The sequence below is a fragment of the Euprymna scolopes genome, chromosome 7 (genome assembly GCF_053919585.1).
Source record: "Euprymna scolopes isolate OS-2025 chromosome 7, ASM5391958v1, whole genome shotgun sequence".
NCBI lineage: Eukaryota > Metazoa > Mollusca > Cephalopoda > Sepiida > Sepiolidae > Euprymna > Euprymna scolopes.
This window is the reverse complement of record NC_136488.1, coordinates 42,066,515-42,138,603: the sequence shown is the minus strand read 5'-3', so window position 1 is coordinate 42,138,603 and position 72,089 is coordinate 42,066,515.

Genomic DNA, 72,089 nt, shown 5'->3' with positions numbered 1-72,089 from the left:
GTTTAACATTGATGAGGTGGCGGATTATCGTTAGATTGATTAAAGATTCAAAAGTTTTAGCGAATGAGGGGAAGTAGACTGGTAGGGCTATAATTTTGAGAGTCAAATATGTTATTATTAGTGTTTTCTATAATAGCGACTAAAGTGTGTTTATTTTGTTGATCGACGATATAATTTGGGAAGTTGTTATTAATAACTTGTGGAACTCTGTTCCGTCTGCCTGCTTCCCACCGGACTACAACTTGGATGTCTTCAAGACCAATGTTAACAAATTCCTAATGAACCGCCCCCTTAAGTAAACACTTCATCAAATCTCCACACTAACGTAATGTACTTGCAATAACCCTTATCCCTGAGTGGCTTCCGGGCCTTGATAAGTGGTGATCACTGTGTAAAAAAAAAGACAACTATAGGCATATATATACACAAGTCTCGACTCAGTGCATATGCTTGTGAGAGTCTTTACGCTAATGTGTAAGGTATCCCGTCATGCCATGCAACTATTTTTTTTACATAGGCATCACCACTTATCAAGGCCAAGAGGCCGCTCGAGGATAAGGGTTAAAGAGTGTACAGTAGAAATTGGACAATATAGTAACCGTTAGTAATGGAGATTCGGTAAATTTGTTAACTTATATGGAACGGCTCATCAAAAACTTGTTTATGTTAGACTTGAAGACAACCATATTGTAGTCAGCTGGAAAGCAGAAAAGACAATTCCATAGACGTGCAGTTCTAAGAAAGAAGCTTTGCTCATGGAATCTACGTTTAGGTTTAGCACAGATAAAGAGTGGGGGAAATTAGTGATAGTGTTTTCTGCTAGACGGGTGTTTCTTGTGAAAGTTTGGCGAGGAGGGACCATAGAATAGAGCTCAGCCGAGCACTTGCCATGAAAATAACGATAAAGCAGAGACAAACTCGCAACATCTCTCCTGTGAGAAAGAGGTTGCAGGGAAGAGAAAAGGGCATCCCCTACAAGGTTACGAAGTCTATTTTGAACTATATCAAGGCAGGATAAGTCCTTTCTAGCAGCTCCTGTCCAGATATGGCAACAGTACTCCATCCTTGGACGTACCTGGCTCTTATATAGATAGAGAATTACATCAGCAGTGAGATATCTAGAAGGATCCCACCATTTTTCCAGCGGCCTTGGCAACGGATTTAATGTATGTGTTCCATTTAAGATCAGGAGTAAAGGTTAAGCCCAGAAGCTTGTTAAAACATGAGACCTCTCCAAGACGAGAGCCATTCATTTCAATTGATGCCAGATCGGGATCAGAGCGTTGATGATGTAAAGATAAAAGCTTGGTTTTAGATGCATTAAAAGTAACAAGCCACCTCTTTCCCCATTGTACCACTTGCTCAAGATCAGAGGAGTGAGAATCAGAAAGAACTTGGTCGTTTACGGTCTCAGATGTGCTACCATAGATAGCAGTGTCATCAACATAGATGTCTACTAATAATGTAAGGATGTGATTTGGAAGATCATTAATATAGATCAGGAAGAGAGTTGGGCTCAGGATGGACCCCTGGGGGACTCCAGCATTAATACCAAGAGCATTAATACTAAGAGCTTCTGATTTCTGCCCATCAACCACAACTCTTATGAACTATTGTTCAAATTTCATAAATATCAAAAGTATCTGAATTTTTACGGAAGTCAAGAATTAAGAATGATAAGATGATCAGTGTTCCAGTTTTCCCATTCAAAACTTTCTTTTTAAATCCTTTTTGCATAAAACTACATTAAACTAAATATAAACAACATTATCTACCATATCGCATGAAAAACATTCCATTTATCTAGGAACTTTAATACTAACGCAAATGTAACTCGCAGATACGCATTCAAACATTTTTCAAGCAATTAATAATGTTATATTTCGTACTCATTCAGCTTACAACCTAATCTCCATCAAATTCGCATCGGCATCTTCCGGTAGGTTGCATAAGCCAAACTGCTGGAAGAAAACAAATTTCAATAAAAACGTGACGTTCACTAAGTCAAGAAAAATGTTTTAGACCGGAAATGACTTTTAACACGTCTCATATCAATGTGAAATTCCCCACCCCTTGTCATATATTAAGAACGGTTTCTAAAAAGAAAACCGTTCTTAACATAGGAGAAAGGGGGGGGACGCTGCGTTTTGAATTAATCGTTTAGTAATATTCGCTTCAGCATCTTTCGAATGCTTACGTAACCTGCTAGAAAATTTAGACGCGAATTTGTCGGAGATTGGGTCATAATCTGGATAAGTGCCTCATATTATTTTTAATATGATCATGATTCATTTGTTATTTTTAACGGTTGTATTCAACTTTTTTTTTATTTCCTCGTCGTGTAATTTACAAGTCCCGCAGCAGAATATGATCAAAATGTTTTATCAATTATTTAATATTTAAAATTATTTTGCTTTTTTTACATCTCAATTTTAAGCTATAATATTTCAAGTAAAGCCATTATTTTCCTAAAAGAAAACATTGCACTTATTTCAATGCGTTTTTATGATTTCCGGAACCATTTGTTTATATTTATTATGGCCCGGAAATAAAATATGTGTCTGTGGATACGTGTGCGTCTGTTCTTTCGTGTGTGTGTGTGTGTGTGTGTGTGTGTGTGTGTGTATACGCGTACTTATAGTCAACAATTATTTATTTTAAAAAATAACATAATAATAGACTAATTACGTAATAGAAAATTCAGCCTTGTCAAGCAGCGACACATATTTGATGATTAACCTTTTATTTTAAAACTTAAGCGTTTGAGGGGAGCAGGGGGAGAAGAAGAAGAAGAAGAAGAAGAAGAAGAAGAAGAAGAAGAAGAAGAAGAAGAAGAAGAAGAACGACATCGTTATTGGCGAGACACAAGTTTGAATTCTATTTTTATCTTTACTTATTTTTTTCTTCTTGAAAATACTTCTGTTTTGGTTTTCATGAGGGCCTTTTTTGTTTATTTCTTTGTTATTATTATTATGGCCGCTACTGTGAAAAAGATTCAAAGAAGTTTCCCATTCAAAAAAAAAGAGAGAGAGAATGACCGACACCCATCGAACCATTTAAAGTGGCGCTTCCTCTCCTCCAACCGAACTACAAGTCAAAAACTAATGATCCTTTTCTTTCTTCTTCGTCTTCTTCTTCTCACTACCAATACGTAGGTGGCTGATGGCCAATATATGATTGGCAATTTTTTCTAGAAGTTTTTCAACAAGGTCAAGAAGGCCAAAGGTCATTATTCTTAAAATATGTCACTAAACAAATAAGCAATAGAAATGAACATTGTTATTTTTGTTGTTGTTAATTTCATTAGTCTCTCAAAAAGGAAGACTGTCACATGTCCCCCAACCCCACCCCGATTGGCTGAACGCCTCCTCTCTTAGACCAGAGTCTACACCCATTCTTCGAATCTATGTGGGAGAGGAGAACGATTTGCCTACTTCCTTCATGCACGTAACACTTCTCTTTCGCCTTTCCACCCATTGTCCTCCTTCGGCTCCAGATATTATTGACCCTTCAAGTATATCACACAAGTTGTTCTTCTATAAAAATCTATTTCCTCAGTAGAATGTTCTTTGTATTTAAATTTGAATATCCGACATAATAATAAAAGAAAAAGCCGATCTATTAACTGGTGGTTTTCTTGTAGAGTGTTAGTAAAGTATTTGGTCTTTTATATATATATATATATATATATATATATATATATATATATATATATATATATATATATATATATATATATATATATATAATGTCGAGTATTTTGTTGTTATTTTTGTCTGCGATAATTGTATTTCAGTATAAGTTATTCCTATTGACAGTTTTTAAGAATAATAATTGTGTGTGTGTGTGTGTGTGTGTGTGTGTGTGTGATTAATAGCCACCGTTTTGTCTTGAGAGACAATAGATTCCCCTTGTAAGAGTGTCTGCACGTGTAATCGTCAATATTTTTTAAACTTTGACCCCAATTTTGACCCCTTAACATTTATTGTTTTGTTTAAGTTAAAAAGTTTGATTCATGTCCAAATAACCTGCATCTAAAATTTCAAGTATTTAGACCTTAAATTGGCGGAGGATTTTGTTTTCAGAGGTAAAATCGTTGAACTTTGACCCCTTAACAGCCAAGTTTCTGGCTGAAAATTGATTAAAAAGATTTTTCCAAATCTCAATATCCCTTATGTCAAATTTCGAGTCTGTAGACTGAAAATTGACAGAGTATCTTGGTAGGGAAATTTTTATTGCCCGGGGTAATAAAAAGAAACTAAATAAATAGATTAAAACACGTGTAACATCTTTATATTAAAACTCTAATCTCTCTACCTTTCTTGATCTATCTTTCCTCCTTTCCGAGTTTCACATCTTCCTCTCTCTCTCTCTCTCTCTCTCTCTCTCTCTCTCTCTCTCTCTCACACACACACACACACACACACACACACACACACACACACGCATAATTGTTCATCTACTTCCAGCCTATTTCTATCCTTTATTTTCATGTATTGAAAATAATAACGCTAGTTATTCACCTTCACAAGTTTTTGTTGACACGTTATTACTCACGGGGAACACCGAGTTTCTCTCCCTCACCTTCCTCAAAAATTTAATTAAAAATTTATTTTTTTAATTTATTGATTTTCGTGAAAAAGACTTATTTAACTTTAAAAAAAAAAAAGAAAAAGACATGAAATGAATAGGACTGAAAGCAACGCCTGATTTTTGTCAGTTTTTCATATTTTTTGTTTTTTTTTTAATCCTTTAAGATGATGTTTCGTAATTTGTGTATTCATTCTTTTGCGGACTGTTATCCTCATCTTCATAGTTGTTATTTCACCATGTTTCAGCCAACTCATCCTCTGGTCTTCTTCAAGTGATTAATTGCGACAAGATAGGAATGCTGAGTCCTGCAACTGTATCCCAATTAATTACTGCCTTCAATAGTTGTTATATCACCGTATTTTTGGCCAATCAATCCTTTGGCCTGCTTTGGATAGGATGGTTTCACCATTCGATACGGACCCAACAATAGAAGACGATAAGAACGAGAAGGCTAAATTGGATTTAAAAAAACTATAAACATCCAACGTTGATCGCCCTTCGAGGCCCGGGGCGAAGTGGATAGCAGTGTTGAGTCTCTATGGTTCCATGTGAGCATTGTCTGAGGATAACGGGTTCAATCCTACTCAAAAGCAGGCCAGAGGATTAGTTGGCCAAAACGTGACGAGAAAAAAACTATAGGAGGCAGTAATTTCTGAGGATACAGTTACAAATCTCAGTATTCCTATCCTGTCGTGGTTAATCACATAAAGAAGACCAGAGGATGAGCTGGCCGAAACGTGGTGAAACAACAACAATTATAATGCGTTTCATTTTGTTTTTTAGCCGGGATCAAAGTTTAGTATCGGTTCTGTTTTAGTCAGAAGAAGAGCAATCTTTTTCGCCTGGAGCAATTTTTATTTTATCTTATCCAGAATGACGTTTTCGTTTTGGGGAGCTGGATACCTTCCACATCAAATCAACGTTGTATCACAACCGGTGTCGCTTGGGGGCGGAAACTAGAGATTACAGAATTTACGTAAAAATTCTGACGTCATCTAATATTATACTATTAAAGTGCTTCAACGCAGTGCCTATATTTCTGTGACATTTCATGGCCATAACCATGACGATTTGGGAAACATTCTTGAATACAGGAAAGCGCTAACTTTTGCACACCTGTGTACAAGCGATGACGTCATAAAAAGAAGACTGATGCCACAAAGGAAAGTTTATGTAAAATTGTTTTATTTAGGAATACTCTGTACGGTATGTAGTACGTCATTGCATTTGACGAGAAAGCATTTTTGGTGCAGAATACAAACCGTGGTATTTTTAGATAAGATTTTCAAGTTTAATTCAATTTTTACGGTATTTTGCGTTTATTAAATTGTTAGATGAAAATACAGAATAGTTACGAAACGCTCTCTTCTCCCCATGTTAAAAATAGGTTTCCAAATAATAACGTTATTATTTCACTACGGGTCGTATTCTGCATAAGTAAGCATTTTTTCTAATTATTCAAAATGTGTACCCTGCGGTGAAGCCAGTATATCTCTGAAGAATGGCTTCCAAATATCTGAAATATGTGACAAGTTTCAATGCTATAGCATTAATCGTGTAGAAATAAAATAGAGGTTTGTGGGACTCCCTCTTCGCTTAAACGATGGGTATAATATAATACAAATATTACATAAATAGTGTTAAAAGTAACAACAAATCCATCCTTAAAACGCATTTATTCAATTTGTGCAATCAATGATAAACCTTCTTTTTCAAACTTATGTATTATAAAAAAAAAAAGATTCTTTATACAGAAGAGGTTTTTAAAGGTGGATCACTTTTATTCTTATTTCTTTTATAATCACTTCCTTCTTATGTGACTTTTGCATCTTTTCATTGCTGGAAGAAATATAAGGAAATTGTGTTTAAAACAATCAATTCGACACACTGCTGCGAAAAAACACGCTATTCCAAATCTCAACACTTTTTTGTCAAAACTCAACTCTAAAACGCGATGCACTGCTGACAACACTTGTTTATCTGACATCCAAATCCAAAATCCAGCCTGTCTCTGGAAAATCAGACTTTTTATATCCAACCGGAAGCATTTCATTTGTATGTTAGGTAACGTGGAATCTCATTACTCATATGCAAATAAGTTGGTGCTGGCTTGCATAACAAAAAATCTGTTTCAAGAGAAGAAGTGAGAATCCCGAGTTTGGATCACAGCGTGTGTACATAAGCCCTAAGGCATGATAATTTTAATTGCAAACACTAAAATTACACCAGAACTAAAAACGAAAGTTTTATAAGAGAAAATAAAGGGAAATAACTTCAAAAGAATAAGATTGTCTCCCCTGCCAGACAGGACACACAGATCAAAGCAAGATGGCGAACGCACATTAAAAACAATATCATTCTTGTCAAGTTATCATTTTTTTCTATTGCTAGTAAATAGTTTTTAAGCACATACGAAGTGTTCTTGCTATTTCTCATAACCAGCAACAAAATGATGTTATACTACCGAACATAAATCGTCTCAAGTTCACTGAGTTTCCATGAAGCCGTATCTGAGGAACTGATATGAAAAAGAGGTCACGGAGCACATTTTAGTTAATGCACATGATGTTAAAGGCGAACATGAGGCCACTATACTGCAGCCTGTGTGGTTAAAAAATGTTAAATTCGACACACTGTTGCTAAAAACACGCTATTCTAAATCTCGGCACTCTACTGTCAAAACTCAACTCTAAAGCACGATTAACTGCTGACAACACTTGCTACTCTGACATCCAAATCCAAAATCCACCCTGTCTCTGAAGCATCAGGCTTTTTATATCCAACCGGAAACATTTCATTTGCATGCTAGATGACAATATTACAAGCATATAAAGAGAAAAGGCGGCCATTTTTTTTCTTCATTCTATTTGTCTGCACATGACTCTACAGACTACACAAAAACAGGTTTGTACTAATTTTTTTGAAGTACTTAATTACAAAAGATCAACTTATTTTGCATTTTGTTGCATTTTAGACCACAGAGACGTTCACTGAGAATTCTTTAGTAGTTTTATTTTTGAAGAGAATTGAGAGAAGAGACTGACTAACGTTCTCTTGGCTACCTTAATTGAAATGGGCAACAGATGGACAGAGACATCGAGGTAACATTTCACACGTTTCTTACAGCATTATCAGCGAGGTCTCGTGTGCGCTACCACAGACAGACTCCTATGATTGGCGGTCTTTGTCGGATAGCTTCCACAAAAAGACTGATCTGAAAATCTTTGTTTTCTTTCAGCTTGAAAAACGTCACGTCATTTGTCATCTTGAGTTGTACCTCTGATTTATCTGTGCCGTTTGCCCTATTGCTTCTTGCCTTTACGTCATCGATCTTTTATTCAACCCTGGGAATGATTCTGTTTTGTATATTTCAGTTTTTATGCACTCAGTGTGATCCTTGTCAAAATCTACGCTAGCTAACTTAATTGCTACTGATATAGGATGCCTAATATGTAACAATTATGTGTGATGGATTAGTGAAAATTTGATACTAGTGCATTCTTTGAACCAGATGTAATTCAGCGTTCACTCGGCTTTCCCCCAAAATATGACGTCAACAGCCGGATTATGCCGATCGTCGCCGATGAAATCATAATAACGCTGCGTAAAAGAAAATAACAAAATGTTAAATCTAGGAACATAAAAAACGGAAGAAAAACCTACCGTAATTTTTTATTTTTATGTACTGTGTGAAAAAAAAGTTGTAAGTTTTTTGTTTTGTCAAATAAATAATTTGAAGCAAATGTTTTCAAGAAAAGGATCAAAAGAACAATTTTTTAAACAGTTCGTTTGTTCAAAAATGTGATAATTTAATTTTTAAAGGAAAATTGGAAAATAACTTTTTTTTTTTTTGTTTTCACGTTTTTTTTTTCAAGTATTTTTTGTTTTGTTTTATTTTGTCTTGTTTATGAAAGAAAATTGGAACAAACTTTCTTCTTTTTAAAGCCTCACTTGCTTTTTAGGGGTATTCGGGTTATGGTTAGGGTTAGGGTCTTTTTTTTTTTCAAGTATATTTTGGTAAAAAAGTTCAAACAAAAGCGGGTGGGCTAAGGGTTTTTTTTTTTTTGCCGAGATTAAGCGAAGAAGGTCCCAGTCCGGATTACTGTCTACCGTCGACACCTCACATTCGCACTTCTCCAACCGTAACCATCGGTAATGCTCCTTCTTTTTGCTAGGCTGCACTTGTGGCCGCATGTTGCACATTGTATTGTTTTTGCCACTAGTTTCCGCTGTTGACAAAAGTCAATTGCGGTGTCCGGTGTCTGTAGTTGTTGTTGTTGGCTCAAGACGGTCAAATTCATGTGTTGCTCTTCTCGTCCTTGCTGACTTGCATGTAAGACATGTGGCTTTTTTGAGGAGACATTTTTTTCTTCTTCCCATATTTATCAAATTTCTCATCCACTGTTCGGGAGTAGCACCGTGGCCTTCGTTATAAAGATGGCCGGCCAGCTGAAAAAATGACGTCATCGCCGAGGTCCCAACAAGCAAGATATGTGGAACTGTCAATAATGAACAGTAATTTTTACAGACAGCGTTACAAAACTTCACAATTGGATTAAAATAAAGAAAGAACACGATGATTTATACTGAAACTCATCTAATATTAATAATAAAAAAAAAATTTTTTAAAACACAAGTTATTTGTTTAAGTATATTAGCAATTTAATATTTCGTTGTATTATAGATTTTAAAGATTAGAATGCGTTCTTTAATTACTTATAAATTACATTTTAAAAAGTGAAGGAACACGATTTGATTTGAAATAAACTTGAAGTTTATTTAATATAATTAAATGAAAATTATGCATGTAAGATTATGAATATTTGAAGCAGAACACAAGCAAAACATTTGATATGAGTTAAGACAATAAACAAATATTAAAATTAAACTTTTTTAAATCAAAATGAATATTTTTTAATCAAAATGAACAATATTTTTTTTAATCAAAATGAATATTTTTTAATCAAAATGAATATTTTTTAATCAAAATAAATATTTTTTAATCAAAATGAATATTTTTAATCAAAATGAACCACAATATTTTTTCAAAATCAAAAACAATATTTTTAATAAATTCATGAAATATTGCACAGTAAAAAAATAATTAACCTAAAGAAAAAATCATGTTTCTTATTTAAGATTATATCACCACATAACAAAAATAACATGCAAAATCATTTTTTTATATCCATATTTTCAGTTTGTTAAAATACGTGGGTTTGTATTACTGTACACATAGATTCGAAAAAGTTGTCAAAAAACAAATATATAACAAATAAATGTTATCAAACGCAAGATAAGTTACTTTTCTGCCAAACTGGATATTTTTTTGTGTTTTTATTCAATGTAACATGTTTATTCAGCTCGAAAAACATACAGTGTTTACCGATGTATTCGAAAATTCAAGATGGCGTCTCACACTCTCTTTAACACCGTAAGTTTGGAAAAAGGTGTTATAAATAAAATACTATTAAAAACCCGCCGAATATATGTCAACCTATGTCACGGTAACATATATTGAGCGAGTTTTTAACAGTATTTTATCCGGTTTTTTATTTATAACATTTTTTCTCACACTTACCGTGTTAAAGAGAGAATCAGACGCCATCTTGAATGTTCCAATACATCGGTAAACACTGTATGGTTTTCGAGCTGAATAAACATGTTACATTGAATAAAAACACGAAAAATATATCCAGTTTGGTAGAAAAGTAACTTATCTTGCCTTTGATAACATTAATTTGTTATATATTTGTTTTTTGACAACTTTTTCGAATCTATGTGTACAGTAATACAAATCCGTTACTTTTCTACCAAACTGGATATATTTTTCGTGTTTTTATTCAATGTAACATGTTTATTCAGCTCGAAAAACAGTGTTTACCGATGTATTCGAAAATTCCAGATGGCGTCTGATTCTCTCTTTAACACGGTAAGTTTGGGAAAAGGTGTTATAAATACAAAACCAGATAAAATACTGTTAAAAACTCGCTCAATATATGTTACCGTGACATAGGTTTACATATATTCGGCGGGTTTTTAATAGTATGTTGTATAGTTTTTTATATATAACACCTTATCCCAAACTTACCGTGTTAAAGAGAGAATCAGGCGCCATCTTGAATTTTCGAATACATCGGTAAACACTATGTTTTTCGAGCTGAATAAACATGTTACATTGAATAAAAACACGAAAAATATTTGGTAGAAAAGTAACTTATCTTGCGTTTGATAACATTTATTTTTTATATATTTGTTTTTTGACAACTTTTTCGAATCTATGTGTACAGTAATATAAACCCAATTACGTTAATGAAATGAAATGAAAAGACCACGAGTGAACGCGCGTTTTTTTTTTAGTCTAGTTTCATATATATATATATATATATATATATATATATATATATATATATATATATATATATATATATATATATATATATATATATATATAAGTATTTTTAAATTTTATCTTTCTAGCTTTAAAAAAAAGTTTAAAAATTTTATCAGCCGGCATAATTTATTTTTAAATATTGAAAAATTTCAGGAAAATTAATTTTTGCTAGATTTTTAAAACACGTGTTTTAAAGAATCGATGTTGTCTCGCATTTTCATTAGTTTTGTATGCTGTAAAAAAATTTTTTTTAATATTAGCAATTTATTTGAAACTTCTTCTTTTGAATGGTAAAAAAATTAGGATGATAATATTGAATTAAATTATAGTTACATCGTGTTAAATACAGGGGGGGGCACGTTAAAACTTACTTTGCTGAATGGAGATGGTGTAAAATCTTTTTTTTTTTTTTTTTTTACTGCATTAAGATTCTTTATCTTTCGGAAATGAAAATACTGTCACTTTTTGGTCCTTTATGATAATTTCCTCAGCAATACGGAACGATGCATCGTGAAGGCATTTTATTAAAAAGAGAAATATTACACTGACTCCAAGACGTTACGAGTGCCTACCGGTGACTACCAGTGTCACCGGTAAGGACTATCCGTGATGACGTCAGCAGATTAAATTATTTTTGCCCACCGGCCATCTTGTCTTTTAAGACGGTCTTGGTAGCACTCACCCGTACACACGCCGAGTCAAAACTCTGAGCGCTACGTTGTGATTGGCTGACCGCCATGTTACGTCAGACAGCAGCTAAATCTAAACTGTTGACGTCATATTCTGGTGAGAGCCGAGCGAACAATAAGTTACGCCTGGTTCAAAGGATGCACTAGTACCGAAAATTCTATTCCAAGCTTAAACGTGACGCAAAAATGGAAATCCTATTTCTAAATTAAGCGTAACATACCCACGAAAATGCTATTTAAACTAAAGTTGATGGACGAACATTCCTTTTGAAAGTTGACAGACCGATGAAAATTCTTTTTTCAAACTTAAGTGTGGAATACGGACAAAAATACTATTTCAAACTTATTTGACCGACCAACAAAAATGATCTTTCATCATTAAGCGTGTTAGACTAACGAAAATGTTATTTGAAACTTACGCCGACAGACCAAATAAAAATACCATTTCGAGCTTAAACATTATAGGTTAATGAAAAATGTTATTTCAAACTTAAATGTGACAGACCAATGAAATTACTATTTCAGGCTGAAGCTTGACAGATCGACAAAAATTTTATTTAAAAATTAAATGTGATATTTTAGTAAATCATAATATTTTAAAAACCACACGGCCAAACTTATAAAGAATAGTTATGTCAATTTTTATGCTTCGTTATTTCCAGTTAAACCAGATTTCGCACTGACATAAGAATTCTCATGACAGTTTTCTGAGCCTAACTACTTCTGTGCTCGCTCATGAAAAATTGGAAGCGGTTGTTTTGTGTGAAACCATCGTACAGGACCAACAGGCTCCCTCTATCTAGTTTGTTTTTGTCAACGGAACCACTCTTCCCTAGATGTATTGCCTTCATCACGGTTAAAGAACTCCACCTACCCCTTGTATGCTAACCCTCGCGAATATCAGAGGGAGGCGAACAGGTGTTACACCTTACTCAAGCGTGACCTTGAACTGTACAAGGCAAAGGTGCTCAGCATACACATATATCTGAATACATAGATCTTCTAGTGTTCTAAAATAGTCACTCATCTGATACTGGCCAGGCTCAATGTCGCTTAACGTTGGTGAGAACCAGTGTGTCAATGTTGTTATGTCGTATTAAGTATTATAGACTGATGTAAATACTATTTCAAACTTAAGCGTGACAAACCAACAAAAATACTATTCCAAACTTTATCATGACACGTGGATGAAAATTTGGTGCTTATGCATTTTTGGTACCGTGCTATTTTTAAATAGCTTTTTCGGGTTAAATTAAAAGTTTCACGATTTCTGTTTTTTATATTAAAATTTTAGGTGGAAACACAGAATAGCTCCAAAACACTCTTTCCTCCCCATGTTAAGAATGGCTTTCAAAATAATAATGTTATTATTTTAGCACAGTACCAAAAATAGATAAGTACCGAAAATTCTATTTTAAGCTTAAGCACGTCGCAGTGACGAAAATGCTATTTCAAACTTAAGCATGATATACTGTTGAAAGTACTAACCGTGACAGAATAAAAATATAGTATTTTTTTTTTAAATAACTTCAAAGTTCTTGAATCATTCCAACTCAAATCTTCAGCACATTCACAAAGCTATCATCACAATCGACATTACTATTTTCTTTTTAAGTGTGGTTTTTAAAGTATTCTAAAAATATGATTTACTAAAAAATAAAAAAACTTATTGAAATGAAATGAACACTTCTAAAAAAAATGTCGAACATTTCGATCATCTTAGTTTGTTAATAGTTGTAGCATTTTTATTGATAAGCTGCGTTGCTCGACTGAATTATTTTGATCTTTAAAGAACTGAGTAAATCCAGTGTACCAATTAATATCCTCTAATAAGAGGAGACTATTTAAATGCGCCGCATAAAGAAATCCTTTGAAACGATAACGCGCGAATATAATAAGATTACATTTCGGAATTTATTTCACAATCTTCTCGGCATTCTCAGAGCTTCGAAATCCAATTAGAGAATATTTTACTCTGTTCAGTTTTCTTTTAAAAAGATCGTTTTCTGTGTCTAAAAACTATGAAACTAATCGACCACTCACGGATAAAGCTTAATGGCAAACGAGAAAACTGATGGCCAACCAACTCGAGGTTCTATTTGCAATATTGGATTAACATAAAATTACCTATTAGAAAGAAATCGTCAATTTCAAACTGTGGCTAAGAATATTTCAGTCTAAATCCTTAATCTTTTAAAAGATAAAACTTTTAAGGAACTTGAATTGTCAACAAAATAATTGATTGTAGGCATTCAAAATACATATAAACACACAAGAAGAAAAAACAAACAGAAGAAACAAAACATAGATGTCTATAATCAAGTGTTTGTATTGTCTAACATTTTAATGGAAGAGTGATTGCATGTAGATTTTGTTTATCTCGCAAATGTGTGAACAGTGTGAAATGTACTTGTTATTCACATTTGTGGCGTGGTGTCTGGCTTAGGTAGAGACAATTCTAGATGATGATAGCGTTCTTGCGTATAGCCAAGAACCGCACCAACAATTTATATAAATCTGGGGTATGTTTTAGGAAATGAAGGACATATAAAAATGATAATAACTGAAACATTGAGAAGACAAAAGGGGTCACCAGGTAGCAAGTGCTACCTAAAATATAACAGTTTTATAAATGAAAAATGAAGACAAACGAAATTTTATAGCAAAACATTTTTATACAAGATATAAGAATTAAAAATGTGACGTTCAGTCATTTATACAACACGTGTTTGGTGAAGAAAGCTGGCTTAGTAGTCGCAAGTCAAAAATGTTCATAGTGTGAATATATGCGTGTGTAAGTAATTTACATATGTGATTGTTTGGAAACGTGGCATTGTGTGTGTGTGTATGTTGATTTACCTTGTACTTGTTTGTGCATGTATTTTGTTTTCTTCTATAGCAATTAAAGTCATGTGCTTTTTACCAGTTGTAGAAATCACTTCATGATTAGGTCACTACAAGTCTAATACTGAGATTTAACCACTCAACAGCTAAGACTGAACACATTTTGTTTTTATTTCAGACTAAGTCAGTATATGACACCATGACTGTGACTAACAATATTGGCTTGGTTTAAATATTCTGGTAGTTGTCATATCTTGCGCAGCGAGGAGCAAAGGGCACACCTGCAAATTATTGATAACTTGGGTTGGGTTATTGTAGTTAAATTATTAACTGTTAGCTATCCACTTTCAACTCACAATGTCTGGGGTTAAATCCGACACACTATTGGCAAAGTATCCTATTCAAAAACTTGACACTGGTGTGAAAGTTCTCTACTCCAAAATCTGAAAAATTATCTGTCAAATAGACTTTTTATTCAAACTAGCAGCATCTCATTTGTATATGATCGGTGGGAATTTGCGTTAGTTTGAACGATTGTTGGGGTTTAAATTAACTGGGCGCCGCCATTTTGTTTTGCTTTTGACTTCCAAATTAGCCTATCTCAGGCCAGCTCTTTTTCACGATCGTTATCACTTCCTGTTATGCATATGCTGGTCTTCTCCTTCCAACTAACTCTGCTACCTCAATTATTTGTAATCTACTAACCCAAGCACGTTTATCGATTTTTTTAATGTGGCCAAACCAACAAAGTCTCCTATTTTGCACACATCCCCATTCTACCTTTTTAGATTTAATCTTCTGAGATCATGGTATCAAAGCTTTCTTTTAAAAGCCATATTACACATTCATCATATCATTCTCATATGATTTCTCTCTATGCAACACATATCCTCAACCCTCCCTGACCAGGTTTCACTTCCATACATCATTACACTACACACACACATGCCTAACAAACTCTTTCCTTTGCTGATAGTAGTAACACTCTGCTATTTAGCAATGGCAGTAGTTCCCTGAATTTACTCCGTGCATTCCTAACTCTTGCTACTATTAGGGAGGTGATGATGGCTAAGTGGTTAATGACACGGACTGATAACCTGGGTGTACCAAGTTCGAATCCAGTTTGTTCCACAGAAACATTTTCACTTAGGATGCTGACAACGTCACGCGGTTCCTCCCACAAATACCTGATGTTTTTCTCGAAAGAATTCTAACTGGAAATACTTCAGAGTAATGAATGCCAACAATAATTATTTGATTCATAATAACAACTATCAACAGCACCAGTTCCTCAACTGAACTACAGACGGAAAATGAGATGCATTTCCAAATAATAATGATTTGTCCATATTATTGGGATTTATCAGACTACTATTCTCATCTTGACTGTTATTTTCACAACGTTTCGGTCGATGTAACCTCCGACCTTCTTCAGGTGTATCTTGTCGAATTCGGGAATGTTTCTGTTGAACTCGGGAATTTGGACGGAATTTCAAATAGAACGCTTTATTTATTTCACAGGGGTAGCATGCTCTTGTTCCGTCAGCCATGACTGAATAGAATTCCAAAGTAAATAAATTGTTCCGTTCCAAATTCCATCCAAATATCTGTGTTCAACAAACATTCCTGAGTTGAACAAAATACGCCTGAAGAAGGTTGGAGGTTACATCGACCGAAACGTTATGAAAATCACACTCAAGATGAGATCAGTAGTTCAATGAATCCAAATAATATAAATAACCAATCCTCATCTCAAAAATTCAGAAACGTCAATAATGGTTTCTTTTGTTTTATGCTAATGTCACTTCATTTGAGGCCATAGGACCAAATTGCATCGTAATTCTACAATTCCTACTAATAAACTAAAAGTCAATCATTTTGGTAAAAGTTTCTTTTTTAATACTAAGCTATCACTACTTATCAAAGCCTATCCAGAAGTACAATACTTAGTTGTTGTTTTTTTTTATAAAATTATCGTTATGTAAAAATAAATTAATGGGGAATAGAAACCACATTATGGATGCGTTGCGGCAACCCTATAACTCTCGCTTCCCCCTCTTTGTCCTTCATTCGCTATAAACAGTGTTTCTGAGAAATGGGGAAGAAAATCGCTGTCTACTACTTTGTGTGAGCAGTTGATAGAGATGAGCTGAGTCATTTTCTTTCTGTTTCTATTATTTTTACCACGTAATTGATGAAGGTGCTAAACGTTTTACCTGATCTGACGTTCTTAAAATAATTAATTTATTTTGTAGATGCATAGTATGTAAACAATAAATGTAATGGATGGAAAATTTATTACGAGAATACATCAACACTTATCAAGGCCCAAAAGTCACTTGAGGATAAGATGTGTGTTCTGAGGTGAATAGTGAAACAAACACATTGAGGATGGGAGATGATGGTTGAAACTAGACAGAATTCGATTATTTGATGGCTCAACAAGAATTTGTTAACATTCGACTTGAAAACGACCATGTATTCAGCTGGGAACAGTCCTGCAGTATTGTGTTTCACAGATGAATATGTTTTGGAAAGAAACTCTGCACATGGAAGTTCCAATTAGCTCAAGGTGCATAGGGGAAGAAAAAGAAATTGGGCAAGCGTTTGCTGTGAATGTTTTACAGAGGGGGGCCATAGATTGATTCTCAGTGTATCGCCTATCATTAAAATAACGATAGAGTAGAGAAAGACTAGCAATATCCCCTCTTTGATAAATAGACTGTAGAGAAGAGAAGAATGCATCTCTCACTAGATTTCGAAGTCGATTTTGTACTCTGTCGAGGCAGAAAAGAGTATTCTGAGCAAAAGGAAGTGTTGTACTCCATCTTAGGATGTATCTTGCTCTTATACGGGTAGAATTTTGTTAATGAGCGAGATACTTTCTGGAGCGGTAGAATGATTCAATCATTTTTCTAGTGACCTTAGCAACAGATTTGATGTAAGTCTTCTATTTTATGTTTAAAGTAAAAGTCTTTGGAGCTTATCAGAAGAGGGAGTTTAATTAAGCCGATAGAGCCATTCATAATGGTGAAAGGAGAGAAGCTTGGTTTTAAATGCATTAAAAGTAACCAGTCACTTCTTTCTGCATTACACCATGTGCTACAGGCTGGAAAAGATTGAGAGTCAGAAGGATCTTGATATGAAATATTACTACCCTTTTTAGTTCAAACATCGTTTGAATATAATGCTGCAGAAAGATAACATTGTTCTCTACACTTTGAACTAGCAAGTGACTTCTGAGAATAAAACATTGATCTGTCTTTAGAACCTTTAAAGATATTGTAAATCTTTACTTTAACTGCAACTCAACACTCATCTTTAAATTGACGACATATATAGCTTTACAGGTCTGATGAAAACAAATATCACATTTAAATTAAAGGTAGACAAGTAGTTTTCTAAATATTAAGGCATTTTTCCCAATATATTACTTAATGAATTGTAAGGAGAGATGTTTTGTAACGTGTATGCATATTAGTACTTGTTCAGTTGGGAAAAACAGAGCTACCAGTGAAACCATAAGGAATTACATCAGATAATAAAAGTCTTAAAATCGATAAAACTACTTGTCTGCTCCAAATTTAAATGTGATGTTCGTTTTCAGCATACCCGAAATCTTTTAAAAGTCGTCAATTTAATCAATTTAACGGTGAATGTTAAGTTGCAGTTAAAATAAAAATATACTAAATATATTGGAGCTCCTTGAATTGCATTATAATTCTATGATTCCTACTAATAAAGTAAAAATGTTTAACAGACGTCAAAGCCAGTAAGTGAGGGGAAAAGGCAATTTCCAACCAATAAGAAACAATCTACCTTCAATTACTCGACTTCTACCAATTTCAAATAATAATTGATTTTTTTTATTCAAAATACAAACATGCAAACTAACAAAAAGTAATCAAACTTAATTCAATCAAAATTATTTGTTAAACACAGCAAAGTTTAACAAGCTATGTAAAAAAAAGAAGACGTGTACATCTACATAGTCTGAGTGTTTGTTCAAAGCGACTTTACTCCTGGATATGTCATTGTCACTACTTTTTCTTGTAAGGTGTTCCGCAGAGCAAAAACAAAGATAGGGAATGCTACCTACTTCTATTGTTGTATTGGAAGTGTTCTTTATGACATGGAGACGGCGTATATTACGTACGCGCGTCTAACTCGTGTAACATCTAGTAACGTATAAAAATTATGACAACAGATACATTTTAACAACGGACATGTCACAACAACAGATACATTGTAACAACGGACATATAACAAAAGGAACATGTAACAGTTCCCTAAGGTTGTAACATGGGGTAAAGCAAAGAAACATACCTGGTTCGTCCCTGATCATGTTTAATGGATCCTCGGGAACAGCTGCAAAGAAGAGTCGTCCCAAAGAATCAACAAATCTCAGATTGTCTTTTGAATAACTTTTATTACCGATGTTTCCCCCATTGGAAAGTTGCCACTGGTCCTAGACTAACGCATTCAGATACCCTCTACTAGGAAGCATCACCATCCTACTCGATCCGCTTTCTCTCAGTTCCAATTCTTGCCTCATCAATTCATACGTGTCTTTTCCCAAAACTCTATATAAAGTCCACGTCACTTTAAAATGACTTCTACGTCAGTCTCTACAGGTCAACCTATTTTTTTTTTAAACTTATTGTTTGTTTCTAACATTCTTTTATTTTAAAATATCTTAGCACAAATAATTTTCTCAGTAAATATTTATTTTGCTATAATTACAAATATTACAACGATCATCACAATCGTCGACTAGAAATATCTTCGGTGTCGCCTTGCTAATATCCAACAAAATTGAAATCATGCAGAATAAGGACTGTGCTATCTTCAAAATTTTTCAGGGGTTTATCGAAAACGCTAGAATGTGCTGAATAAAAGTTTCGTGACTTTTTTCTTTTTTTGTATGCAAATGCTGAGCAATTTCTTCAATTTTTTAATTAATTAAAAAATGAAAACAATTTCAATGAAAAATCAATTAAAAAACGAAAACAATTTCAATGAAAAATCAATGAAAAAATCAAAACAATTTCAATGAAACATCAATTAAAAACTCTAAGCAAATTCAATGAAAAATCAATTAAAAAAAATGAAAGCAATTTCAATGAAAAAACAAAATATTCATTGCAAGTAGATTTCATGAATAAAAATTTAGTTTTTGAATAACTAACAATTGATGGCAAACAAAAAATAATAGTTTTTATATGGTTTTTATTTCATTTTTTATTATTGTTTTGTTTAAATCATGATATTTAGTATTTTTATAATAAACCAATGATAGTGAATGTTTTATTAAATGATGATAGCTGCTGTGATTCTCATTGACTCAGCCTTTCGGCACCTTCCAGTGTGTTCCGTAAACCAACCGAACCAGTCTGATGACAGCATAGTTCTTATCTTGTTCTATATAAGTACTTTGAAATAGATAGCAGATGGTACATTGTTAGTTGGGTACTGTGGGGACTGTGATTTGGTGCTGGGGTGAAAAACTCCCCGAAAGGTAGATTTAAATTGCTGTTGATAATTTTGTATGCCAGAATCGGGTCTCCTCACAAGGGGTAATCATCCAAAGATCAGCGGCCATGATGCATCTATCGCCACTTCAAACCCTTTAGACGTCTGCAGTGACCCTGATGTGATAAAATGTTTTGTGCCCATTTGTACCAAGTAATAAGTATGCAGAAGGGACTCACCTCAAATTTCTGGATGAGCTTGTGTAGCATGTAAAATCCGGTTACAAACAAAAAAAAGTAAAGTAAAATGGTGGCTGTGGTTGATTATTGCAAACTAACATGAAATCTCGTTACTCATATGCAAATAAGTTGGTGCCGGCTTGCATAACAAAAAATCTGTTTCAAGAGAAGTAATTTTGAGTGCCCCGAGTTTGGACTACAGCATGTGTACATACAGCCCTGAAGTATGATAATTTTAATCACAAACACTAAATTTACACCAGAACTAGAAACGAAACTGTTATAAGAGGGAATAAAAGGAAATAACTTTAAAAGAATAAGATTGTCTCCCTTGCCAGACAGGATACACAGATCAAAGCAAGTTGGCGAACGCACATTAAAAACAATATCATTCTTGTAAAGTTATCATTTTTTCTGTTGCTAGTAAATAGTTTTTAAGCACCTACGAAGTGTTCTTGCTATTTCTCAGAACCAGCAACCAATAGTATCATACTACCGAACATAAATCGTCTCAAGTATAGCTTTATTGAGTTTCCACGAAGTCGTCTCTGAGGAACTTGTACGAAAAAGAGGTCACGAGGCGAGCATGAGACCACTATGCTTCTTTTTTTTTACTCAGGAATCATCACTTATCAAGGTTCGGAGACCACTCGAGGATAAGGGTCAATGGGTGTACAATAGTCAATGTGATTATAGCGTTTTTAACATAGGTAGTGGGATTTTTGTAAGTTGGATTACATAGGGGGACGGTTCATCAAGAACTTGTTTACATTGGACTTGAAGACAATCAAATTGTAGTCACCTGGGAAGCAGGCCAACGGAAGAGAGTTCCACATGCGTGCAGTTCTAAGAAAGAAGCTCTACTCATAGAATCTGCATTTAGGTTTAGGCACAGATAAAGAGTGTGGAAAACTATTGGTAGTGGTTCTGGCTAGACGAGTGTTTTTCGTGAAAGTTTGGCGAGGGGTGGGAGCCATAGATTGAAGCTTAGACGAGCACCTGCCATGGAAATAACGATAAAGCAGAGACAGGCTCGCAATGTCTCTTCTATAGGAAAGAGGTTGCAGGAAAGAGAAAAGGGCATCCCTCACTAAGCTATGAAGTCTATTTTGAACTCTGTCCCGTTACAAGTTGGCCTGTTGATCGTCCTTACCCACTGTGTTTTCATGGTGGGGCGCTTTGCCTCTCAATTGAATCATCTCCTACCCTGTGTAAACGATGTAAGACCAGACCAGTAAATTCACAGATTTCCCATTAACACAGGCTAGTTAATATCATAACATCAGGCCCTGATGGCTACCAAATCAGGAGTGCTGGACCAGCCCAACCGTTCGGTTTGTTAGCTACGACTCTTCTCTCTTTTTAGAATTCCTTTTTCTAAATCCAACCCCTTTTTCCCCACCTCTCCTTCAGAGGGTAGTTACAAACACCCCTTCTTTCTTCCTCTTAGAGCTTATCTCTACCAAACCTCAACCCCCACCTGCACTGAGGTGTTTACTTATTATAAAATTAGGAGTGATTAGTCATTCCAAGTCGAATAATGCTTGGCGGCGACCTTTACCCTTGACCCCCATTCTAAGTTGTCAGCCTTAATCAGCTAAGGGTCTCTGGGTCTCTTCATACCCCTCAACAGAGGTTTTAAAAACAACCTTTCATGTTAACAGATATATAACGACAATGAGATAAAAACAATTATTATCTGTTTTTCTGACAAAATCCCATAGACATTTCTGTTTTGTCCCAATCAGACATCAATAACCCCTCTTCTGCCCTCTCTTCCTCTATCCCGTCCGGTCAAATACCCCCCTTCACTGCAGTATGCACCTCGTTGCATGCATTCATGGCACCAATAGTGTCATAAAGGCAGGATAAGCTGCTTCTAGCAGCTCTAGCCCAGATGTGGGAATAGTACTCTATCATTGGCCGTACCTGGCTTTTATATAGGTAGAGAATTGCGCTGCAGCCTATGTGAGGTTAAAAATGCTAAATTCGACACACTGCTGCCAAAAACACGCTACTCCAAATCTCGACGCTCTGTTATCGAAAACTCAAATCCAAATCTCAACACTCTACTGCCAAAACTCAATTCTAGAACACAGCGCACTGCTGACAACAATACTTTAACATACAAATCCAAAATCTACCATGTCTCTAAAAAATCAGGCTTTTTGCAACAACCGAAAGAATGTCATTGGCATGTTATGTGACAATATTACAAGCGTGTAAAGAGAAAAGGCGGCCATTTTTTTCTTCATTTTTTTGTCTGCACAGAACTTTACAAACTGCATACGAACAGGATTTTACTAATATTTTTGAAGTACTTTATTAGAAAAGAACAACTTATTTTGCCTTTGGTAACATTTTAAACCACACTATTCTTCATCGCATGCAGGTTGAGGGTCTTCAATTATTGTGTGTAGGATTTTGTGTGGAGCCTATGAACCATCTGCATTGCCTTCATCAAAATTTGCTCCAAAGTGTTGATGCTAGCATTCCTTCTCAATAAAATTTTTATAGACAAAATTCCTCAAATTATTGAAAGAACCAAATGCATAACAATCTTTACAAGAAATGTTCATATACTGTAAAATAAAACAATCAAAACAAAATTAATGTCAAAATACTGGGAAATGTTAAAAGAATTTTCGATGCATTTAATTTTATTTAATCTTCTATTCATTATAATTGATTAAAGACAAGGGCTTTTTTTACATCATAATGTTACTGATAAAATAAACGGAATGGGAAAGTATATGATTTTCTTTTTCAAAACGAGAACTTTTCCTAAAACGTTTTATAAGATTCCTTTGTGTCAATAAAAGAAAATTAGCATAATTACACTTTTTGTGAATTGATATTTAAGAATTACACATAATTTCTTTTTGTCTCCAACCCATTTTAATACTTAAATATATCTAAATCGCTTGTGCGACATAAACATGCTTATTGATGATGATCTTAAATAACTGCTTGTCTTTTATCAAAGAATCTTACTTGGTCAAACTTCCAAACCGGAAGTCGGTGGGATTATCTCCCTTTAGTTAAATAACCGATAAAAAATAAAAATAAAAATAAAAAATAAAGATTAAGCGCAGTAGACCTATGGATTTTACGCCTTAGTGAGGAACTACATAACTATGTAAGTAAAAAGTTTATTTTTGTTTCTCTAAATTTTACAATTATTATTTATATTTATTTTTTAACGACTAAATGCTTTGAAATTTATTTTAATTGGATATTTGACATAAATATTCCGTTAAAATTTGTAATTTCTTTAAAATGAAATTCAATTAAAATTCGATTCATTTCTATTTCAATCACTTAAGTAATTTAAAGTGAAATGGTTCAGGTAACATTCTCAAACATCTACATGTTACTTAAAACTAGTAATAAAACTGGATTAAAAATCGTAATTTATGGCTTGTTGTTCATTTACAGAAAATATCGACATTCTACTTTCAAAAACGACAATCCTCTTCCTTATTGATCAACTCCGCTTGCATTTTTTTAATGGGGGGGGGGTGAAGCTTAAAAGTCGACTGTTTCTCAAACTACAACGTTGATACGAACTCCATTTTCTCCAAATAAACAATAATGGAGCATGTCTCACTGACAAGCTACAAATTAATGTTATTAATCTTTTCTTTGTTTTCTAAACGAGTTTAACATTAAATTGTTGGGGGTTAAAGCCGAAATCAACTAATTTACGTGACAAACGTAGAAAGTTACTCATATTCAAGTTTATTATTAAAAAAAAAAAAGGTATTAGTGCAGAGAGTGATCTGGACGTAAATAATAACGTTATTATTTAAAAAACATTCTTAACATGGGGAGGGGAGGGTGTTTTGTACCTATTCTATACTTCAACCTTACAATTGAATAAAAAAACACATCATAAAACTTTAATTAAACTTGGAAATACGATTTAAAAAATAGCGCGGATCACTCTCTGCACTAGCACCAAAAAAATGCTTCGGCAGCGTTAATTCGCAATTCTTCTTCAAAATACAACTCTACCACGAAATCGAAAACTTTTTTCTTTTTAGTTTCTTAATTCTTTCAATAGTTCAACGTTAGACGTAAGTACTTTAACACTAAGCAAGTCATTTCTATTTAAAATGCTACGCACTACATCACATTACAGGAGGTGTCACCACGTTGTTATACTACGACTGCCCTAAATTTTCTGTACTTCGATTTTTGAACGCTTTCTAAAACTTATTTTTCGAAGTTCCGTCTATGTAAATATCAAATAGTGTGTGTGTTTTTGTTTGTTTTTTTTTTGTTTTTTTTTGTTTTTGTTTTTTGCTGTAGTTTTAACAGACAAAAACAATATGGCGACAATCGTAAATGCTTGTATTCAGTAAAGAAAATAAAACAAAAAATATTTATCGGAATGTACTAGGATTCTAACAGTTTTAACTATTGTCTTATCCACGCCTGAAATTGAATTATCTAGAAAATAAGACTTTGTCCAATTATGCGATATAGTTAACAGACGAAATATAGTACACACACAAACATCAAATAACTTTTTACAAAACACAATAGAATCTTTCTTGCCGACTTGCATTGTTTTAAAGTTCTGAATTTATGTAAGTTTCGTATTTTATTTTTTATTTCAATATAAGAAATCGTTGATGCCATGTTTAATATTAAGTAAAATTTAATATTTTCTTTCACTTTTTTCACCCCATATTCAGTTTTGGATTACCTTATGATCTTTTGTACCTTTGCACTTTGCATACCGGATTTCCGTAATGTTGGCTCGGACTTGACTAGCAGCTGACATAAACCGCCGGAATATGCTGATCGCCAATCAAATTTAAAATCTTTAGGAAACAAAAAAAATACATTTATCAAATACGAATTGCAGAAAAAGATGGAAGATCAACAAAATAAAATATAAAAACTTACCATAAGTTTCATGGACATTTTTTTTTAATTTTTGTTTTAAATAGAATTCTTAATAATTAGGGTTGGACAGATTCAATTTGTGCCTGATTAAAGCCTACTTTTTTTTCTTCCAATTTATTAAAAGTCGTCTGCTTTGATTTTCATTGGATAAGCGCATTTTTTTTATCTCCTTTTCATTGGCTGATCAAATTGATCAGCACTCTACATATTCTAGCGGTTTACATCAGATGTTGGTCGAGGCCGAGTCAACATTTATGGAAACCCGACGGGCAAAGTGTAAAACTATCTGATTTTCACTAGGGTTATTTGTTTTTGCAAAGTATTTAACAAATATTGATTTTCTTACTAGTTTTCCTAGAAAGGAGAAATGTTTTTAGACGTATTTCTTAAACTCTGAGCCACTGTACTCCTTCATTGGTGTAATGATAAGCTCAGTTCTACACTATTTGAATCCTGCAAAATAATCCTACATGCTATTCACACGACTTGTTTAAGTAAAAATATATTACGCCTCCACAAAACTAGATATAGAATTACAATCATTAATCTTCAATTGCAATACCTCCTTCTTGACTTGGGGTTAATAAGTGCATATTTTTGCGTTCTTTGTTTTGGTTTTGTGTGTTTTATGGAAATCACTCCAAAGATACTTTCCTTATTACATCTGGCTAATAATAATATTAATAATAATAATTTCTTTATCACATCTGGTTTTGTGGCATCATAAGACTTTTACCCTCGTTCCCACTTAATTTTTCTAGGGGTCGCATGATAGCTATGCTATAGTTGTTAGGATTAGTGGCACCAGACTCTTAATGAACCGTGAGCTCCTCCCCTCATCTCACCGAACATTTTCAGGTAAAGATCCCCCCCGCCTCCGATTTTTTTTTCTGAGTAAAGGTCAACGAATCTCTTCAGAATAAAAAATCGGTGAACCCTCATACAAGGCCTTTTTTCTGGTAAGGACCTCTCTCACCAAACCTTTTTAGAGTAAGGACCTCTCTCACCAAACCTTTTTAGAGTAAGGACCGCTCATGTCAGATCTTTTGGAGGGATAAGGAACCAATTCCTGCTAAACCTTTTGTTTTTATGGAGGGGCACCCAATACTGTCAAACCTTTCTTTTGACGGGGGGGGGGATTAAGGACCACTCCCGGTAAACCTTTTATTTTTAAGGGTAAGGACCCTTCCCGCCAGACCTTTTCAGGATAAAGATTAGCGATATATACTAGTGAGAAAACTAGTATTTATATACTAGTGTAACTGCATCACGACATGCTTCATAATAGTATCATGGACCACTTTGTTGTAAAATAAATTGAAAAAAAAACGACGGTTTATTTCATTGTTTCTCTTCATTATATAATTCAATACCATGCAGGTGTGTGTGTGTGTGTGTGTGTTTAATTAAATTATTTTTTTAATGGATCATGCACCTTCAAGCTTAAACACTTTATTATGGTGGTTTGTTATTTGCATATTTATTTTGTTTAAATTTGAGGATATTAGGTTAAAGTTTTTTTTTATTTGTCAACCCGGCAGGCGGTTATATTTTGTATTTGGTGGAGTTTGATATTTTATGGATCTGTTAAAGTGTATTTTTTAAGTACTCATCAAGTTGGTGCTAGGGCACTTATTGATCCGCATTTTTTTTTAAATAGTATTTTCAAGTTTAATTAAAGTTTCATGTTTTTATCAAATTGTATGGTTAAAGTATAGAATAGGTACAAAACACTCCCCTCCCCATGTTAAGAATGGCTTTCTAAATAATATAATTTCAGTACAAATCAAAAAGTGCACTAGTACCATAAGGTTTTCATCTTTGTGGGGTCTATTTTTTAGTTTTAATAAAATATATTAAATAATAGTATCCTTTAAACTTTGAAAATCCTATTTAATAAATAATTTGATTTGAAAAATGAAGGGATAGTTAAATAACGAAACAGAAAGGAAAATAAAATAACACCCAAACAATTCCGGGTCTAGACAGCTGTTATATGATGAAAATAAAATTGAATAAATTACAATTTTAACTAATCCACCAAACAAAGAATTATAATTTTAAAAAATCCAAGGATTTTTACAGATAAGTTCTTTTAGTAAAGAATGGTTAGCAAGAATTTGCAAATATATATTTGTTTAATTTGTGCTAACTAGTGATGTATTTTTTTTTTTAAATGTTTATCTTCTGATGAAAAGATCATATCTTTGAAAAGCTATGGATTAAGCATTTTTCTTTATTATAATTCTTTGTTTGTAGATATTTGATGGGTCAATGAATATTGTCATTTATTCAATTTTATTTACAAGATCTATTTTTTCTTATTTGTCTAATTGCTCTGTCTAGTATCTTAAGCTTTATATTATCTTAATATGTTACAATTTTAAGATAACATTTACTTTTATCTTTGTAATTTTCTCTCTCCCTCCCTCCTTCCTTCCCCCCCCCTCCCTCCTTCCTTCCCCCCTTCTCTCTCTCTCTCTCTCTCTCTCTCTCTCTCTCTCTCTCTCTCATATATATATATTGTGTGTATGCCTGCAAATATACTTACGAAATCACGTCTCCGCTTCTTGGGCTGTCATTTCCATATTATAAATTCATCTCTCTCAGAACTATTACAGATTACAAGAAACTTCCAGCTTGCTAGCTTTTCCAACAAACCGACTCCTTACTTCCCGCCACCCATTCAGGCCCTTACCCCCTCTCCTACCCACCCCGGCAAAGTATTTAACCCTGTTTTCCATTCCACACTGCCACTTCCCCTTCCTGTCCAATCGCGGCATCACATTAAACATTTGGGGACTGCTGACACCGCCTTGCGGAATCTTAGCATCTCTCCCAGGCTCACAGATCCCAGACAATCTCCTTCTTTGTGCTACCACTCTTTGATCGAAAAGGCCTTGATCCATTTAAGAATATGTCCTCTCCTGCTTAAATAGCGAGGTATACATCATAATCCCCCAATCCGGAATCTGTCATTGGCCCTTACGTATATATTTAAGAACATGGCCGTGGTCAGGTACTGCCAGATACCCAAGGCTTTAGAAATGCTAATATCTTGCGTGCGGCTTCGATGGCAAGTATTCAACTAGACCAAAGTAAGTACTACTTTGGTTTGTATGAGATCTCCATTTACTTTTGCTCAACGGCGGTCCGGGAGAGAGGGAGGGGGGCGGTTGCAAATGTGCTTTCTCTTCGATTCCATATATCAAGCAAAGCAGTAAAGCTGAGATATATTTTGTATGAATATTGAACATGTCGCTTACAGTTCGGGGTCTTTTGGTCGAGGGGACCGACTTTTCATTCGCTTTTTATTTCGTCATATTAGTGACTGTTTTCTTGTTTATATTTTGGTATATTTTTATTTAGCTTACGGAAATTATCATATGTATGATTCTTTTAGTAGTGTATATATATATATATATATATATATATATATATATATATAATCAATTTTTTCTCGCTCTGATATTGATATATAAAACCTACATTTTCTATTTAAAAATTATTAAAACGAACTTAATATACTCAGTTATGGATGTGCAAGCGACTTCATGAAAATTAACTAATTTGCGTATTTCTTGGAGAAAAGCGCGTTAATTACTTATTCATTTTTTATGGTTTATTATTAGATAACTGGTTTCATTTCACTATTTGAATTCTATTTATGCATAGTTTCTACATTCTACATAATTGCATAGAATTTGGGATGAAAACGTTCTAGCGCATATATATATAAAAGTGACCTTGCGGGTATGTGCGAAAAGTTTCTAGCAAATATTGGTCTGGCGTAAGTAGACTATACTCCTTTTTTCTGACCTAATCGTATACGTATACAAAAATTGCAAAATAACGTTAAACCTTATAGCTTTTAATTAGTGACAGGTTTGAAATTATTTTGCAATTTTTGTATATATATGGGTTTAGGTTATACGCTAACAGACTAGAGTCATGTTTTGGTTTCGATTATAGCTGATGGCACACAAGTCATTTTTTTTAACTTTTGAAATCAATACTATATATTAAGTGTAATTGGCTCTATAATAATAAATAGGAAATCTGCATGAATTAAAATATCATATTTAAGTGCATTTTACAACTGGACAAGGCGGGGCAACAAGCTAATATATATATGTATTGGGATGAATAACTGGAATTTGGAATAAGGAAAAATTATGTTTATTTTTCGGCTCACAACGATTCTTTTAATTGTTTTTTTTTGTTTTGTTTTTTTAATTGAAAACAAATTTTTCCATTGCTGATACTACTGATCAAATGTTAAATATCTATTTAAAACTAATAGTAAGACTAATCTATAGAACCACCCTGTATGATGAAATCTCTGAGAGGTTTATATAAATGTTTAGCAAATAGGTACAAAAAGAAATTTAAAGATTTCATAAAGAACTGTAGAATATTTACTTTGTTTACAATTATTTACTACTGAAACTTTCAACATTGTTTGCATAATGGACGGTGCCACATGGAATCCAAACCCAGGTCATGCAATACCATTGTCTCTTGATTAGTACAGTTTGATAGTGCCCCAGTGATTGGTGTACATGTACTTGAAGGTATTCCTTAAGACACTCTAACACTGCCACTCTCAACATTTTAGTGCATATGTTCACGTGGGTCATAAATAGATCTACGTTCTCATTTAATTACCGATAATCAAGCACTGACCTCACCTTTTGTTTGTTCTGCTGAATGATTGCCATTAGTGGAATCAGGCCCTTCAAGAGACTTGATTCCTCTTCTAGGTAAGAAATCAACCAGCCATTATCAATCCTCGCTTGTAGCTTTTTGGTATTCTGCACGAGTTTTTGCAGAGATGTTATACTCCGATACTCTATTGTATAATTTTTATGGTAGCTAATTATCGGAAGACTTCCACAACACTCTCCAAGATCTGGTGTGTTGGTCGAAGTCTATACGAAAGTCAGGATGTTCCGGTTCTATTGTCACAGCCAGAACAAGAGCCGTCTTAGCAAAATGTACCTTGCCTTCTTCATCCATATGCATGCTGCCAAATTTCTTGACCACATCCATCACCAGATGGAGGTCAAATCCCAATGGTATGCTGTTTACCACCAGTATGTCAGCCTCCAGAGGAGTCCTGTTTGTCACAGAGTTATGCTGTTAACACCGTAGCTTAGTAGGCATTTCCCACCTGGCGTCAGAATTGCAATATTTTACTGTACTTTGGGTTGACATAACAACCCACTCACAATAGATAAGGAGTACCTAGAATTCACTAAGACTATCTAATTTAAGCGATTGATTTTTACTTTTATTAAGGAAAGCACGTCTTCTAGTTTATGTGGAGAGAGTCTAGTGCAGGCATCTAGCCCCTTGCCTTGTTTCCTGGACACTTTGATGCGGGCACTGATAAGTGTATCTCCGGGAGGTCTCTACTTGCTTTACACCTAACCTGCTGAAAGTCTCTGGCAGAATGATTGGAACCTCCACACTTATGGCATTGCACTGCAACTACATCCTGCTTGTTGGGGGTTTAAGGTGGGTCTACAGGCATACAAATTTTTCATCGCCCAAACGCCGCAACAATAGGCTCATCCACCTTTACCTCTTCTGTTATGAGAGTTCAAGCACTAGAAAGAATCTGTTTCAAGTCCATATTTTTTATTCTTGAGAATTCACGCAATTGTCTAATTGAACTAGAAAGTCCTGACACAAAAGTAAAACTGAGTCATTGGTCAGAGGGTTTTTCCTCGATTAGACGTGCCAAGTTTTGTAGATTACCCAATTATTCGTCCACGGTTTCTCTTGGGCATAAACAACAAGAGACAAACTTGTGAAATGTAACAAAAGGGTCACAAAAAGGGCATCTTTCACCTGCTTTAAATCTTCCCTCCGCTTACAAGTTAATTATCGGTATACTAATAGAACACTGCTTTTCAAACAATGGTGAAATAATGTCGATGTTGTCAAGATCACAAATTTTGCACACCAGCTCCATCTATTCCAACCATTCAGACACTCTGTAATCGGGTGAGACTCCATGAAATTCAGGAACCTGCCGAATGTCGAATGCTTTGCCTGCCATTTGCGTTTCATTATTTGTTAGCTGATATGGATTGTTCTGTAGAGTTTGGATAATTATGGCTCACCGGATCGGAAATCTTTACAAGGGAAACTTTTTCTTTGTTCACGGTTGTGTTCCATATTCATGCGCGTCTTTTGTTGACGGAGGTTTACTCATCACGCGTGAGCGAAAAACTGACTTTCTCTTGGAATTTAGCCGGTTATGTCCAGCAACTTTCGTCACTTCACGCGGCATATCTCTGCCACACGTCTCGCATCTTCACTTCCTTTTTATTCCGCGTTTCTTGGAGATGAGGTTGTTTGTAGCATTACTACAATAAATTCTTTCCTATTTGAATTATAGGAATTAGAAAACCAGATGTACTTTTTCTTTTTTATTTATACAAATTATTTGTCTCTGCTTTATCGTTATTTTCATGGCAAGTGCTCGCCTGAGTTCCAATCTATGGTTCCCCTTGCCAAACTTTCACAGAAAACACTCATCTACCATTACTCGTGAAACCATTATCAATAATTTCCCCCACTGTTTATCTGTGCATAAACTTAAACTTAGATTACATGAACAAATCTTTCTTAGAACTGCATACATGTGGAACTCTTCTGTTTCCTTGCTTTCCAGCTGACTACAATATGGTCGTCTTCAAGTCCAATGTAAACAAGAATTGATGAACCGTCCCCCTAAGTAATCCAATTTATCAAATTTCCACTACAAACAATTACTGCGATATTGCCCTATTGACTATCGTACACTCATTAACCCTTATCCTTGAGTGGCTTCTGGACTTTGATAAGTGGTAACTTTGTCAAAATAAAAAAAAAGATTAAACAAGCTTTCCATTCAAAGTTTTATACAGATTTCCGAATTCAGCGAGCCGCACCTGAAGAAGGTTTGAGGTTACATGCCAAATTTTCTTATGAACAAAACAAAATGCTTAATTTTATTTCATTTACAAAACTACACATCTATAATATAAATCTCACATGTCGGTTTAAATGTAGGTATGTATGCTTTCGACAGAGGCTATGGATTTTCACGAAATTGGTATCATTTTGAAGCTCGACCCTTCAAACAACAAATATAGAAAAATTGGTTAAAAACATTTCTTCTTTAACCCTCAACTGGGCACTTTTGTTAAGGGAGGGGTCGCTTTTTCGACAATATTTTCGAAAGTCATCCCCTGTTTTTGATTGACTAGCCTTAATTTAAACCTTTTCCACTCCCGGTTTGGCGATGGACACAACAGCAAAAAACGTTACGCGCTTTTTTTTTTTTTTTCACGTTCTTCTCCTCCTTTGCAATACGGGTTCGAGTCTGCCTGCCTGCCTACTATCACTTTTTGGCTCAACACGCACCTCCAAACACCTGGGTAACGCCGGGTATCCAGGCTAGTTTTAAATATAAATAAACTTTGAAACAATTGTAAAAAAAAATATTTTAATGGCCTTCTGGTCTTATTCGCTGAAAAGCTATTTATCTGGCCGCCTCTCTCTCTCTCTCTCTCTCTCTCTCTCTCTCTCTCTCTCTCTCTCTCTCTCTCTCTCATATATATATATGTGTGTGTGTGTGTATGTATAATATAAAGCTGTGTGTGTCTGGTCACGAATAGGCTCCTATATGGTTGACTATTTTAAAAAACTGATTGCATATAATGATAGAAGATGTATCGGGACACAGGAATGGGTATGTTTGATCTGGCAGAACGGTGGTTCATTAAAATTGTGGGGTCTGCGTTCGCGCCTGGTCCACACAGTATGGAAATAAAAAATTTAAAAATTAATAAAAAACGTTTACAAGTGTTTTTGATATAGATGTACATAAGAATACTTTGATAAGTATTTTTTAACTTAAATAGGAATGGTATAATAAAATTGTAGGGCCTGCGTTCGCGCCTGGCCTCCATAGAATGGAAATAGGCACAAACTTTAATAAAGACTTTTCATATCTACCTGCGTAAGTATACTTTGATAATTATGTTTCAGTTTGAAGAAATGTGGTATAATAAAATTATGGGGTGTTCATTCGCGCCTGATCTCCATAGAATGGAAATATGTCACAAAGTTTAACAAGGTTTTTCTAATATATATCCACAGAATATTGTGATAAGTGTTTTAGTGTGAACAGGTATGGTATAATAAATTATGGGGTTTACCTATTTTATTTTTACTTTCATCATATTTTGATATGGTTTTACTACCCCCAAATTCGAAGCTATCTCTTTACAACCCTTCCTTTTCATAACCTATCATACTTTAATAAATCAGAGTCCATTTTCTGTATGCTGTTTTTGAACCCAGTCAACGACGGGTACTTTTGCTAGTATATATATATTACTAAGCTCTAAGTGCTAAATTGTATATAAGAAAATAATTGCAAATGAAAACTGTTTATAAAGATTATCTTTTCATTTTTTTAAAATAAAGTTTAAATAAAATGCCATTAAGGACACAACTGAATTTGTTTGACTTTCTGCGGGTGGAATACTGTAAGAATAAAATCCATAAGAGTTTCTACCTTTAGTGCTGATTCATTTTGTCAGCATCAGCGACATATTCTCCGCAAGAACAGATCGTTAGCAGCAATGGGTTAAATGATAAATGTAGCAAAGTTAATGGACATTTTTGTAGATTCCAGTTATTGAAAGAAAAAAAAATATTTTACCAAACTTCGCTTCGGAATCCCTCGCGAATGTTCTTATTAGAACTGTATATCAAATTGCTTCTAAAACCCGAGCTTTTAGCCGTGGATTGCATTAAAGTCTCTTGCTCGCTCGATATCTTTTTTTAATTTTTTTGCTTTTTCACTTTTTCCAATTTAGCCATTTTTTTTTTTTTTCTATTTATTTTCAAATCTCTGCAAAGAGGTCTTAACGTGCTTCCATTATAATCTTTAAGTTTTTGGGTGTTTTTTTTTATTATTATTCAAAATAAACAAAGAAACTAAAGATTTGATAATTCATGATTTCTTATCACTTTCTAATCTTTTATTTGTTTCTATCTGATTCCGCATTCTTCAACTCCAAATATTTTCTTTCGGATCATTTCTTCTTTTTTTTCTTTTTTTTTTTTCTCGATTGTCTTGCCATTCATTAGTGTGTGCGTGCGTGCGCGCGCGTATATATATATATATATATATATATATATATATATATATATATATATATATATAAAAAATAAATTTTCATGTTCGCATTTATATTCTCTCTCTATGCATTTTCTTAAAATCTATATCACTGTTTTCATGCATTTTATTACTTTCATTTCTTCTCTTCTATGCCATTTCTTCTTATCTCGTGTTTCACTCTCGCACGCTCTCCGCTTATAATCCCTCCACTTCTTCTTTAACCCTTATCGTACTCTCTCTTTCTCCCTATACTCTCTGCACGTTCCTCTTTGACTCAGTCTATAAGACCTCTCTCTCTCTCTCTCTCTCTCTCTCTCTCTCTCTCTCTCTCTCTCTCTCTCTCTCTCTCTCTTTCTCTCTCAACTTTGTAAACTCTCTCTCTCTCAACTTTGTAAACTCTCTCTCTCTCAACTTTGTAAACTCTCTCTCTCTCAACTTTGTAAACTCTCTCTCTCTCTCAACTTTGTAAACTCTCTCTCTCTCTCTCAACTTTGTAAACTCTCTCTCTCAACTTTGTAAACTCTCTCTCTCAACTTTGTAAACTCTCTCTCTCAACTTTGTAAACTCTCCCTCTCAACTTTGTAAACACTCTCTCTCTCAACTTTGTAAACACTCTCTCTCTCTCAACTTTGTAAACACTCTCTCTCTCTCAACTTTGTAAACACTCTCTCTCTCAACTTTGTAAACACTCTCTCTCTCTCAACTTTGTAAACACTCTCTCTCTCTCAACTTTGTAAACACTCTCTCTCTCTCAACTTTGTAAACACTCTCTCTCTCTCTCAACTTTGTAAACTCTCTCTCTCTCTCTCAACTTTGTAAACTCTCTCTCTCTCTCTCAACTTTGTAAACTCTCTCTCTCTCTCTCAACTTTGTAAACTCTCTCTCTCTCTCTCTCAACTTTGTAAACTCTCTCTCTCTCTCTCAACTTTGTAAACTCTCTCTCTCTCTCTCAACTTTGTAAACTCTCTCTCTCTCTCTCAACTTTGTAAACTCTCTCTCTCTCTCAACTTTGTAAACTCTCTCTCTCTCTCAACTTTGTAAACTCTCTCTCTCTCTCTCAACTTTGTAAACTCTCTCTCTCTCTCTCTCAACTTTGTAAACTCTCTCTCTCTCTCTCAACTTTGTAAACTCTCTCTCTCTCTCAACTTTGTAAACTCTCTCTCTCTCTCAACTTTGTAAACTCTCTCTCTCTCTCAACTTTGTACACTCTCTCTCTCAACTTTGTACACACTCTCTCTCTCTCAACTTTGTACACTCTCTCTCTCTCTCTCTCAACTTTGTAAACTCTCTCTCTCTCTCAACTTTGTAAACTCTCTCTCTCTCTCTCAACTTTGTAAACTCTCTCTCTCTCTCAACTTTGTAAACTCTCTCTCTCTCTCTCAACTTTGTAAACTCTCTCTCTCTCTCTCAACTTTGTAAACACTCTCTCTCTCTCAACTTTGTAAACACTCTCTCTCTCTCAACTTTGTAAACACTCTCTCTCTCTCAACTTTGTAAACACTCTCTCTCTCTCAACTTTGTAAACACTCTCTCTCTCTCAACTTTGTAAACACTCTCTCTCTCTCAACTTTGTAAACACTCTCTCTCTCTCAACTTTGTAAACTCTCTCTCTCTCTCTCTCTCTCTCAACTTTGTAAACTCTCTCTCTCTCTCTCTCTCAACTTTGTAAACTCTCTCTCTCTCTCTCTCAACTTTGTAAACTCTCTCTCTCTCTCTCTCAACTTTGTAAACTCTCTCTTTCTCTCTCTCAACTTTGTAAACTCTCTCTCTCTCTCTCTCAACTTTGTAAACTCTCTCTCTCTCTCTCCACTTTGTAAACTCTCTCTCTCTCTCTCTCAACTTTGTAAACTCTCTCTCTCTCTCTCAACTTTGTAAACTCTCTCTCTCTCTCTCAACTTTGTAAACTCTCTCTCTCTCTCTCAACTTTGTAAACTCTCTCTCTCTCTCAACTTTGTAAACTCTCTCTCTCAACTTTGTAAACTCTCTCTCTCTCTCTCTCAACTTTGTAAACTCTCTCTCTCTCTTTCTCAACTTTGTAAACTCTCTCTCTCTCTCTCAACTTTGTAAACTCTCTCTCTCTCTCTCTCTCAACTTTGTAAACTCTCTCTCTCTCTCTCAACTTTGTAAACTCTCTCTCTCTCTCTCAACTTTGTAAACTCTCTCTCTCTCTCAACTTTGTAAACTCTCTCTCTCTCAACTTTGTAAACTCTCTCTCTCTCAACTTTGTAAACTCTCTCTCTCTCAACTTTGTAAACTCTCTCTACACTTTGTAAACTCTCTCTCTCTCTCTAAACTTTGTAAACTCTCTCTCTCTCTCTCTCTCAACTTTGTAAACTCTCTCTCTCTCTCTCTCAACTTTGTAAACTCTCTCTCTCTCTCAACTTTGTAAACTCTCTCTCTCTCACAACTTTGTAAACTCTCTCTCTCTCAACTTTGTAAACTCTCTCTCTCCCTCTCTCCTTTCTGAACTCTCTCCCTCTCTCCTTTCTGAACTCTCTCCCTCTCTCCTTTCTGAACTCTCTCCCTCTCTCCTTTCTGAACTCTCTCCCTCTCTCCTTTCTGAACTCTCTCCCTCTCTCCTTTCTGAACTCTCTCCCTCTCTCCTTTCTGAACTCTCTCCCTCTCTCCTTTCTGAACTCTCTCCCTCTCTCCTTTCTGAACTCTCTCCCTCTCTCCTTTCTGAACTCTCTCCCTCTCTCCTTTCTGAACTCTCTCCCTCTCTCCTTTCTGAACTCTCTAACTCTCTCCTTTCTGAACTCTCTAACTCTCTCCTTTCTGAACTCTCTAACTCTCTCCTTTCTGAACTCTCTAACTCTCTCCTTTCTGAACTCTCTAACTCTCTCCTTTCTGAACTCTCTAACTCTCTCCTTTCTGAACTCTCGAACTCTCTCCTTTCTGAACTCTCGAACTCTCTCCTTTCTGAACTCTCGAACTCTCTCCTTTCTGAACTCTCTCCCTCTCCCTCTCTCCTTTCTGAACTCTCTCTCTCTCCCTCTCTCCTTTCTGAACTCTCTCTCTCTCCCTCTCTCCTTTCTGAACTCTCTCTCTCTCCCTCTCTCCTTTCTGAACTCTCTCTCTCTCTCCCTCTCTCCTTTCTGAACTCTCTCTCTCTCCCTCTCTCTCTCCTGTCTGAACTCTCTCTCTCTCCCTCTCTCTCTCCTGTCTGAACTCTCTCTCTCTCCCTCTCTCTCTCCTGTCTGAACTCTGTCTCTCTCCCTCTCTCTCTCCTGTCTGAACTGTCTCTCTCCCTCTCTCTCTCCTGTCTGAACTGTCTCTCTCCCTCTCTCTCTCCTTTCTGAACTGTCTCTCTCTCTATCCCTCTCTCCTTTCTGAACTGTCTCTCTCTCTATCCCTCTCTCCTTTCTGAACTGTCTCTCTCTCTATCCCTCTCTTTCTGAACTCTCGAACTCTCTGTCCCTCTCTCCTTTCTGAACTCTCAAACTCTCTGTCCCTCTCTCCTATCTGAACTCGAACTCTCTATCCCTCTCGCCTTTCTGAACTCTCTCTCTCTCTTTCTCTTTCTGAACTCTCGAACTCTCTCTCTCTCTTTCTCTTTCTAAACTTCTCTCTTTCTAAATTGTTACTGCCTCTACTTTTCAACTTTCTGAACTATCTCTCTCTCTCTCTCTCTCTCTCTCTCTCTCATATTTGTACAAGTTGCGCGAGGCAGGTTTGTAACAACTTTTTAAAAATTTCAGACCACACGTTCCTTTGAACTTTAAGGATCATTTTATATTACATCATCTCCTTCCCATACTGGCTCTCTGTGGTCTGTGCATTTCCACTGGTTTATCTCCACTGCCCCAAGCCCACCATTTACATCATCGTCTTCATGGACCACATGTCTTAAATCTAAAATGTGCCGCAGCATTCCATCTACATTCAAGTTGTAATCACTCCTCTTCCCATTGTGCCGTACATCGCGCATTCGGGGGTTTCACCCAAACCTCTTCCCCTATTTGGATTCTGGAGAGTCCTTCCCTATCATTTTCTGGAGACGTATCCCTTGGATACCTCCCTTCGTAACTAAAAATTGATCTATTGAGCTTTTGGCAGATTCATCAACCAAGACTCTAGATGAATGAAAGTAATGTTTCTTTGTTGGCAAGAGAAAATGTTCCGTCCCTTTGTCGTTAAGGAAATGTTTGTTGCTAAATGTTATGTCCTGTTGAACTGTATATATGTGTAATGTATATATGTGTAAGCATTTATGAACATTAAACGACAGGAAGAAACTTCATTATATACCCAGCGCATCTTGTATACAGCGCCTCACATATATATAGACTTCATAACCCCCAACAACGTAACATATTCGTTTCGGTGCCCTAATGTCATACAGAACACCTTCGACAACATAACAGTAGCAGGCGGCCTAGCATTGCCCAATCGTAAAATACGCATGAGACAGTGAAGGTATACCATTGTTTTTGATCTGAAGCCAGATCCACAGCCTCCTTCCAGCTTCCTTTTCCTTGCAACCAAATCTCTCTCGATGTTCTGCTTCCAGTTCATTTTTCGTCTTAATCTTCTATTTTTAGTTATTTGGAGCATTTGGTTTGCAATTCTCTCTAAGGCCAATCTTAACGTATGACCAAACCAGTCAAAGCGTCGTTTAGAGATTATTGACGATATTACCTGTTGGTTAGTGCGCTCTCTGACTTCTTGCTTGGTAGTTCAATCGTTCCATTTGATCCCTAGAATCTTTTTAAAGCACTTGGAATCAAATGCATCTAATTTTGTCTTTTGGCTGATTTTGAGATGCCAAGTTTCACTTCCATATAGCAGCGTGGACAAAACATTGTTGTTATAAAATATTAATTTAGAAATAAGGGAGAAATTTTTGTTTTTCCAGATATTGCAAATCTGATAACATAGTTGAATTTAATATGTGTAGTTGCTTGGCGGTCGTACGCGTTATGATTAAAAATCATAACTGGATTATTAATTTACTTAAAAGAAGTTAAGTATGTATTCTTTCCTTGCTATAATATTACAAATGCAGAAGTTTTTTTCCTTAACTAGTAATATGTGTATGCTTGCCGGAGTTATTTTCATCCTCAGTGTAATCTGGCATAATTCATATTATAAATAGACTTACAGTAATTATACAAAAAATTCTTTTTGATATATACGGCAAGATTATTGATGGGCAAAAATAATGAAAAAAAAACATAAAAAAAAATTATAGAAGGGTTAGAGTGGAGATGACAAAGAAGTAGAACATTTTTTTTACCACTTCTTAATTTATAAATGAAAAGATTAGCAACATTACTGATCAAGTTACATGTAATAACTGGTTGCAATTGGGCGCAAAATGACTTGTCATATGATATAAATAGATGGTACGTATACATACGTGTATGTTTCGTAAATGCAGCCGGAGAAGGTGGCTTGTAAAGGATTAATGAAATTTACACAGTATTTCACAGTTGAACGGTGCGAATCGCTCTGTATTTTCAGATAAAAAAAATCTATTAATACCATAGTACCTTTTACGTACGTATGTGTGTCACGGTTTCCAGATTATAAATTATTCGATCAGGAGATCTTATTTATTTAAAAGGGTAGGTGATAACATATTACGAACATTAAATTAGTATATAGATATGCTAATTTAATGCTCGTATTCCCCTTTTTAATAAATAGGATGTCCCGATCATCGAAGATGCAATGTAAAAAAGAAAAAATTTTAATAATTAAAAAAATGATGTCGCTTTTGGGCCGTATGTGAAACTAAAATATACTTTCTTGGTCTTCTGGCTGGAATCCAAAGATAGTATCTGTTCTGTCTAAAGATGGTATCATGATATCGTGGGGTTTCTATTTGCGCCGAGCGTCTAAACAATGGAAATATGTTACAGACTCCTATAAGGATATTTGAGATAAACCGTAATAACCAGATATATTCAGATACTACGTTTAACAGATTACTTAGATAAATACTTTTGCAGTTTTAACAAAAGGGAGACAATAATATCGCAGGGTCTCCATTCAATGAATGTCCACAGAATGCTCATCAGCAATATATTACACATAAAAAATGCCGCTGTGGAATTTCTACAAGTTCTGCTAGTTGATGATAAATGTAGGTGCGAAGTCGAAAAGCAACAGATTTAATACAAGATTTATATAAAAAAAAAAAAAAAACATACATAAAGCTTGAAAACATGTTTTTTTTTGTTTTGTTTTTTTTCATCTGTATGTGTGAATATTTTGTCAACAAAGAGGGACAACAATCACCTAGTTTGCTTGAAACATATGCTACAAGAACGTTTTGACTGTGTTGAATGGGAATGCTGTTGTGCTGACTGAATCTCAAAGCGGGTGCCATGAATGCTAAAAAGCAAATGGGTTTAACCGCAACCCTCTTTCCTTTTCCAGTTTGTTTAGATTCACTTTCTTCCTCGATTCCTAAAGCAAGTTTCACAAGAATGTGTGAACTCAAAATATTTTCAACCAATGAAAATCGTTCAGAACCCTAAAAAATAACACATACATGTGAAAATAGTAAGCTGATGCGACTTTCGGAACTCCTATAAAATAGCAAAAAGCTAGAGAGGTAGAGATGATACGAGGCGACCGTGCATGGAACAATTCAAGAACAACATTTAATCACGCTTCCCACTGCCCTTGGGCTGCAGGGGAGGGGAGACAAGTCACAAAAGAAGAGAAATTAATTACTCACCTACCATTATCAACTACGCCATACTGTTAAGTGTAGGCTTTTAAATATTTATTATTATTCATTAATTTAAAGTCTTTTTTTATTCATAAACAATATTTGTGCTAATGAGAATGTTTCAAATTTATGAGGGGCAGCGGGTATTTCTGTAACAGACCGCAGACGTGCTTATGGCGGCAACAGCAACAGCATGCAAATGACCGAGCCGTGTGTGAAGTGACATCTCAGCCAAAAAAGAAAAGGATTATAAGTGAGGACAGATGTGTTACACAGGTGGCCCGAGAGCAACATAAAAAAGACACATGCTAAAGATGGCAGAGTCTTGTTAAGCACATTGCAAGAGGACTTTGGAACAAAAGACAAGGCGTTATTCTAGAAAGTACATGTAAATAAATGTCTGTTGTTTCACTGAAAAAAAAAAGAGCGAGTCAAATTATTTCCTTGACTTTGTTTCCGTGCAACGGTGTCTATATTTAACGATACATGTTACCAGATTGCACTATTTTCTACTAAAACATTAAGACTTCGGGTCATATTTCAGCAAAATTTTCATGTAAGAAATTGTTTTCTAATTATACTATGTTGTCTTAAAAGTAATAGAACTGTGTGTAATATGATTCAAAGAAGGATGAGTGGGTTGTGTCATGATCGAAAACATGATATCGTGCAAGTATGTAACTGTAATCTATGTTCTTTCTAATCATTGTATTTTTACATACTTTTGTTCTTCTCTTCTTCAACATGGCAGAGCACTTGATCCAAACAATAAGAATATGCTGTACCAGAATTAATCTTCCTATTCCTTTTTCTTTTTTTTTCTTTTTTTTCTTTTCTTTTCTTTTTTTTTTCTTTTCTTTTCTTTTTTCTTTTCTTTCCTTTTCTTTTCTTTTTTTTCTTTTCTTTTTTCTTTTTTTTTCTTTTCTTTTTTTCTTTTCTTTTTTCTTTTCTTTTTTCTTTTTCTTTTTCTTTTTTTTTTTTTTTTTTTCTTTTTTCTTCTTTCTTTTTTTTTCTTTTTTCTTTCTTTTTCTTTTTTCTTTCTTTTTTTTCCTTTTCTTTTTTTTCCTTTTTTTTTTCTTTTTTTTCCTTTTTTTTCTTTTTTTTCTTTTTTTTCTTTTTTTTCCTTTTTTTTCTTTTTTTTCTTTTTTTTCTTTTTTTTCTTTTTTTTCTTTTTTTTCTTTTTTTTTCTTTTTTCTTTTTTTTTCTTTTTCTTTTTTTCTTTTTTTTCTTTTTTTCTTTTTTTTCTTTTTTTCTTTTTTTCTTTTTTTCTTTTTTTCTTTTTTTCTTTTTTTTCTTTTTTTTCTTTTTTTTCTTTTTTTAGTAATCGGTGCTCAGTTGTTAGACTAATTTAACTAGAAAACTAAGAAGTATATGAAATAAGCAGGTTGGGACGTTCTATTATGCTTGGATGAGCAAGCCAAGGTTTCTGTTTCTAATTAGTTGCTAGTCCATGAGTATAAAATATTGCTTCATTCAAGCAAGAATTTTCTTATCACTAAGGATGCTCGTTTTCAGGACATGGAGACTAAAGAGGATTGTGAAGATATAACTTAGAGGCATCTTGGAAGAATCCTTCCATGCAATGCATAAAATAAATGTGTGTTTATGCATATATAAATGCGGTAGTATCATTGTATAGTGGTCACAGCCGTGAATTATGCATTAGATGTGTGCTAGGTTTGAGTTCTGCTGAGGTTAATGTGTGGCATAGCGTGGATGTGCATATGCAAAATGACGTCAACGGTAAAAAAAAAAGACTATAAAAAGGAGAAAGAGAACAATGACGGAAGAGATGTGAATAACGTTCGAGATCACGTGGGTTACGTCACGATCATAACAATAAGAAAATAAATGTTGTCACAAGAAAAATCAGTTGAAGTTCTTTTCTATTCTTTGTTTATTTTGCAACTGAGGCCACAGCATGTTGGTTTCTGGACAACGTCATAGCTGCATCATGCACTCATACATTTGGGATATGTATGTATCCATAAAATCTTCCTCTAACTATGGATTAAATAGTAGGGTAGACTGAACTCTGAAACTTTGTAGTCTAGAGGAAGGAACCATTCTTGCTCTGTTTATCACAGCATAAGGTCCTCTATTCATTGTAAACAAGTTCTTGTTGAACCCTACTGATAAATTATCTAATTTTACCCCATCTACACCGTTACTGATTACTACACTATCACCTTACATTAATTAACCCTTATCCTCGAGTAACCTTCAGGCCTTGATAAGTGGTGACTCTGAAGTAAAAAAAAAAAAAAATTTTGTTCCACCGCATCATTTGATAAAATGTTACATTACTATATCTTTATTTACCCTTATTTTTCTCAAGTTCATTTTTATCGCTTCTCCCATAGTTTCTTTGGCCTTCCACTGTGAACTGGTCCTGGATATGACCTTAAACTATATCCAGTGGTGAGGCCCCAGCTTGTGGGCTTTGGGGAGTGTGGAGCCACCCTTTAATTGCCATTGCTCTCATGTCCACTCTGACCCGGAGTGGTAGTACTTGTTAGAATCCCAACTATGGGTTGAAAACAATAAATATATTCTATTAAAAAAATTTTCTTCAAAATCTTTGGATTTGGCATTAAATAACCTGAAAAGGGTTGATATGCCGTAAACCAACCAACCATCCACTGTGAACTGGACCTACTACCTCATCTGTTCTACATCTAGTGACTAAAACAATTCATAATTTTTTTTTCAATATGAACATTGAAGTTTTCTGTCCTGCACACATCTCGCTGTAAAGTTCAGATTTAATCATCCTTTGAAATTATCAGAACTAAACTTGTCTTTTAAGACCTGCATTACACATCCAGTATATAATTATCATATCATTTCTCTCTATGCAACGCATGTCCTCAATCCTCACTGGCCTAGTTAAACTGCCATGTTCAAGAAAATAATCATTAGCTCTAAATTGATTATAAATGTTTGAAAGACATATTTTTTTAGTCTGTAAAACTTGTTCTGATTTGAATATTTCGTTCATCTTTTATTCAATCGCAAAAATGATACAGGGTGCATCCCCCCGCCCCAAATCAGTCTATATCTGACCTGTCCAAGTTTCAATTATGAAATTCAAAGTCTTTTTCTACACGGTGGTCACCTTTATCAAGGCCCGGAAGACACTCAGGGATAAGGGTTATTGCAAGTACAGTACGTTAGTGTGGAGATTTAATGAAGTGTTTACTTAAGGGGACGGGGGGGGGCGGTTCATTAGGAATTTGTTTACATTGGACTTGAAGACATCCAGGTTGTAGTCAGGTAGGAAGCAGGCAGACGGAACAGAGTTCCACAGGCGTGCAGTTCTAAGAAAGAAGCTTTGTTCATGGAATCTACGTTTTGATTTAGGCACAGATACAGAGTGGGGGAAATTTTTGACAGTGGATTCAGCTAGACGGGTATTTTTCGTGAAAGATTGGAGTTCAGACGAACACCTGCCATGGAAATAACGATAAAACAAGGATAGGCTTGCAACGTCTCTTCTGTGGAAGAGAGGTTGCAGGGAAGAGAAAAGGGCATCCCCCACTAAGCCACGAAGTCTATTTTGTACTCTGTCAAGGCAGAATATGCTGTTTTTAGCAGCTCCTGCCCAGATATGGCAGCAGTATTCCATCCTTGTACGTACTTGGCTTTTATATAGATAAAGAATTGCATCAGTAGTGAGATATCTTCTGGAGCGGTAGAAGGATCCCACCATCTTTCCAGCGACTTTGGCAACAGACTTGATGTACGTGTTCCATTTCAGATCAGGAGTAAAGGACAAACCCAGAAGCTTGTCAAAACATGCGGCTTCTCCTAGACGAGAGCCATCCATTTCAATTGATGCCAGATGGGGATCAGAGCGTTGATGATGTAAAGATAGGAGCTTGGTTTTAGATGCATTAAAGGTAACCAGCCACGTCTTCCCCCACTGAACTACACGCTCGAGGTCAGAGAAGAGAGAATCAGAGAGAACTTTGTCATTTACAGCCTTTGATGTGTTGCCATAGATGGTCATGTCATCAGCATAGATGTCAACGAATGATTTAAGTATGTGTTTAGGGAGATCATTGATGTAGATCAGGAAGAGAGTTGAGCCCAGGATTGACCCTTGAGGGACTCCAGCATTAATACTGCAGGCCTCTGATTTCTGCCCATCAACTACTACTCTTATGAGCCTATCGGAGAGAAATGATTTAATGATTGAGAAAACATTTCCAGTTATACCGTAGCTGGAAATCTTGTGAAGTAGGCCCTTATGCCATACCTTGTCGAAGGCCTTTGATATGTCAAGAGCAATTGCCCTAGAAAGGAAGCCTTTGTCAAGAGATTCACTAATCCTGTGAGATATAACCGTCAGCACATCTGCTGTAGATCTTGCAGAATGGAAACCATATTGTGTGTCACTAAGAAGGTTATTTCTGCTGAGGTGGTTGACTATTTCTCTATTTAATATGGATTCCAATCTCAGTGCATCTATATTAGGTTGGTAGTTATGGAAAAAGTGATTTCTGTGCGCGATAGCAGCAGCACATTCTGGGGAGAACCATGGCTGGCTGTTAGGTTTTTGTTGGAATTTTTTAGATGGTATGAATCGGTCTATGCCCACAATTAACCATTTGGTCAGATCTGATACTATAGAGGACACATCCTTTTTAAACATGGAATGCAGAGGTAGATCAGATATGAATGTACGGAAGCTATCCCAGTCAGCCATAGAGCATCGGTATACAGTATGGTGGAGTCTTTGTTTAAGCACTGTTTAATGATATGTAATGACACTTTGGTGAATGTGTCGTCAGCGTGAGGTTTGATCCTTAATTGGCTTCACACTAATCAGATCATAAACATCCCAATATTTTGATAGAAAAGGAATTTGTAAAAGAATGATTATTTTGAGGATAATGTCTGTCAAAAACAATCCTCAGACTATTCCTTAACTGAAGACCATCAGGCACAATCAGGGCAGTGCCAAGAGAGGAATGTGTCAGTTATTGACAGTTTTCAATGTTGTATCCAGGTGTTCTCATAACTGAACAGCGATAAAACAAGGACTGTTGTCGATTTATGATTGAAATTTGGTGGACAAGTCAGTCATAGACTGAACTTTATTTGTATTCAATATAGTTTTATTACGGAAATGATCGTAAATGTTATTTTATGGGTGGCATTTGTGGAGTTTATCTTGTATTATGATGAGTAGTTGAAAGTTGTATCATGTAGTGGTTTGGGTGAATCATAATGAGCAGCGAAATACTCGGTAAATGCATCAGTAAATATTTTCGATTTCGTTTTTAATGGAAATCGCTCCAGACACAGCATAAAGTCACTTGATTTAAGGAGTTTAAAAATACAAACACCACTTCAAGGTTAAAAACTAGCAGTGTTGGAGGGATAGATTCTGACCCAGAAAACAGCAATTCTTTCCCTTTGTCAGAAACATTGCTCATGGAATGTGAGGACTAAAAGACAAAAAAGGGAAGTAAGAGTTACAAGGCTGCCAAAATTTAACGTGTATTCTCATGTTGAACATAATTGACAATAATGAATCTTTGCGAAGAAACCAATATTCCTTTTTACTTGAAAATTTACGATATTTTTATTTTCCCCAAAAAAGTTCAAATTTTTGCAATTGGAAGAAACAAAAAGTTTCAAAAACTTGAGTTTAGCTCCATTTAACAAACCTAAAAAAAAATAAAAGGCTTAGTTTTTTGAATGGATCCAGCGGTATCTGTATCCTGGTTCCAAACATATCATAAACATGTAGAATATGAGTTCTACAATAAAAAATTTAAAAAAATTTAGCATAGACATGTTTGATAGTTGGACCAGTCTTTTTGCGTGAAGAAATTAGTGTCTGTTTAGTTAGTTTTGATGTTTCGATTGGAATTTTTGGTTTTATATTCAGAAAACACTGATTTCAACTTGAATTGTTTCTAAATATTTTAGATGAGGATCGATAATTCGTATCGATTAAATTATTCTGATTACTGTTCTCATCTTAAGTGTTATTTAAAAAAAAAATTTTTTTTCTTTTTTTACAACATTTCAGTCGCTGTAACCTCCGACCTTCTTCAGGTGTATCTTGTTGAAAATGGAAGTCTTTCTGTCAAACTCATGAATCTGCATAGAATTCTTGAACTGAACCCTTTATTTAATCCACTGGATAGCATGCTCTTGTTCGGTCAACAAAATAGTGGAAAAAGTACTTGATAAAACGCAATTGTAGGTTATACTCTTTGGGGGGTGGTTGAAAGTTCAATCTTCAGTGTGGAGTATACTCAAAATACAATTACGAATTATGTAGAACGTCTACCCAGTTATAGCTGACGGAACGAGAACATGCTACCCCCAACCCTTGATGAGTGGGGGAATGGTGGTTTTGATGCAAGATACTAGCAGGTGTGAAAACTTTTCTAGCACAGTAGAGGACCCATGGCGCAATGGTTAAGGTACTTGGAAAAATTTAGTTGTAAAAGTGGCCTTCTTCTGAAGGGTGAAGGTTCAATTCTTAATATGGGCGACTGAAAATACAATTGCAAATTATTTAGGAACCTCTATTCAGTCATGACTTGCGGAATAAGAACATGCTATCTCATGGATTAAATAAGGGGGTCAGTTGAAAATTTCGTGCAGATTCTCGAGTTCGACAGAAAGACTCTAGTGTTCAACAAGATATACCTGAAGATTGGAGGTTACATCGATTGAAACATTGTGAAAATAAAACTCAAAATGAGTTGTTTAAATAATAATATGAATTTGACTCGAATGTTTTGAGATTAGGTTTGCAACCTAAAAATGATTCACTTATGAACATATGAGAATTCACAATAAAAATAAGTAGAAATGAAGACTGATTTATCATAGTCTTTTTTCTTTAAGTATTTATCTGCTGACTGAGATCAAATGAAAAATCAATAGCTTGAGCCTGGCTTTAACTAACAAACCAAAAATTATTTAAAACATTGTTTGTCTTTCAGTCAATGCTTTAAAAGATCAACCCAAACTATCTATATTTGACGAAGTGCCCTGACTCTTTAGGTTTTCTCTGTGAAGACTTGTATCAACTGACAATTCTTGACACAAATCAGATGTTGGACTGCAGACAAAATGGGGCTCAATATTCTTTGACGGTGAACGTAATTCAACAAAATTAGGCCCAGATGGATCATTGGAACTGTGGGTAGACATGGTTATGTCAGTTCCACAAAGTGCGCTGCTTGTGGCGCCAAAGTTTGTGTCTTTATGATATTCAGATTTTTCTTTCATTTGCTTCCGTGCACGCTGCTTTTCATTTTTCCACCAAATGCGCAGTTTGCCCTCTGTAACTTTTGACCTTTCTCGTCGCACTTGGCCTTCATTGAGACGATCAGCAAATTCCAGAAATTTTTCTGCTGAGGGATTCTTATGAAGTCGGAACCATTTTCGTAGTAAAGGGAGTTCTTGATCTGGATGGAAACTCAGCCGGCAATCTTTGTTGGGATTCGAAAATTCTGTAGAGGATAAAGCAAAAAGAAAATAATTATTAAATACATTATAACAATACCAATACTTATTAAATAACTTGTAAATTATTGATTAATTAGGCAAATGATTTAAACGTTTTCCAATGACCACCCCCAACATTTCCAACATTATAGTTTTTGTGACCTAACATGAAAACGAGACCAAATTATTAATATTAAGAAGGACAACTTAAAAATAAGAACAGTAAAAGATAAAAGAAAATATGGGGGCGAGGGATAAATTTGCTGAACTTATGTTTCTTTATTAGTTCAATGGAAAGGGGAATTAACTCGACTATGTACTTTAATTTTAAGCGATTTTTTTTACCAATTTCTATTTTAAATTTATAACGTCTGAGCTAAAAAATGCATAGTTGTTACTTTAGAAAATTATCGCCATGGTTTGCAACCTAAAGAAAACGTTTCTTGGCTCCACTAATTAATTACATGGAACTGAGTTTGGGTTCTGTTTCTTCATTCGAAACACTAAAGCCTTACTTTCTGTGGTGTTTTATTATAGAATGGAAGACAGAGCAAAACCTTTTTACTAGGCTTTACCGAACTAATTTCACAGCAAATAGTAAACGTAAGAGCAAATAGTAAACGTAAGAGCAAATAGTAAACGTAAGAGCACATAGTAAAGAGCAGGTAGCAGCAGTAAACGCAAGAGCTGTTAGTAACGAAATGTTCAAGAAAAAACTCAGCTCTTTTAAAAAGGAAAAGGAATGTGTGCAAAATCACGTGTGATAGAAACTTTTACTTTAACGGAAATATAACAATCTCCCCCCCCCCACTAGTAAGAGAGATTGCTAGTTGTGTAGATTTTTTTTTTTTTTTTTTTCAAAGTACAGAGTTATCTTTGAAAGTGGCTATGGGTTTTATTTATAAGTCCAGTCGCTGGACTGGTTTACGGATTCGGCTAGACCGGCGTGGAAGCAGTTCAATATTCGAAGGACTGGTAGGTCTCTGCGAATTCTCTATATTTTCTGCATTAGGTGTATTGTCAACTGGACTTGTTTCAATCAAATGGGCCGGGTCTGCATTTGCAAGGTTGGATCGAGTATTCTCAGCAAGACTTTGAGGTCCATCAGAGCACAGAAAACGAGCCAAATGTCTTAGCATCACTGAATCCTCCCGGCCATCATCATGCCATATTCTCGCATGCATAAGGTTGGCCTCGAGGAATTCCACTACCTCGATGATCGGGTCGTACTTACTCCTGTTGCCAAACCGTTTTAATAGTACCTCCCCAGGTTTGCAGAGCTAAACAGGTAAGGCAGTACCAGTAGAAGAGTGCCTTTCAAATTTGAACAATCGTTCGTGGGGAGTTACATTCGTACTAGTGCATAGTAAGGAGCGAATAGAATTTAAAACATCAGACAGAAAGTCCTGCCAAGCACTAAGGGGTAACTGTTTAGATTCCAGGGCCAAAAATATTGAGTGCCAAATAACGCCATTATAGTGCTCGCACTGACTGTTTCCTCTTGGGTTGTATGCAGTAGTGTTACTGCACCCATCCTCAAGTCGCGTCAGGAAATTTCTGAACTCTTCCGACATGAACGATGTTCCTCTATCAGAATGGATGAAGGCGGAGAGTCCAAAAATAGAAAAAATATTCGTCAGGCACTTGATTGCGGTCTGCAAAAAACAATCATGGCAAGGGAACGCAAAGGGAAATCGACTGTACTCATCCACGATAGTAAATAGGTAACGACATCCTTTCGAAGATGCCAGGACAGGCCCCTTGAAGTCTACGGAGAGGCGCTGGAAGGGAGCAGTAGCACGGATCAGTGTATTGTTAGTAGGGCTGAAGCATTGAGGCTTTATTTTTGCGCACGTTGTACACTCGAATGTCACGCGCCGAACTTCATCAATTGAGTATGGCATATTTTGTGATCGTATAAAGTGTCAAAAATGCTGTACACTAGGGTGTATTAATGAACTGTGTATCGCCCTTAGCTCCTCCAAGGAGGAAGCAGCGGCACCACACACTCTCGATAAAGCATCGGCAACGATGTTTTCACTTCCGAGAAGGTGTTTTATATCGTAGGAGAATGGGAGAAGCTCCATTTTCCACCGAATGATTTTATCGTTTTTAATTTTTCCTTGGTAAGATGGCTTATACATAAAAGATATGGCTTGCTGGTCTGTTACGATAATGAAGTGCTTCTCAGCAAAGAGGTCCCTCCATTTTCGGATACATTCAACTGTCGCGTAAGCCTCTTTTTCAACTATGTGTAGTCGTATTTCCGATGGGTTTAGTGAGCGGGAAGAGAACACTACAGGCCTATCAGCCTGTAAGAGGGTGCCTCTGATAGCCTTTTCTGAGACATCCGTTTCGATAGTAATTGGTAGTTTGTCGTCGATAACCTTTACAGATGATTCAGCGACGTCTTAAGTTTCTCGAAAGAATTCACAACTATAGGCGGCATGGGAAATTGTTTATTTTCAACCAGGGGACAAATTTTGTGTGAATACTTAGGTATCCATTTGAATCTGAAGGAGGAGGCATTTGCAAAAGGAGTTTCAAACACTCAGGATCAGGTTGGATAGTTCTGTCACAGATTTGGGGTCCAAGCAAATCGATAGAGCGAAACGAAAACTTTGATTTTACTCGGTTTATTTCGAGGTTGTATGTTGAGGCAGCCTTTAAGAAACGTTCCAAGTTAGCGTCATGCTCCTCTTGAGTTTTACCGCAAATGGTAATATCATCAATGTAAGAAAAAGTTCTGAATACCTTTATTCAGAAATAAAGGAATTCATAAATCGTTGAAAGGCAGAAACCCCATCAGTGACATCCATGGGTATTCGTTTGAATTGATACAAACGATTTCCAGCTTGAAAAGCCGTGTAGGACCGATCTTCGGGACAAATTTCAATTTGGTAGTAAGCCTTAGACAAATCAATCATACTAAAAATATGATACTGGGCAATTTGGTTTACAAGATCCTCAATCCGAGGCAAATGGTACGCGTCAAGTAGGGTGAAACGGTTAATAGTTTGGGAAAAATCAACCACTAATCGTTTCTTTCTATTAGGCGACGAAGTTATGACAATTTGAGCATGCCACGATGAATAGCTGGTTTTAATGGCGTCGTCCTTAAGCAGTTGAAAAATTTCCTTTTCAATAAATCGGGCATCCTCCGCATGGTAGTTTCGGGATTTTGTAGCAATGGGTCTGCAATCAGATTTCGGAACAATTTTACATGGGCACAACTGATCTTGGTTAGTGCGCAGATTTTTAAGGCATCCTGAGATACACCAAAAGAAATAGTAACGCCCTGGTGTAGTTTCAAAAACGGCACCCCGAGTATAATATTCATATAGGAGTCATGAAGCACAGTAAGGTCAATCCCTTTACATTCACAACCATTAAAGAAAATGTTCTCGGTGCAATATTCAGACAGTTTAAGGGAAACGGCGGATGATGCCAAAGAAATTACGGAGTTCTATTTTAAAGTGGGCAGTTTCATTGTTTTCACAACAGGGGCACTGATAAAATTATCAGAACTGCCGGTGTCTATAAGGGCAGTTGACCTTTTTCCTTTTAACTCCACAGTTTTTTGGCAACTATCCCCACCTTTAGCGCGGGCCCCTATGATAGCAGAAGAAGAACGTGAAGGTGTCGTTAGAGTAGAACGGCAAACTTTAGAAAAATGCCCGAGTTTACCACAGCTTCGACATACCTTATCGCGGGCAGGGCAAAGGCGGTGGTCATCCTTAAGGTGACGTCGCCCTCCACAGTTGTAGCACTTGACGCAAACAGGAAGTGCAGGAGAGAACTGTACAGAGTCAAACTCCATTCGAGAATCAGTTAGAACAGAATTTTTAGAAATACAAGTGGCCTCCTCTGCAAAATCGGTCAGCACATTTTTAGTTGCCGTAGTAGAAGTAACAGCGACTGCTCCAATCTGAGAGGCATACGATTCCGTGCGAAAGTGAGCTTGTTCTAAAGCCCTAGCACATTGAGTAGCTTCTGTGAGAGTTAGTGTCTGTTTCAAGGAGCCTAGCACGTATCAATGAGGACCGGAGACCATGAATGAATGCATCACGGACAGATTCATCCCTGTAAATGGTGGCTGTTATGTCTTTAAAACAACAGTCAGTGGCAAGTCAATTCAAGGCCTGAAGGTATTGGTCGACAGACTCGCTTTCTTGTTGCAAACGTGTGGAAAGCAGATGTCTAGCGTGAATAACGCTTGCATAAAAAAAAGGCAATCTGGAGAATGGGCAAAAATTTATCTTTGGAATGAATATTCTGGAAAAAATGTTTTCAGAGAGTAAAGATGTACAACTGGACGATGACCGACTACCCCCATCGTCTGTTCAATTCGACTGTGTCTCACTAACTCCAACTCTAAACTGACTAAACTCTATACGTATACAAAAAATATCTTCTCATTACGTCATTAATACACGTAGCGAAAGAATCAAAAGAATATAATAGTAGTAGTACTAGTAAGAGCAGTTTGTGGTTAATGTGTGCATGTTTATTATTAATGTGTGCATGTTTATTATTAATGTGTGCATGTTTATTATTAATGTGTGCATGTTTATTATTAATGTGATAATTGTACTTGACCCTCCTGTAGTTAACATGAGAATAATGTTGCTAATATGCATATACTAAAGTAGACTTCATTATGAAACGTCTAATATTTACAGTGGAATTGGTAGGAGTACAGACTGTGGGCCTGGTGTGACGTGTTCAAGTTCTGTTGGGATTATTTTTTTTACTTTTACTAAAACAAATAAGTAACCTGGTTTTGTTCGAAGCGTTATGCATTCATCAGTTAGAAGCAACCTCTCTCTCTCATAGATATGATGTTGCTAGTCTCACTCTTTTTTGTAAATACTGTCAGGTTGACAAGAACGTTCTTGAAGTTTTTCACTTTTAAATTCAAATAAACATATCTCGGCTCATATGAAAATTTATTGATCGAAATAAGCAGCATCAGAGTCCATGCAAAACAAGTGTTTTCATGCCAGTAACATAAAAACCTTGCGTTCTGGTGGCAATGAAGTCGCTAAAGGCGTTTTTGATACCACTTAGGTTCTTGAAGCATTTCTCATGCAGAAAGTTATCAAGATGGTTGAAAAAGTGGTAGTTGGTAGGCGAGAGGTCGGGAGATTATGGCAGATGAGGCAAAGTTTCATAACCCAATTCGTTCAATTTATGCAGGGTCAGTTTAGAAACATGCGGTCAGGCATTGTCATGGAGGAGAATTGGGCCTTTTCTGTTGACTAATACTGGGTGTTGAAGTTTCTGATGCAGTTCATCCATTTGTTGACAGTACTTATCTGCTGCAATGGTTTCGCATACATTAAAAAGAAAAGTAATGGATGAAACCAGTCGCAGACCAATAAACAGTCAACATGACCTTCTTTTGATGCAACTCTGGTTCGAGAAGTGTCGTGGAGCTTAAACACCTGAGCATCGCTGGTTGTCATAAAGAATCCACTTTTTATCGCAAGTCACAATCCAGTCGAAAAACGGGTCGTTCTTGTTGTGTAAAAGAAGGGATAATGACACTTTATAACTGCGTTTCTTTTGGTTGTTGTTCAATTTGTGAGACACCAATTTATCAAGTTTTTTTTTTTTTGTTTTTCTAATCTCTTTCAAGTGGTTGGAAATCGTTGTATATGTTACGTCTAATGCAGAAGCAAGTTCATGAACAGTTGTGCTATCATCTTCAAGACTCTCGTTTTCGTCATAAAATTTCTTACACCACCATTGTGCTGTGCGTTCAGAAGTGGTTTCTGGACCAAATGCTTTGTTGCTATCGTGAACTGTTTCAGCAGCTTTTCAGCCTAGCTTGAATTGAAATATGAAAATTATGCGAATTTGCTTTTTTTCATCTTGTATTCAACGCTCTAAAAAGACGACATAATTGTTTTAAAACGATTGTAATTTAACCGATTAGATAGAGCGAAAAACACTCTTTAAAATGATATATAAAATAAAGGTATTATAATGAAAACTTATTTAAAATCAAAATTTAAATTCTGCAATAACTTTCTCATCAATTATTGTGGCATGTTTTCTTCAGAATTGATTGATTTATTCCCTGCTTCCTTTGTTCCAGCTCATTTGACTCATGGTCTAGTGGTTTCCATCAATTACTGTTTTGAATATAATACAAGGTGGAACGATAAAGTTGTTACTGTAGAAAAAACAGGATTCCATTTCCATTTGATGAAAACCAGTTTTTTTGTTGTTGTTGCAAACCACCTATTAGTTGACCAGCTGTGTACAAACCCTAACAGTGATAGGACTATTTTATCATGTCAGAAAGTGACACAATGTTGAATGAGCAAGATCAAAGATGCGCAACTGTACAACTCATGTTCTCTAACGATCCAAGTTATGCCAACAGGATCGTTGCCAGCACCCTCAAAATGCAAATCCAGACGGTTCAACACTTGAGGACACAGCTCATGGTTATGGTCTTTGGTGTGTTTTCAAGTGAGAATCATATCATACCATCTCACATCTTCAAAGTCAGCTTGAAAGTTAACACTAAAGAGTGTGGTGATCTCCCGGCGCAATCAGGTAGCCGCTGGCAGACCATGGGTCTGGCAACAGGACTGCACCATCTCACAAGTCCAAAAAGACCCAGGCTTGGCTTCAGAAGGAGTGCTATGACTCTGTACTCTTCTCTCACTTCCACCCTCTCCTCCCCCGACCTGAACCCACTGGACTACTTCGTTTCATCGAGAATATCATCCACAAGCCAGCCTGATCACCACCATCTGACAAGTATTCATCGAGCTCCTGACGGCGCTTGTGGAAAAGGCATGCTCCCAGTTAGGACCCTGTATTAAGGTGGCAATTGAAGCTGGAGGCGGCTATACTGAATAGATATCAGCTCAACTACATAATCAAGTTATCTGAATTGATTTTATCAATAAAAGTTTTAAAATACAGCTGTAGCATTGTTTTCTTTAGGGCGACAAATTTATCATTCCACCCTGTACAGCTTATTCTAGTAGCTTCTTTCTGCAAGCTTGTGTAACTCCCTTTTTACTGTTTTCCTACTACCTATAATCTTCTTTTAAAGACTAAGTCCAATAGGCATCTCCTTTCATTCTTGTTAGCTCCTTACAAGTGGCTTCACTCGTTGTCTAGAGCAATTTCATACCTTTGTATGTTCATCTTGGTTAATAAATTTGGTTTGTGAAATTCTAGAATTGCATTAAAAATTTTGGATTGAGCTTTATATTGTCTGCTTTCACCGTTTCTCTTGCAAACTCCACCATATCTTGTGCAAATTAGTGATGCACTTTCTTGCACACAAATCCAACCAGTCACGTGATGAGTGAAAAAATAACAAAATACCAAGGTCTTATGTATGTCATGAAAAGAAACTGGAATCTTAGGAAGATCCCCATCATTCCAGTAATTATAGGAGGAACTGGACTCCTAAACAAGAATTTCTAAAACAACCTCATAATATACCCGGTGAACCAAATGCAGGAGAAATACAAACAATTGCACTTAAAAGAACGGTTAGAATCTTTAAAAGATCTCTCGGTTGAAGTGTATGAGATAGTGAATGAATGTTTGGTATCTGGCACGATACTTCATCCTCAGCTAGCACAAAATAAGAAAATTTTAATAAAAAAGGGTAGAAAAATTCTTCTTCTGCATGTACGTGTACTCTGCACATTTAACTTTATTTTTGAATTCTGCAATGATTATCAAAGCTTTGAGTCTAATACGACCATTTAATAAAAAAAAAATCTTTGTAGCTGTATCTTGTGTAGTGAGTGATAAAGGTTGTGAAATATCCTCTTTATTTAATGGAACGGAATGATCGTCTTTCCATGCATCAGTGCCAGTTTTCTTTTGTGAAATTTGTTCACTGATACAAAAACGAGTTGGTGTGTGATGGGTTTGTCTTACAGAATGTTTGCTTTGTGACTGGAGCTAAACTGTGCAGCATCCTTGGAAACCATTGATTTCTTTTGATTCCAAAACATCGTTTTATTAAAAGAATCCATTTTTCTTTTTCCACTTTCTATTGGATTATCAGAATTGTTAAACGAAAATTAATGTAAAATGCACTAATTTGAAGAAAGGGTTATTTAATGGACTGTGCTAATTCTATAGTTTACTAGTGGATTGCTATCGGATAACGGAAGCCATCATAGAATGAGGACATAAGGCAGGTATAGTATTCCTAAGGATGATGAAAACAGGCTTCCTAAGGAAACAATGCAAACAGGACATGTATTATTCATTGACAGACATATTACAATGATTGTCTTTAACATATATCAAGTCATATTAATGCCCATCTACAAATCTGATATACGAGGGGCGTTCCAAATGTAATACTTATTTTTTATCCTACCCGAATGACTGAGGGGATTGCAAATTGCATTGTCATGATGACTGAACGTATGCATTCATAACCTGAAAGTTTCATCTCTGTTGCAGATATTAACGGTGTTAGATTCTTAAGAAAGCAAACTCTGTAATAGACGTGCGTCACAAGCAGAAATAGATCATTAAACTTCTGGCAAAAATGCATTGAGAATGATGGTGACTATGTAGGAAAATAAAATCTGGATCAGAAAAGATCGCTCGTTTTAATTGTACTACTTTTGTATTCGTAACTCTTCTACTTTTTTTTAGTACAAAGCTTCTTTCTTAGAACTGCACGCCTGTGGAACTCTGTTCCGTCTGCCTGCTTCCCTCCGGACTACAACTTGGATGTGTTCAAGTCCAATGTTAACAAATTCCTAATGAACCGCCCCCTTAATTAAACACTTCATCAAATCTCCACACTAACGTAATGTACTTGCAATAACCCTTATCCCTGAGTGGCTTCCGGGCCTTGATAAGTGGTGATCACTGTGTAAAAAAAAAAAAAAAAAAAAAAAAAACATAGGCTTTACTTTTGGAACGACCATTGTATTCTTGTTTGACATTGCTTCGGGCAAAATAAAGACACTTTTTTTTATTTATTTCCAATATTCGTCCTCATGGGAGGATCAACATTTAGAGCAATTATTTTTCTATCGTATTTTTTTTTTTTTTTTTTTTTTTTGTGTGAAATTGTACTTGTGATTGAAAGTGAGCGAGAGAAAAAGACAGGACGAATACAACAATAACACTCTTCTATAACCGGGTATGTATTTACGAATCATCAAATCCTTATATCTGTTGTATACTGGGGTCTATATAACAGGATGTATATAAAGAGTTTATGCAATGCGTTTAACGTTCATGTATTTACGTGTTAATTCAATATACACAACGCGAATATATTTATTACACTCTTTATGATTGTCTAGTAATGTTTGTTGTGTTTACCTACAGTTTATTGTGGGTGTATATAAGAGTGCATGTATGCGAGAGTCTTTAGTGTTTTAGATCGTCTAATCCATAATGTTTCTTTATTTTGTCATCGTCTAGTTGATTAGTGCATAACATGTTTTTAACAGGACACATAACAAACATGGACAATACAAAAGGGACGAAACACAGTTCTGTGCGGTTTTACACCTGTCCAATAAAGAAACATACCTTGTTCATCTTTGGGTCTTGTTTTGATGAATCTTGGAAGCTGCAAATGAAGATTCATTGCAAGAAAATTACTAGAAGTCTCTGGTGTATTTTCAGCAACTTTTATTTCAGATGTTTCCCCATTGGAAAGTTGCCCGCTTGTCCTAAGTTCTACATTCTATCGACATTGCCCCGATAACGGCCTCGGGGTTCAGAGCCATTACAACCGGTCGCAAGCTCGTCTGTCCGATCGACTGTCTCTTTTAAACTCTTTACCAAATGACTAAACTCTAAGTGTCTATCCAAAAATTACCTTCCTTTCTCATCAATGCACGTATCACTATATGAGCATCGCCTGAGGTCTGTCACGCATTCATTTGTTATTCACCAAATAAAATTCCTAATCTGCTCGGTTTATGCTAAAATTCCAGTTAACATTCTTCTTGCTATCCAAACGTTTTTCTATTCACATTTTTCTGTTGTTAGATTTTTCATATTCACCATCTAGTTTTGGGTAAAAATTGGCCCTTCACCACCAAATTGTACTTTCAAGTCTTCTTTTAAAAATACACCCGTATAGGAAATATTTCTTACTATTATGGCTTGTCAGCCCAACTGGTTTTCAAAGTAAAGATCTATGCATGGTTTAATAAGTGAATGAGGGGTTTGTACGCAAACTTCCGTCACGTATGGGTTTCCTGATTAAAAAAAAAATGTATTTATTGCATAAAAAAATTCTGTCGGTAAGGGTCAATGATAATTTCTTAGGTCACCTGGCGTTGCCGTGTCAGTGCCTAACATAACACTACAACTGGAGGTGGCTGATAGTACGAGAGAGAAAGTAAGTTTCGCACTTGTACATTACTGTTATGAAACAACTGTTTTTGTTTTCAGTTTGAAGTTCTCAGAACAAGAGGAGACAATTCAACATGTATTAAATTAAAATAAAATTAAGAAAATTCTAATCTAAAATAAAGGGGCTTTTTTAATATAAATTTTCATGACAAAGTCAAAATTCTTAAACGAATAAGTTTTCATTATATAAAAATGCATGACTTCAAATTTATATAAAGAATATATTTTAAGTCATTAATAGAATATGTGACGTTTTTTTGTTTAGAGAAATTTTTTTTTTTTTAAATTACATTTTTGTAAAAAAATCAAAATTCTGAAATTTTCATAGCAAATAAAATAAAAAAAATAATCATTAAAATTTATAGTTTGATCAATCATTGAGTGTGACTTTTATCTAACGAAGTTTTCATTTTCAGAGAATACAACCCTTTTCTGTGATTGAATTGTCTCCTCCTGTTCTTAGATCTTCAAAATGAAAACAAAGTTGTTTCATTGCAGTGGTGCACAAGTGCCATAACTTTGTATTCGTATTTCAATTCAGAGCGTTCCATTTTTATTTAGACTTCAAAGAAGTTTTAAAAGAAAGACACTACGCTCACTTTTTTACTCTTCTATTTTGTTGTTCAATGTTTCTACTACAGGCAACGTTGGATAGCCATGCTAGTTTAATGTAAAAGTTAAGCCCCCCCCCCCTCTAGTGTTATAATCAGGATTCGGTTCTGGGGTTCGGGAAGGAGTGAGTCACTCTCTCGACAACAGCACGTTTCTGCCCTCTTCTTTTCCAATCGACCACACCTGGCCTCTCGCCACCAATGTCACACCGCACAATCCGAACGTCAGCAATACGAAATTCTTTTCAAGAGATGTTCACGACTCTTTTCTCTCTTCCCCCCCCCCCCGGGAATTTTTCCCAGCTTTTATATCCTCCTATCTAGAAAAAAAAGGAACAGACAGGAGAAAAAAATAGTTTCTCCCATCATGCTCTGCCTTCCCAAGATGCCCTTCGTGTATACAAATGCACTGGCCATCCTTTCCTTCTTCTTTCCCAAAAAGCGATGCAGATACGCCCGGTACGTTTCTTTTTTTTTAGTTCTTTTTTTTTTCTTCTTTTCTAACCATATACCCACCCCCAAAAAACGGTTTTGGATACAATAGAAAAGGTGATATTAATTTTTAGTGGATACGATTCAAAATCAGAGCCAAGATTTTTCCGGTGAAAACTATCACAAAAATGCATCAGTATTTGAGCCTTCTGTAATCTGGCGGTTATCATATTAATCCTGCAAGGTGTTCATAGAAATTTAGTTCTTCGACAATTTTTCTCTGAATAAAATCTTGAACTGAAAATTAGATTAAGATAAATAACTTTCGTTTTTTTTTTCTTTTAAATCTAATTTAATATGGACCTCAATTATTCTTTTATTTAATTTTTTTTATGTGGCAAGATTTTATAACAAATGAAGGGGAGCCTAAATCTGTTCAGAAAATACCATTTTCTATTCCCGTGCCCTTAAATTCTTAAGCTAGCGTTTATGCGAGATTCTGGCTCTGAATATCAAAAGGCTTCCTATGTTAATAAAAAAAAATGCTCTATCTTTTATCTTAATAAAATGTGTGACCATTGTTTTCTCGCCTCTACGTAACTTGCATATTAGTTTTTGTTCACTATTAACTGAATATTTATTGAACTTCAATAACGTTAAATAAAACAATTTTTTTTTTAAATCCTGGTCTAAAAAATAAAATTTACCAGAATGCATTTGCGTTTCTTTATAAACAAGTTAGCCGTTTTAAACTTTTGTTAATAGTTGAAGAAAAAGAATGAATTCGTTCGTTCCATTCAAAATTTCGTCCAAATTCCCGAGTTCGACAAGATACACCTGAAGAAGGTCGGAGGTTACATCGACCGAAACATTGTGAAAATGACACTTAAGATGAGAACAGTAGTCTGATAAATCTAAATAATTATCCAATCCTCATCTCAAAAATTCAGAAACGACTTAGTTCGTGACCTTTAGAAACTTGAAAGGAATTTGAAAATATTTAAACTGTTGAAGAATAGAAAGTAATTTTTAGTATTGAAAATCTTAACAGATAATAAAAAACCATTTACAGTTTTGGAGCTATTTACACCCAATAATTTTATAAATCTACTGAATAATAGATTGATAGATCGAGATAAATACATTACCATAACAATATTTGCTATAATTTTATGACAGTTTGGTTCAATTAATTATTAAACAACCAGATGATACCGTAATAATAAAATTCAACTTCAAAAATTTGATTTTTGAAAAATAATTCGGTAAAAAGACAACTGAATATTTAATTAAAAAAGAATAAATAAATAAAATCAAAGATGAAACTGAAATAAAAAGGTAGATATAGCTAGTTTTCAAAATTTTACCTACCTTTTTTGGCTCTGTAATTTCCAAACCATTCGCCAAATTCTTTGCACTTCTCCGGACTGAGTTTATTTACATATTTCCAGTTGGCAATGGTCGATATAACAGACTAGAGAAAAATAAAAGATGGCGATTAGAAAAGTATTATTTCTTTGAATTGGATGAACAAAAATGGCCGAATTCCTAATTATGATATGAAGAATTGCTCTCATGGACAATATTTTTTTATTTACTTCAGTTACCACATATCAATGCCTGAAGGACACTCAAGGATAAGGGTTAATGAATGTAAGGTGGTAGTATAGTAATTGTTCATGGTGTAAATTGGATAGAATTTAATTATTTATGGGGATGGCACAACAAAACTAATTTACATTGGATTTGAAGACTACCATGTTGTAGTCAACTAGGAAGCAGGCTAATGGAACAGTGTTCCACAGGCGGGAAGTTCTGGGAAAGAAGCTTTGTTCACGGAATCTGCATTTAGATTTAGGCGCAGATAAAGTGGGGGAAATCGTATGTAGTGGTTGTAGTTAGTTGAGTGTTTTTTTTTGTGAAAGTTTAGCAAGGGAGGAACCATAGATTGGATTTCAGTTGAACACTTGCTAGGAAAATAACGATAGAGCAGAGACATATTTCTTTTGTGTGAAAGAAGCTGCAGGGAAGAAAAAAGAGCATCACCTAAGTTTTTAATCAACTCCTGGCCAGACGTACTCCCTTTTAGGGCATATTTGACTCTTATACAGATAGGATAGCATCGGCAATGAGATACCTACTGGAGCAGTAGAGTGATCCGACCATTTTTTCAGCGATCTTGGCAACAGATTTGATGCATGTGTTCCATCAGAAGATTTTGAATAATAGTTTAAAAAGACTCTGAACATCTTGGTAATTGTATCAAAGTGTAAAAGAAAAAAAAAAACTATTTTTAAATTTTCTTTTATTTACCTATATAAAAATCGAATAGATGAGGGTTCTTGTGTCACATCTGGGAAGATGCCGCTTACAGCACTCTTCCTGGCTTTGACAAAGTACAAGTGAGGGATGAGTCATTCTCATTAATTCTGGATTCCATTTGTTATCACTGCCCAGTGTCTGGTAGGTACAGATCACAAAGTAGAACACCAGGATATTTTATGTTTGTTGCAGCTACAGATTGGTACATGTCGTCAGCTTGCAAGGACTGCTCTTTATATGAAACACCTAGCATTCATAAATAATCCTTATTTTTTTTTTTATATGTACCCCACTCCCCAAATCTATGCTTAAATTTTTGCATGTTAGTACAGTCGGAAAAGCAGGATACAAGGAGGGAAATTCAAAATCTGCCAGTTCGATGGGTATTGAAGGACCTGTCCAATAGAGGGATTAGTGATTGATGCATTGGCATAGTAACAATATAGAAGTAGTTGAAAACATTGTTCTATTCTTCAGTCAAGAACGAATCTGACCACTCTTAATGGTGCATTATCGTTTTGAGCTCTGTTATAGTAACAAAACAATAGCAGCAGTTCCGAGCAAGTAAAAAAAAAAAAAATTCATAATTATCTAAAATGTTGAAATATATAAAGTGGTAAGATTTTCCCCTATTTCACTTACCGGTATACCTTTATATTCAAAAGCTACATATATACAGGTTTTGTATGCAATTGAGATCAATTATTGGCAAATACTTCATTCATTCGATTCAAAAACAAAAAAATACTTTTGCTTAAATTTATCGATATTTTTATATTAAATCCTGTACTCAGTTTTGTCTTTGATTAATTTCAGTACTAAGTCCTCAGTCCTCATTTTGTATCTCTAATAACTGGAATTTAAAATTCCATGATTTACTGGTCCTGCATATGACCTTAAACTATATCCGATGGTGATAATTTTCTGATCAATTTGTTCCAGCTGGAGATGGGGCATCCTGGCTGATACCAAACATTCTCTTGCTAACTCAGATATTCCAAGCAGATATTTTTAAGATTATGACCGTCCCTTTAATTGGAATTGTTTGAATCTCTCTTGCACTTGGTTCACCGAGTATATTTGCCAGATAGTTTTGGAAATTCTTTTTCATGTGTCCAATTGGTTCTATAATTACTGGAATGATTGAGATATTAAGATTCCAGTCACTTTTCATATCGTATATGACATTGATAGTTCGTATATATATATATATATATATATATATATATATATATAGCCATCCACATACAGTACTGTTTCGCTGTTTCACAGCTCATCAGTGCGGCTAGACAAGCAACTACCTCAAGCCAGGATCGAAACCAGACCACCCAAATATAAATATATATATATATATATATATATATATATATCTATCTCATTCAAACACTACCATGTTTGAATATATGGTTAAGTGACAGTTTTAGTAATTTAGAACTACTTTAAAGCTTCACCGCTCACTTATTTTTCGATCAAAGTCAAACGATTATTACAGTTTATAGATCACCTTTTCAGCTATATTGTGAAAAAATTTTTCAATTTTCGCCCAATAAAACAAAAGTTATGATGAATTTACTGGTGTTCAAAATCGTAAAAAACGTTTTTTGTGACTGGTTTTCATAGCAACCACGTCGCCTCAGCAAATACTGCTGTTACCAATTCACTGCACTTGTGAAAAGAGAAGTAACAAGTGAAACAGAGAGAATCAAAGAATGAAAGGGAATATAATTGGAGGGGGGTATTCAAAGCAGACGAGTGCCGCACATTGTTATTACATATGTGTATGTTATGTTTACGGGCGCAGAAAAAATAAAACAAATTAAACAAAGAACAAGTGAATTTACTGGAAGCCTGGAAACGTCATGGATTACAATAGAAAAATGTGAGCATGAAAAGTGATATGGTTAAGCTTAAACATGGAAAAGTAAAGGACTAATTGTTAAAACTGAAAAAGAAAATGGTAAGACATTCTAATCAAAAATATACTAAATTTATAATGTAAGATATTGCAGCATTAAGAATTTTGTTAAAAAAATTAAATTTATAACATTATATAATCAATTCTTAATACTGCAATATTTTAAGTTATAAATTTATTATATTTTTTACTAGAATATCTTGCCATTTTCTCAAGTTTTGATAACTAGTCCTTTACTTTTCCAAGTTTAAGCTTAACCATATTACTTTTCATGCTCACATGTTTCTATTGGAATATATATATATATATATATATATATATATATATATATATATATATATATATATATATGTGTGTGTGTGTGTTTGTATTTTCAATTGAAAACTTTTCCAATTTATGGAGAAGACACAACTAAAAGAATGAAATTATTTCACAAATATCTTCACATTATGGCATTAGAAAAAAGTATTTCCTTTGTTTTATTTAATTTAATTACATTTCTTCCAAATTCTGTCTTCTTGACTTGTTAATCAAAGTATAAAGAAAATAATTGTGAGACGAGTTGATTGGTAAGATTTAATCCTGACAAGTAGCACAGTCTACTTTATAACCTTTTGTCACTGAACAACCTGAATGCAAAAACAGAGGTCACGAGTTCAAACTGCAGGTTGGACTTCAATAATAGAAAATAAAGAAGAAAGCATTAAGTTGAAAATCAATAATTTTTTGTCTTCTTAAAAACATCAGTTATTTCAACTTTTTCCAATTGGAGAATTTTCAGACATTCATGCTTAACTTACACACACACACACACACACACACACACACACACACACACACACACACACACACACATATAGCTCGCATAAGCCTGAAGAATCATAGAGTATAGCTTATTCGCCATATATATTTTATAACTTACTAACTAGCTCTACCTACGTATTGAGCACTGTTGAAGTAAATACTTAAAGTTTACGCATAAATTTATACTTTCGTATATTAATTTATGTGAGTAAATGAAGTAGTTATATGAACGCAGACGTATGTAGGCAAATGCATGTAAAATGATGTCACCGCTAAAGAAAAAGACTATAAAAAGGAGAAAAAGCATGTTAGAGACGTGAGTGACGTCACAGCAATAACGCGAAGTCCCGTGTGGCAGGTGAAAGAGAAAATAAATGACGTTGTTACAAAAGAAAAGGGAGTCGAGTCATTACTTGTTCTTTGTTACTTGAGACACGGACTGAATATAACGAGTGTAAAAGTGTGCTATCTTACGTATATATGTATGCGTGTCTTTCTGCTTATGTGTATTATTAATGCATGATATTTATCATTTTTAATGACTTGTATGATAGTATACAAAAATACAGACATCTGATAATGAATATGTGAAGAAAATTTTTATTTATTTATTATTATTTTTTTTTTTATTACATTTACACCCCAGACAAGGCACATTGCCACTTAGATGTAAGGGGCTACTATCAGGGGCAGCAACTAGTGGGCCACTATGTAGGGATTTGGGCAGCAAGATGTCGGTTAACGTTACACTTGAACTTCTGCATGTCAGTACAGTTGGGGAAGCAGGGACTTGGAATGGAATTCCAGAGTGTAGCGGTTCTGGGGAAGAAACTACTGGAGTAGAAAGATCTTTTACATCTAGGGATCTCTACTGCGTGAGGGTAGGATTTAGCTGCCTGTCAGGTTTGTCGAGGGTGTCTACGTCGTGGGGGCACAAGTGTCTGCAGTTCGTCAGAGCATTCACCATTACAATACTTGTAGAACAGGCAGAGGGATGCAACGTTTCGTCAATGGGACAGAGGCTGAAGCTTAGATGCCAGTTCAGGGCCTATCAGATTGGCGACTCTCTTTTGAACCTTGTCTAGGAGCGAGAGACTAGCAGCAGATGCACCAGCCCAAATGTGACAGCAATACTCCATACATGGGCGAATGGTGGCCTTATAGAGGTACAGGATTCTTTCAGGGGTCAGTAGTTTTCTAGCACGGTAGAGGGAGCCAACCTTCTTCGCAGCGGCCCTGACAATGTTTTCAATGTAATTGTTCCAACTCCTGTTTCCTGTGAGCGTTAGGCCAAGCAGTTTGAAAGATGTACTCTCAGATAGGGAGTCACTGGCCATTGCTATTGGTGGAAGAGAAGGTTTCTTGTAATTATTGAAGGAAACCAGTTTAGTCTTGGCAGCATTGAATGTGACCATCCATTTTTGTCCCCATTCCACTACAGATTGGAGGTTATCCTCTAGTGTTTTTGCCATTTTTTTAGTTATGTGTTCATTTGTTTTCCTGTCATGCCTGTTATAGAGTGTGGTGTCATCAGCATATATACCCATCTCAGAGGCAGTTTTGTCGGGGAGGTCATTAATTTATGGGATACTAATATGTGTTATATAAAAAGTGACCGTCAATCGATCGAAAACTGCTTTTTCTAAAGCTTATTAGAATTAATTAAAATTCGTTACTTCTGAACAACTTTTGGTTTTACCAGAAACATAAAACCCGGAAATTTATCATGTTAAAAGCAAAATAATACAATACTTTTCTATAATTTTTAATAGAATTTTAAGTTTTAAATTTTTCATAAAAACACGTTTGACCCAGGTTTGCCGAATCTCAACAAAACATAATTATGTTTTTTAAGGTTTTTGAATCAACGTTTTTATGTCTAAATAAAATTTACTATGATTGGCTATTAGAATATAATTACTTTATATTTAAATAAATTCAAATAATTCAATTATTTTGCAAGATCTCGTACATTTTAGGAATCATGGATTTTAGGTATGGGAACCCAGTTGCGTATATTATTTAAGCATTTACATGAATTTTTATCTAACTAGACAGGCAAATATCTTTTTTTTAATAATTGAATTAAATTATAATTACAAACATCATTTATGGTGAAATATGTTATTTTTAGCTTTATAATTTTTACTTCATAATAATTGATCAATCAAGCTTTAAATTGTTTCTAATACTTGTTAAAAGTAAAGAAAAACTGCTTTTTTCTATTTTTGCATCAAACACACTTTTAGCAAAATATTTCTCAGTTTTAATATTGCTTTTAGTCAGTTTTTAATTTCATGATTAAAATCATTTTTCCTTTCTTATTTTCTAATTAATAATAATCAATGAGCCACACTCTTTTTCTATAAACTAGATCATACTGTATTTTCCCCAATTCTTTATTGCATAAATTAACTTGACAAAGACTTCCATTAGAATTGTGTGGCCCTTAAAAGGGTCGTTTTTTGGTAACCCTCTGGGTCGATGCAATTTGTTGGAATGTCACAACTATCATCTATGAAAATCCATGTCTTCATAGCTATAGTGAATTTTCAAAAAGGGAGATAACAACCTTTTTGTAAAGTGTAACGGGCTACCGTATCTTGAAAAAAACGTAATATGCAAATACAATTAATACTTATAATTTTCACATCGAGTTTATTTTTTATTTTTATTTATTCATTTTTTTGTATCGATTCTTTAAAGCATTTTTTATGTACTGATGCATGGAAAGTTTAATTTATTTTTAAAGATTTAAAAGTATGCCTATTTTAGCGTTTTCGTAAAAAAATATGTTTTCATCCTCATCTGAAAGATAATAATTATTGATAACATATTCAGGGAATCTAAAACTTCAAAACGCAAAAGATAAAAAAAATTAAACACATTCAAATTTCGGATTTCAATCTTTGATATCGAAGGCACCCTGTAATTTTTTTTGATTTTCTACACTCATTCATCCTCCTGCCACAAAATGAGCGTGTGCCTAGTGGATCGCTTGGACTTTAAGGGGTAGAACAAGGGACAAATGAGGAAGGGAGTATGAAGTCCCCAAAAATATATTTATACAACGAATATAAAAAAATATTACACGCATGTAAAGTGCATTCTTTACTTATTAATCAGTGAAAATTTTATATTAGTTAGATAATTACCTGATTTTTGATAGATTTTTAAATACAGGCTTTGTTACGAAAATCAAAAACACTCCATAAATTTGGCGGTTACTATATATTTCAGCAAGAACATCTGCCGTTTTCTGGGGGCGAATGAGGAACATACATCTTTCTATAATGCTCATAACACCATATTAATTTTTTGATGAATTCTTTTTCGCTCTGTAATATAACTTTGGAAAATTCTAAGTTAGTATAGTATAGTTTAAATTTAATTTAAATCAATGCTAGTCTTTCTTTCGTAGTTGATTCTTTCATCGTTCATGACTGGCCATGATCCTCTCGTGGTTGTTGGCCTCTGGCCTCCTTTGTTTAGCTAGACGAACATAACTACTCATGCATAGAAATACAGCTGAGACTTGTCAGATTTGTTCATGGAGAGAAGGAGAGACTATCTAGGCTAAAATTAATTTTTCTTGTTCTTCTATTTAGGAATTGAGAGATGCAGACGGGCAGATATCAAGGTGAAATTGGCTTAGATTCTCTCTACATTGTCGAATGCATCTTAACAGTCCCGCTTTCGACTCATTGATTTTGCTTCCTTCCTTGAAGGCATAATGTCATCATCTATATTTTAACACCTGAATTTCTAACGTGTTTTCTTTAGAAGGTTAACCTTTGACACTCCCACTTCAATCACACCACCTGCACCTAGTGTATTTCCGTTTGCTGTCAGGTTATCCTGACCTGTACTCATGCAATCTTTGTCAATTCCATACTAGTTAACATGATTGCTACTTACAAGCGTAGGGTCTCCATATATGTGTTTTGGAGATCTTTCCTCTCATCTCAGGGATAGGTGACCTGTTGCTATTACAAAATAAAGACTATATTCTATATTGCGAACGAGAATGAGAAATGCGTATGACTCTATAGTCACTGCTGCTACAGAGAAAGAAAATCTTTGCTACACTACATGCCGGCCATTTATTGTGGTCTCAAGACGTGATAGAATCACGAAGATAGTTCAGATCGTACGTTGTCTTTAATATAAAGAAAATATTAGTTGATGGTTGAAGATTGCTGGTTTGGGCCTCGGTCTTGGAGAGATTAATTACCTATAAGTTTTATATATTTTAGGAAGAAATGAATATGACAAGAAGAAAAGTAACAATATAAATGTATCATTATATAGTATCTTTAGGGTGCGTTTTAAACGAAAGGATAGGGAGCATAAATCAGTTCACGATCTTTTGCTTTTTGAATAGAAATATATCATGTTAACCTATATTTTCACTTGAATTCTTACACTACTACTGGTTTGATCTTGAGTGTTATTTTCACAAGGTTTGTACCGATGTAACCTCTGACATCCTTCAGGTATATCTTGTGTCAAACTTAGAACTCTGGAACCTTTTATTTAATCCCCCGTGGAGGAGGGGGGCATACTCTCGTTCTGTCAGCCATGACCTAGTGGAAATCTATAGTGATTTGCAATTGTACTCTTAGTTTCAATCGCGCTGTGCAGTATTACTACTTATCACTATAAGTCACTATTAACTACATATAGTCATCCACATTATTACAAGGCAACCTTAATTTAATTCATTGATATGCTATATATATATATATATATATATATATATATATATATATATATATAAATTCTAGGTCAATATTTTCCAGAAGTGAGCCAATCAGTGAAGTTTTAACAAGGTTAATGCAAGAGTGCTCAATACCGAAGTAAGGCAAAATGTACTTTGTATTTATTTTATATAAGCATTTATAGGGCGGTACATCTTCATGAGTATGTTTCAGTCAGCCAGTTACAAGTAACTAGAGACCTCTTCAGGCAATATTGCTTATACAAAAGTAAAGTCCATAATGAAAATTGGAAAAAGGTTCCTAGCACAAATTAATCAGAAGGTTCGTCACGTGATATTTAAAAATAGCATAAACTAACGACATTTAATATAGGTGAAGAAGAAAAATAAAAGGGGGAATAAAATATATATATATATATATATATATATATAATCAAAAGGAAAAGAAGGAAATCAGCAACTGAGAAGGCTAACATGCTTGCCAGTCGGTTTGTCTCAAACTCCACACTGGACCCTCTAAACCACCCCCTACCTCAATTTCCTATGCGGACAGACGCCACGCTAGACGATCTGATAATTACCCCTGCTCAGGTACATGCTATCATAAAAAACCTTGACACTTCAAAAGCATGTGGACCCGACCTCATCCCAGCTGTGCTATTAAAAAAGTGCTCAGCCGAAGTAGCTCCAGTTCTCTCCAAACTCTACAACAAATGCCTTAATGAATCTTGCTTTCCGGGCTGTTGGAAAACTGCTTCTGTGGTACCAGTATTCAAGAATTCTGGCGAAAGAACTGACCCATTAAATTATCGCCCTATTAGCCTCCTCCCACTTTTTGCCAAAATATTTGAGATCTTAATTAACCATGCTCTAGTCCAGCACCTTACAGATGCTAAACTTCTGACCGACCAACAATATGGATTTAGACAAGCCCGTTCCACGGCAGACATCCTCACTGTAATCTCTGAACGCATATACCATTGACTGGACAAAGCGGGAGACGGCAGAGCGGTAGCTCTAGATATATCTAAGGCTTTTGACAGGGTATGGCATGAGGGTCTCCTCAGGAAGATTAGATCATACGGTATCACTGGTAGAATACTTAACATAATTAAATCCTTCTTAGATAAGAGAAAAATCCAGGTTGTCCTCGACGGTCGTACATCTAAACAATATGATATAAATGCGGGAGTGCCCCAGGGATCTATCCTTGGACCTCTGCTGTTCCTGATATTCATAAATGACCTCCCCGACAAAATTGCCTCTGAGATGGGTATATATGCTGATGACACCACACTCTATAGCAGGCACGACAGGAAAACAAATGAACATATATCTAAAGTAATGGCAGAAACACTAGAGGATAACCTCCAATCAGTAGTGGAATGGGGACAAAAATGGATGGTCACGTTCAATGCCGCCAAGACAAAACTGGTTTCATTCAATAATTACAAGAAACCTTCTCTACCACCTATAGCAATGGCCAACGACTCTTTATCTGAGAGTACGTCTCTCAAGCTCCTTGGCCTAACGTTCACAGGAAACATGAGTTGGAACAATTACATCGAGGGCATTGCCAGGGCCGCTGCGAGAAAGGTGGGCTCTCTCTACCGTGCTAGAAAACTTCTAAAACCCGAAAGTATCCTGTACCTCTATAAGGCCACTATTCGCCCATGTATGGAGTATTGCTGTCATATTTGGGCTGGTGCATCGGCTACTAGTCTCTCGCTCCTTGACAGGGTTCAAAAGAGAGTCGCAAATCTGATAGGCCCTAAACTGGCATCTAAGCTTCAGCCTCTGTCCCATCGTCGAAATGTTGCATCCCTCTGCCTGTTCTACAAATATTATAATGGTGAATGCTCTGAACTGCAAGCACTTGTGCCCCCACGATGTGAACACCCTCGACAGACCCGACAAGCTGCAAAATCCCACCCCCACACTGTAGAGATCCCTAGATGTAAAAGATCTTTCTACTCCAGTAGTTTCTTCCCCATAACTGCTAGACTTTGGAATTCCATTCCAGGTCACTGCTTCCCCAACTGTACTGACATGCATAAGTTCAAGTTTTATTACTTCATAAACAAGTCAGCCATTTTAATATTTTGTAAATAGATGAAAAAAAATATTTTGAGAAACATCACAGCACTTAGCTTTATAGCAATTTAGTTCAGTTCCATTGGCGGATAGGAAATTGTCCCCACCTCTAAATTCCACAATTTACATTTTTTTTCTTTTTTCATGTTAATGTCATCGATTACGAACTTAATTTTCAGATTAAAACAAAAAATTTGAAACTTTTTTTACTTTATCGTCCAGGATCAGTTTTCAATTATAACTCTCTACTAAATTGAACATCTACTTTGTGACCATCTCTCTTAACGGTGAATATTCCCGTCTAAA